Source organism: Ovis aries, chromosome 13 (genome assembly GCF_016772045.2).
Source record: "Ovis aries strain OAR_USU_Benz2616 breed Rambouillet chromosome 13, ARS-UI_Ramb_v3.0, whole genome shotgun sequence".
Taxonomy (NCBI): Eukaryota; Metazoa; Chordata; class Mammalia; order Artiodactyla; family Bovidae; genus Ovis; species Ovis aries.
The window spans coordinates 46,613,747-46,685,835 of NC_056066.1; the positions used below are offsets into that span (position 1 = coordinate 46,613,747).

The 72,089-nt window shown below is 41.2% G+C and overlaps 2 protein-coding genes across 3 annotated transcripts; both read left to right on the forward strand.

The window, feature by feature from the left end:
* The first annotated feature begins 24,625 nt into the window (after positions 1-24,625).
* PRNP (prion protein) lies at positions 24,626-45,219 on the forward strand. Of its 2 annotated transcripts, NM_001009481.1 has the most exon segments (3): positions 24,626-24,677; positions 27,108-27,205; positions 41,180-45,203. In NM_001009481.1, a coding segment is annotated over 1 exon segment (771 nt). In that variant the 5' UTR covers positions 24,626-24,677; positions 27,108-27,205; positions 41,180-41,189; the 3' UTR covers positions 41,961-45,203.
* A 20,591-nt stretch (positions 45,220-65,810) lies between these two features.
* Positions 65,811-70,359, forward strand: PRND (prion like protein doppel). Its single transcript, NM_001009261.1, is given in 2 exon segments — positions 65,811-65,899; positions 67,591-70,359. A coding segment is annotated over 1 exon segment (537 nt). The 5' UTR covers positions 65,811-65,899; positions 67,591-67,601; the 3' UTR covers positions 68,139-70,359.
* The last annotated feature ends 1,730 nt before the right edge of the window (positions 70,360-72,089 follow it).

Here is a 72,089-nt window from a genome sequence, read left to right on the forward strand (position 1 = left end):
CTGAAAGTGATGAGGGAAGGGTAATCTTAAAAGATAGATTTCTTATTCAGTCAGCTCCAGATATCCACTGTAAGCTACTAAAACATGTGTATGGACCAAATCAGTCTTTAGATAATCTGTTGCAACTGGCTCAGTCAGTCTATTATGGCAGGGAATATGAGGGAAGAAAGAAAGGCAGAGAAAGACCAAGATACTGGCAGAAGCCCTTGTAATGGCTGTCAGGACTGTTCTTAAACAGCCTGAGAAAAATTCCAGGAGAGACCCAGGTGAATGGGGATGGGCTTGCTATTACTGTGGAAAGGAGGAGCACCTCAAGCAGGATTGCCCTCAGGCATCTAAGGGGTCCCCAGCTCCATGTCTGGTCTTGCAAGGGACCACACTGGAGGAGAGACTGCCCCCAGAGGCGTAGGTCCCAGTGGTGGGACTCTCAAGACAACCAGGACTGAATGTACCCGGGGGTCCCCACACAAACTCCCACCCTAATTACAGCTGAGGAACACCAGGTATTAGTAACTGTGGGTGGCCAATCTGTCAATTTCCTTGTGGACACCAGGGCAATTTACTCTGTGCTTATTGAAGCCCCTGGTCCACTTTCTCCCCAATCCGCTTCCATAATGGGACTGTCTGGATGAGCCAAATATTAATATTTCAGTCATCCTCTAAGCTGCAACTGGGACTTTGTGCTATTTTTACAGAGTGCCAGATTGCGCCAGAGTCTCCCTCACCCCTTTTGGGGAGGGATATACTGAGCAAGGTCCATGCCTCTGTTTGATGAATATGGAGCCCTTCCTTTCTCTCCCTTTATTTGAACAAAATGTAAATCCTAAAGTGTGAGCTGACGGAAAATCTGTGGGTTGAGCACAAAATGCTATTCCTGTAGTTGTGAAGCTGAAAAACCCACTCATATTTCCACATCAAAAGCAGTATCCACTGAAACCCGAGGTTAAAGAAGGGTTAAAGCCCATCATCGAGATTTTAAAGGAGCAGGGGCTATTAATTCCCTGTAACACTCCATGCAACACTTCTATTTTTGGTATAAAGAAGTCAAATTATAAGTGGTGACTAGTTCAAGATTTACAAATAATAAATGAAGCTGTACACCCTTTACACCCCATGGTGCCTATTGTATAAAATTACTGAACAAGCGAAATATTTTTCAGCATGCTTTCTAGAGTTAAACCTATACTATGTCATCCCCTACCTATGACCTTCTGACAATTGAGAAGATTTGGGGGAATCATAGGCTACTGCCTTATTTGGCTTCTGGGTTATGGGCAACTTGCCTGGCCTATATATGAACTTACAACTGAAACTCAACAAGCCCAAACTGACAAACTGGTTCAGACTCCAGATACTCAAAAGGCTTTTAAAGCTCTTCAGATTGCTCTCCTGCCAGCTCCTGCTTTGAGCTTGCCCACAGGGTCAGAATTTAATTTGTTTGTCACTGAAAGAAAAGGTATGGTCTTCGGAGTTTTGACACAACCCTGAGGGTCTTACTAGCTATATATAGGATACCTGAAAAACTTAAATCCTGCCACTTTCCTTCCTGACAAGGAAAATGAAACACCTGATAACAATTGTTCCCAATTTCTAACTTTAAACTATATAGCTCGGAAAGACCTGATGGATACCCCATTAGACAATCCTGATATGGAAATATTTGCGGTTCTTTGTTTGGGATGGAAAACTTAAAGTAAGTTACACTATGATGTGGCTGGACAGATCTTAAAAGCAAAGTCTCTCCCCCAGGGAATGAGTGCTCAGGTAGTGGAGCTTATGTCTCTGACCCGAGCTCTAGAGTTAATCAAAAGGCAGCAAGTCAATATCTACACTGATTCTAAGCATGCTTATTTGACTTTACATGTTCATGCTGCAATACGTAAAGAAAGAAAGTTTAAAACGGCAACAGGAGAACCTATTAAGCATTTCAAAAGATTGAGAGACTTTTAACTGCTATAAATTGTCCTACAGAAGTAGCTGTTGTGCACTGCAAAGGGCACAGCAGGGACAGGAATAAGTAGCTGAGGGTAATCAGCTGGCTGACTGTCAAGCCAGAAAACCAGCACTTTAAGAAACCCCTTCACTGCAGACGCCTTTGATCTAGACAGGTCCTGTGGAATAGGAAAAACATTACAATGAGGAAGAATTAGAAAGATATGAGAAAATAGGAGCAAAGATTATTGATAAAGGATGCTTATAGTCCAAGGATGGATGATGAATAATTACTGAAAATTCTCAATGGAAAATTCTTAAGAGTCTACACCAGAGTTTTCATTTAGGTGTTGAGAGCACTTACCAGATGGCTTCTCATTTCTTTGAAGGAAAAATGTAATGAAAACTTTAGAGAACATTATCAAAAGATGTAAGATTTATCAGAAAAATAACCCAAAGGCTGAAAAGTTAGCAAAATCTGGGTTACAACAAAGTGGAAAATATCCTGGAGAGGATTGGGAAATTGATTTTACTCATATGCCAAAGGCAAATGGATATTCTTGGTTACAAGTTTGGGTGGATACCTTTACTGGACAGATTGAGGCTTTTCCCTGTCATAGTGAACAGCCTAAGCAGGTTATAAGGATTTTAATCCATGAAATTACTCCTAGGTTTGGGCTGCCATGGAGCCTTCAGATTGACAATGGCTTTGCCTTTAAAGCTACTGTAACTCAGGGGGTGTCAATAGCTCTAGGAATAGACTGTCACACTGTTCCTGGAGACCCCAATCCTCAGGGAAGGTTGAAAAAGCTAATGACATTATTAAGAGACATCTGTGCAAATTAACTCAAGAGAGGCATGACAATTGGTGTAAAGTTCTACCCATAGCTTTAATGAGGGCTCGAATTGTCCCCCAAAATGAGGGACTGTCCCTCTTTGAGTGCATTTATAGAAGACCCTTCTTACCCACAGACATTGTTATAGACCGTGAAGCCTTGGAATTAACTATGTAACTCAGCACTCAGCTTTTCAACAGGCATTAAAGGAACTCTGTGATGTGACCCATGACCCAGCCTCTAAGTCAAGAAAGACACTGTCTGAGCCAGGAACTGAGGTCCTGATAAAAATATTGGGATCTCGGGGGCGATCCCTCGAGCCCCTCTGGGAAGGCCCTTACCAGGTTATTCTTTCTTTTCCCATAGCTGTCAAAGTGCCAGTGATTGATCGTTTTACACCACACTTGATTTGAGAGTTGGCATCCTGACCAGAACTAAATGATGTTACTTTATGTCTTTATTCTCTACACTCTTACTTTGTACTTTTCAGATCGGCCTGATAATCTATGTGAGCTTGCTTCTGCTAACTCCAAATATCCAGCATCTGCCATTTAACCCTCAAGACAATGCCTTCCTGTCCTGGGATCACTTCTATGCTGCATTTCACAGTCTAATTACTGGGTCTCTGGAGTACTCCATTCTTACTCAGTGGAAGGCTTCCATGGTGGGCATCTCCACTTGAAGGAAAGGACTTTCTCCAAGTCTGCAAATCTTTCTACAAGGACAATCATATGTGATGCCTCTTCTTAATATGATGACATCTAACAATCCTAAGATGGACTGGTGCAACACTTTGTACCTTAACTATGGGCACTATGAGACTTTTAACTTTGCTGATTGTTCTGTTTTTGCTGTTTGCTCCCTGCATCTGTAAGTGTGTGGCTGGATTTGTTTCTAGCTGCATGAAGGATTTTAAGTGACAAATGGTTGCTCAAACTCCTGCCACTGTGGCAGCTTCCTCCAACTACTACTTGGGGCCCCTGGATCAGAGACCCTCAATATGAGGGTTAGGAGAATATGTTGCCTCACTAATTTAGGGACGATGCCCCTTATCAGCTTGGAAGCAGTTACAGAATGAGAACAGTGCTCCTTTCCCTAGGAAACATAATTCTCCTAAAAGAAAAGGGAGGAAAAAGAGGGTAACAGGCAGAAAGGCTCAGTTCAGTTCAGTTCAGTTCAGTCGCTCAGTCGTGTCTGACTCTGCAACCCCATGAATTGCAGCACACCAGGCCTCCCTGTCCACCATCAACTCCCGGAGTTCACTCAAACTCATGTTCTTCGAGTTGGTGACGCCATCCAGCCACCTCATCCTCTGTTGTCCCCTTCTCCTCCTGCCCCCAATCCCTCCCAGCAACAGAGGCTTTTCCAATGAGTCACCTCTTCACATGAGGTGGCCAAAGTATTGGAGTTTCAGCTTCAGCATCAGTCCTTCCAATGAACACCCAGGACTGATCTCCTTTAGAATGGACTGCTTGGATCTCCTTGCAGTCCAAGGGATTCTCAAGAGTCATAGTCTGCAAATGTCAGACATTTTTTATCTCTCTCTCAAGTGGCAGGAGGAAACAAACTACAAGTGTCAGATTTCTTTTCCCTTCTCTATACAAAATTAAAAATGCTTCCTCTTAAAATTCTATGTTGCCATGATGACACCTGGTTCCACCTGAATTTAACTTTTCTCAAATCTTGAGCCAACCAATGCATTTTTCTTACAGAAATGTTTTTCTTAAGCTATGTTAATGAACTATGTATTTAACCCCTAGACTCCCTGTTTCTTCAAGTCGGTTTCACCTAAGACGCAGAACCAATAATGACTCAACAAACCAGTATGTTTTACTCATACAATTGTTCTCTTAATCTATGTTAATGAGACTATATATTTGATTGGAAACCTGCCTTTCTTCATGCCAATCATTTTATGGCCCAGGAAGATTCACCTTGTGCCAATGTTATCTCAAAATGCATGTTGTGGCTGAGTGGCCTGTAGCCACTCTCTGAATTTTGATACATTTCCTTTCTCTAATTAGTAGCCTGCTGATATGTATATAACTTACTGCTGAAGACTAGCAGGGGGGCACTCTTCCTGCCCCCTTCTCTTTTCCTCTGGAGGCCAAGAACTCTGGTGTCTTTCATCGCTCAGCAACAACCTTTCAATAGGAGGATATTGATATTTCTCCAAGGAAAACTATAGCTTTTGACTATACGGACCTTTGTTGGCAAAGTGATGTCTCTGCTTTTTAATATGCTGTCTAGGTTTGTCATAGCTTTTGTCCCAAGGAACATCTTTTTTTTAATTTAATGACCGCATTTTTAATGTTGTTATGCTTTGGCCTAGCTGTTGCATTCTTTCTGGAGCTATTAGTAATTGCCCTCTGCTTTTCGTCAGTAGCTTATTGGACACTTTCTGACCTGACGGGCTCATCTTCCAGTGTCATATATTTTTGCCTTTTCATAACATTTATGGGGTTTTGGCAGCAAGAATACTGGAGGAAATTCCCATTTCCTCCTTCAGTGGACCATGTTTTGCCAGAATACTTCAAATGACCTGTCCATTTTGGGTGGCCCTGCATGGCATGGCTAATAGCTTAATTGACTTATGCAAGACCCATTGCCACGACAGCGCTGTGATCCATGAAGGGACAGGAAGCTCTTAGAATTACCTTCTTTTTAATGTATTCTATTTATTCCCCTCAGCTAGATTCTAAGTGTAATTTGTCTTTTTATTCATTGATATATTTCACAGATGTAAAAGAGTTCCTTTTGTTTCTAAAAGATTCAAAATATTTCTTTATATATAAAGGATATTCATGATTTTGTAATTATTTTCACAAACTGACATAATAATTTTACTGTAGACTACTTTTAATTCAAAGACATGTCCATCAATTATTTTCTTATGATCACCTCAACTTTGTATCTATGGTAACCCCAGAAAAGTTCAAAACTTTACCTCAGCATTTCCTATTATATTTCTTCCTTGTGTATAAGGCAATAATATGTGAACCCAGCCAACTACACAAACTGTTCAGTCATCCAAGTACTTATCAGGTGCCTGATACCACAGTAGGCATGAAGGGATACAACATATGTGCATCACACAGGGACAAACTAAATATTTTTGGTATACATTAAAGGAATAGTTAGGGAAATATTGATATAAAGGAAATGGTAAATGTGATGAAGTTTATAGAAGACTATGCATTGAGGAACCAGAGATCAAATTGCCAACATCCGCTGGATCATGGAAAAAGCAAGAGAGTTCCAGAGAAACATGTATTTCTGCTTTACTGACTATGCCAAAGCCTTTGACTGTGTGGATCACAATAAACTGTGGAAAATTCTGAAAGAGATGGGAATACCAGACCTGCCTCTTGAGAAATCTGTATGCAGGTCAGGAAGCAACAGGTAGAACTGGACATGGAACAACAGACTGGTTTCAAGTAGGAAAAGGAGTACGTCAAGGCTGTATATTGTCACCCTGCTTATTTAACTTCTACGCAGAGTACATCATGAGAAACTCTGGACTGGAAGAAACACAAGCTGGAATCAAGATTGCCGGGAGAAATATCAATAATCTCAGATATGCAGATGACACCACCCTTATGGTAGAAAGTGAAGAGGAACTCAAAACCCTCTTGATGAAAGTGAAAGTGGAGAGTGAAAAAGTTGGCTTAAAGCTCAGCATTCAGAAAATGAAGATCATGGCATCCGGTCCCATCACTTCATGGGAAATAGATGGGGAAACAGTGGAAACAGTGTCAAATTTTTTTTTGGGGGGGGGCTCCAAAATCACTGCAGATGGTGACTGCAGCCATGAAATTAAAAGACGCTTACTCCTTGGAAGGAAAGTTATGACCAACCTAGATAGCATATTCAAAAGCAGAGCCATTACTTTGCCAACTAAGGTCCATCTAGTCAAGGCTATGGTTTTTCCTGTGGTCATGTATGGATGTGAGAGTTGGACTGTGAAGAAGGCTGAGTGCCGAAAAATTGATGCTTTTGAACTGTGGTGTTGGAGAAGACTCTTGAGAGTCCCTTGGACTGCAAGGAGATCCACCCAGTCCATTCTGAAGGAGATCAGCCCTGGGATTTCTTTGGAAGGAATGATGCTAAAGCTGAAACTCCATTACTTTGGCCACCTCATGGGAAGAGTTGACTCATTGGAAAAGACTCTGATGCTGGGAGGGATTGGGGGCAGGAGGAGAAGGGGACGACCGAGGATGAGATGGCTGGATGGCGTCACTGACTCGATGGACGTGAGTCTGAGTGAATTCCGGAAGTTGTTGATGGACAGGGAGGCCTGGCCTGCTGCAATTCATGGGGTTGCGAAGAGTCGGACAAGACTGAGCGACTGAACTGAACTGATGCCTTGTCAAATATAGATGTCAATTTCTATAAGTTTAAGATATAAAAATGGAGAACAAAGGGCTACAGTGAGAAGAAAGATATAAACGTTAAAATCATCTAGCAAATGTTAAATCACAATTAAAAAATACCTTCTGTGCACTAAAGCACTAAACTTATTTTTCTTAAAGCCCTTGAAATTAAAGGCTACAAGCCAGATCTTTCAAAGGGTAAACAAAATTGATAAACCTTAAGTCAGACTCATCAAGGAAAAAAAAAGATGGAAGAGAGCCCAGTGAATAAAATCAGAATTGAAAAAGGAGAAGGTACAACAGATATGACAGAAACACAGTGGACTGCAATTAACTATACCCCAATCACATGAAAACCCTAAAAGAAATGGATGAATTTTTAGAAATATACAATCTCCAAAGACTAAACCAGTCAGACATAGAAAATATGAACAGACCAATTACCAGTAATGAAATTAATCAGTAATTTTAACACTCCCCCAAAAATAAAAGTCTCGGACAAGATGGTTTCACAGGTGAATTCTATCAATTTAAAAAACAGTTAGCACCTATATTTCTGAAACTATTCCAAAAAATTACAGTGGAAGGAACACTTCCAAACACAATCTAAATGCCACCATCACTTTGATATTAAAATCAGAAACACGCCACAAAAACAAATAAATTACAGTCCAATAACACTGATGAACATAGACACAGAAACCACCACAAAATACTTGCAAACCAAGTCAAACAATACATTAAAAACACCAGACACCATGGTCAAGTGGGATTTATCTTAGGGATGCAAGGATTTTTCAATATCTACAAATCAATCATTGTGATACACTATATTAACAAATTTGAAAAATGAAAGCAACCTGATTATCTCAATAGGTAAGATAAAAAAATGTTTTTAAAAAATTCAATCCCCACGTATGATTAAAAAAAAACCCCTAATAAGTGGACATAAGGGGAACCTATCTAAATATGATAAGGATCATATACAACAAACTCACAGCAAAAATCATTCTCAATGGTGAAAATTTAAAGGCATTTCCTCTAAGATCAGAAAAAAGACATTGATGTTCATTCTCACCATTTTTATTTAGCATAGTTTGGGAAATTCTAGTCATGGCAATCAGAGAAAAAATTAATAAAAAGAATGCAAATTTAAAAAGAGTAAGTAAAACAATCACTGTTTGTAGATGACACGATACTATACATGTGTGTGTACTAGGTCACTTTAGTTATGTCTGACTCTTTTTGATCCTATGGACTGTATCCCAGCAGTCTCCCCTGTTCATGGGATTCTCCAAGCAAGAACACTGGAGTGAGCTGCTGAAATCTTCTGCAAGGGATGGTCATGACCTAGGGACTGAACTCACCTCTCTTACATCTCCTGCACTGGCAGGTGTGTTCTTTACCACTAGCACCACCTGGGAAGACAAATACTATACATACAAAGTACTAAAGACAATTCCAGAAAACTAAAATAGCTAATCAGTGAATTCAGCAAAGTTTCAGGATATGGAATTAATACACAGATTTCTCTTGTATTCTGATACATGAAAAGTAAAAGATCCATAAAAAATTAAGGTAACAATTCTATTTACCATCATATCAAAAAGAATAAAATACCTAGGAATAAACTTACCTAATGAGGCAAAAGACTTATACTCAAAAAATAAGATACTGATAAAAGAAATCAAAGATGATACAAATGGAGAAATATAACAAGTTTTTGAGTTGGAAGAATCAATGCTGTTAAAATGACTGTACTACCCAAAGCAATCTACAGATTCAATGCAATCCCTGTCAAATCACCAGTAACATTTATCCCACAACTACAATAAAATATTTTTTATACTTTGTATTGAAACAAAAAGAACCCAAAGAGCCACATCAATCTTGAGAGAGAAAAAAGGAGCTGAAGGAATCAAGCTTCCTGACTTCAAATTATGCTACAAAAGAAGAGTCATCAAAACTATATGATACTGGCACAAAAACAGACGTATAGATCAATGAAACAGGATGAGACCCCATAAATAAACTCACATTCTTATGGCCAATTAACCTATCACAAAGCAGGCAAGAATATACAATGGAGAAAAGACAGTATCTTCAATAAGTTGTGCTGGGAAAACTTGACAACTATATGCAAAAAAACAAAATTAGAATATTCTCTAATATCATGAGCAAAAATAAAGTCAAAATGGATCAAATACTTAAGTATAAGGCTAGATAGTTGAAAAATCTTAGAGTAAAACACAGGTAGAACATAAATTGCAGCAATATCTATATTTAGATATGTATCCTGGGGAAATGAAAATAAAAAGAAAAATAGGCAAATGAGACTGAATGAAACTTAAAATCATTTGCAAAGCAAAGGAAGCCATAAACAAAGTGAAAAGACAAACCAGAGAATGCTAGAAAATATTTTCAAATCAAATGATTGATAAGAGATTAATTTCCAACATATAAAAAGGGCACATGTAGCTCAATAGAAAACAAAACAACACAATCAAAAACAGAGTCTTCAGTTCAGTTCAGTTCAGTCATTCAGTAGTGTCCAACTCTGCAACCCCATGAACTGCAGCACTCCAGACTTCCCTGTACATCACCAACTCCCGGAGTTCACTCAAACTCATGTCCATCGAGTCAGTGATGCCATCCAGCCATCTCATCCTCGGTCGTCCCCGTCTCCTCCTGCCCTCAATCCCTCCCAGCATCAAAGTCTTTTCCAATGAGTCAACTCTTCGCATGAGGTGGCCAAAGTACTGGAATTTCAGCTTCAACATCAGTCCTACCAATGAACACTCAGGACTGATCTCCTTTAGGATGGACTGAGTGGATCTCATAGCAGTCCAAGGGACTCTCAAGAGTCTTCTCCAACGCCACAGTTCAAAAGCATCAATTGTTAGGCACTCAGCTTTCTTTATAGTCCAACTCTCACATCCATACGTGACTACTGGAAAACCATAGCCTTGACTAGATTGGACCTTTGTTGGCAAAGTAATGTCTCTGCTTTTTAATATGCTGTCTAGGTTGGTCATAACTTTTCTTCCAAGGAGTAAGCGTCTTTTAATTTCATGGCTGCAATCACCATCTGCAGTGATTTTGGAGCCCAAAGAAATAAAGTCTCTCACTGTTTCCATTGTTTCTCCATCCATTTGCCATGAAGTGATAGGCCCAGCTGCCATGATCTTAGTTTTCTAAATGTTAGGCTTTAAGCCAACATTTTCACTTTCCTCGTTCGCTTTCATCAAGAGGCTCTTTAGTTCTTCTTCACTTTCTACCATAAGGGTGGTGTCATCTGCATATATGAGGTTACTGATTTTTCTCCCGGCAATCTTGATTCCAGCTTGTGCTTCTTCCAGCCCAGTGAAGAACAGCAAGGTTAAGAAAGTCTTCCTCAGTGATCAATGCAAAGAAATAGAGGAAAACAATAGAATGGGAAAGACTAGAGATCTCTTCAAGAAAATTAGAGATACCAAGGGAATATTTCATGCAAAGATGAGATTGATAAAGGACAGATATGGTATAGACCTAACAGAAGCAGAAGATATTAAGAAGAGGTGGCAAGAATATACAGAAGAACTGTACGAAAAAGATCTTCATGACCCAGAAAATCACAATGGTGTGATCACTCACCTAGAGCCAGACATCCCGGAATGTGAAGTCAAGTGGGCCTTAGGAAGCATCCCTACCAACAAAGCTAGTGTGCCAGGAGCCAGCACAAGGAGTCTCACCCATGGCAAAGGGCATGAGGTTAAGGGGTCCAACAGGCAAAGGTGAGTCCGGCCTTAAGGAAGCCTTGCTGGATTTTTTCAAGCATCTACTCCCAAAACCAGAGTCTGCCTGTTTTATTGTACTGTGCTTTTCACTCTTCTGACATAACAGGGGGCTATCCTCGACCACCTTTCTCTGGAAAGAGTTAACTTAGAGCTCCAGTTAACAGTCTCTTGCATATAAAAGGAGTGTCTCAGCTCAAACCCCTCTGATGGCTCTCTAACTTGTCTGACAGTTAGAGACTTTTACAACTTGTGATTGTTTACGGCCCCCCAACCGTGATAGGCACAAAGCTTAAAGTATCTTAAAGATATAGAGCCTTTTCTAAAAAGCTAAGAATTATACTTGTGATGGGTTTCACTGTTGAATCAATGACTGCTGCCAGGCCTCCATATTCTTTATCTTTCAGGTACCTGGAGGATATTAATCAATGTAATTGGGATATAGAAAAAGGAATATAGTAGTTTTGATGTTAGTAATGCTAGACTTTTGAGTTAGTGAACTTTCTCTTTGTTATAAATCACTGTACTCCTCTTTCCTTGTTATAAATTGTTGTGTCCTTGCTATATAAGAATGTAACCTTAATTAGTGCTCTCTGAGAGTGGCACTAGACTTTGGAAAGAAAAACACTTTCAAGGCAAATAAGTTTTCTAGTTGACAGACCCTTATCAGAAAAGGACCATAAAATGCTAATAGGCCTCCTGGCCAGAAGATGACGTAAATCACCTAAGACTTGGGTATACAGCTAGGTATGCAGAGAGAAAGCCTGGTCTCGATGAGAGTCAGGGCTGCTGACACTGCATAATTTTGTATTATCCATTGATCTCTATGTACAACCAAAAGTATAAAAAGCTTTTCTGGACAATAAAGGATGGGCCAGTTCCTGGAAAGACTGGTTCCCCCATGTCTTCTTTTCTTTCTTACTCTATTTTCTGGCTGATTCCCATCTGGGACATAGAGGCTAGCCATGTCTACTTATTTGCCTGGGCTTCTAAGACCCACGCAAGAGGGAGCCCAAGGCAGGGCACCCTCCACTATTCAAGTGGGTGCCTGTGGCCCTATGTAGACGGTTCAAGTCCCTTGTCTCGGGGCTTTACTGGCTTTCTATGTAAACCAAGGAATACAGCCTCTTTCCTCCCCTAAATTTCCTACTGCACTATTCTTTCGTAATCTCTTTATATTTCTAATTAAATAGTCCTTTCCCAGATGCTGACTCCATCCCTGCTTCGAATTCTCTGGATCCACCGGGGCTGGACCCTGGCACTAGTGGAGGTGATGGAATTCCAGTTGAGCTATTTCAAATCCTAAAAGATGATGCTGTGGAAGTGCTGGACTCAGTATGTCAGCAAATTTGGAAAACTCAGCAGTGGCCACAGGACTGGAAAAGGTCAGTTTTCATTCCAATCCGAAAGAAAGGCAATGCGAAAAACGGACTGATGATCTAAATAAACATTCCTCAAAAGAAGACATACAGATGGCCACTAAACATATGTAAAGATACTGAATATCACTAATTATTCAGTTCAGTTCAGTTGCTCAGTCGTGGTCAACTCTTTGCGACCCCATGGACGGCATCAAGCCAGGCTTCCCTGTCCATAACCAACTCTTGGAGCTTGCACAACCTCATGTCTGTTGAGTCAGTGATGCCATCCAACCATCTCATCCTCTGTTGTCCCCTTCTCCTCCAGCCTTCAATCTTTCCCAGCATCAGGGTCTCTTCCAATAAGTCAGTTCTTTGCATCAGGTTGCCGAAGTACTGGAGCTAGATCTTCAGCATCAGACTTTCTAATGAATATTCAGGGTTGATTTCCTTTAGGATTGACTAGTTTGATCTTGCAGTCCAAGGAACTCTCAAGAGTCTTCTCCAATACCACAGTTCAAAAGCATCCATTCTTTGACACTCAGCTTTCTTTACAGCGCAACTCTCACATCCATACTTGACTACTGGAAAAACCATAACTTTCACTATATGTAGCTTTATCAGCAAAGTGTGTCTCTGCTTTTTAATATGCTGTCTAGTTTGGTCATATATTTTCTTTCAAGGAGCAGGTTGTCTTTTAATTTCATGGCTGCAGTTACATAGTGCAGTGATTTCAGAGCCCAAGAAACTGAAGTCTGTCACTATTTCCATTGTTTCTTAATATAGTTGCCATGAAATGATGGGGCCGACTACCATGATCTTTGTTTTTTGAATATTAAGTTTCTAGCCAGCCTTTTCTCTCTCCTCTTTTACCTTCATCAAGAGGCTCCTTAGTTTCTCTTTGCTTTTTGCCATAAGGGTGGTATCACCTGCATATATGAGGTTATTGATTTTTCTCCCAGCCAAACTATAGCTTTGGCTATACAGACCTTTGATGGCAAAGTGATATCTCTGCTTTTCAATATGCTGTCTAGGTCCATCATAGTTTTCCTTCCATGGAATAACACTTTTTAAAATTTAGTGGTTGCATTTTAATGTTGTTATCCTTTGGCACAGTTGTTTCATTCTTTCTGGAGCTATTAGTAATTGCCCTCTGCTCTTCTCCAGTAGCATAATGGACACTTTCTGACCTGAGGGGCCCATCTTCCAGTCTCACATGTTTTTGCCTTTTCATAATGTTTATGGGGTTCTAGCAGCAAGAATCGGAGAAGGCAATGGCAACCCACTCCAGTATTCTTGCCTGGAAAATCCCATGGATGGGGGACCCTGGTGGGCTACAGTCCATGGGGTCACTAAGAGTCAGACACGACTGAGCAACTTCACTTTCACTTTTCACTTTCATGCATTAGAGAAGGAAATGGCAACCCACTCCAGTGTTCTTGCCTTGAGCATCCTAGAGACAGAGGAGCCTGGTGGGCTGCCATCTATGGGGCTGCACAGAGTCGGACATGACTAAAGCAACTTAGCAGCAGCAGCAGCAAGCAGAAACAATACTGGAGTGGTTTACAGTTTCCTCTATCAGTGGGTCACATTTTGCCAAAACACTTCAAATGATCAGAGCCATTTTGGGTGGCTCTGCATGGTATGGCTAATAGCTTCACTGATTTATATAAGACCCATTGCCACAACAAGTCTGTGATCCATGAAGGGGCAGGAAGCTCTTAGAATTACCTTCTTTTTAATGCATTCTATTTATTCCCCTCAGCTAGATTCTAAGTGTCATTTGTCTTTTTTACTCATTGATATATTTCACATATGTAGAGGAGTGCCTTTTATTTCTAAAATATTCATCTATGTTTCTTTATAGTTAAAGGATATTGATGATTTTTAAAATAATTTTCACAGTTCAGAAGGGGATATAATTATTTTACTGTAGAATAATTTTGTTAAAAGAAATGCCTGCCAACTTTTCTCTTTATGATCTCCTCTGCTTTCTGTGTATGGTAACACTGGAAAAGTTCAAAAATTTACCTTAGCATTTCCTATTATATTTCTTCCTTGTGTATAAGTCAATAATATGTGAACCCAGCCAGCGTCATCCAAGTACTTATCGGGTGCCTGATACCACAGTAGGCATGATGGGATACAACACGTGTGCATCACACAGGGACATGCTACATATTTCTGATACACATTAAAGGAATATATATGAAAAATATTTATATAAAGGAAATGGTAAATCTGATGAAGTTTATAGAAGGTTATCACTGTCAATTATTGATGTCAGTTTCTATGAGTTAGACATATAAAAATGTAGAACAGAGGGCTACAGTGAGAAGAAATATATAAACATTAAACCATCTAGTAAATGTTATGTGGCAAATAAAAAAAATACTTTCTGTGCACTAAAGCACTAAACTTATTTTGCTTAAACCCCTAGGAATTAAAGGCTACAAGCCAGTTCTTTCATAGGGTAAACAAAATTGACAGACTATAAGCCAGACTCATCAAGAAAAAAAGTTGGGGGAGGGGCCAATGAAATGAATGAAACGGAATGAGGGTCCAATCAGATGTGAAAAAGGAGAAGGTGCAACAAATAAGACAGAAACACAGTGTAATGTTAGAGACTAGTGCAATTAACTATACACCAATAAAATGGAAAGCCAAGAAGAAATGGACAAATTCTTAGAAATGTACAATCTCCCAACACTAAACCAGCAAGAAATAGAAAGTATGGAGAGACCAGTGACCAATAATGGAATAGAATCAGCAATTTTACAACTCCTCAAAAAAATAAAAATCCAGGACAAGACGGATTCACAGGTGAATTCAACCAATTTAAAGAAGAGTTAACACATATATTTCTGAAACTATTCCAAAAAGTTGCAGTGGAAGGAACACTTCAAAACTCAATCTAAAGACCACCATCACCTTGATATCAAAATCAGAAAAGATACCACAATATCAAATGTAATTACAGTCCAGTAACATTGATGAACATAGACACAGTAACCTCCATAAAACACTAGCAAACCAAATCCAACAACAAAAAAATTTAAAAAGCACCAGACACCATGGTCAAGTGGGATTTATCTTAGGGATACAAGAATTTTTCAATACCTACAAATCAGTCATTGTGATACACCACAGTAACAGATTTGAAAAACGAATGCAACGTGATTACCTCAATAGGTGAGAAAAAACAGCTTTTTGTCAAAAGTCAACCTCCACTTATCATAAAAAAATATGCTCCAATACGTGGACATAGAGGAAACCTACCTTAACATGAGAAGGATTATATACAACAAACACACAGCAAGCATCATTCTCAATGGTGAAAATTTAAAGGCATTTCCTCTAAGATCAGGAATAAGACAATGACGTCCATTCTAACCATATTTATTCAGCATAGTTTGGGAAGTTCTATTCATGGCAATCAGAGAAGAAAAATAAAAAGAATCCACATTGAAAGAGAGTAAGTAGAACTATCACTGTTTGTAGATGACATGATACCATACATGTATGTGTACTAGGTCACTTCAGTCATGTCTGACTCCTGATGACCCTATGGCCTGTATCCCAGCAGTCTTCCCTGTTCATGGGATTCTCAGAGCAAGAATACTGGAGTGGGTTGCAGAACCTTCTCCAAGGAATGTTTTTGTTTTTATTTTCATTATTCAAGGAGATATATCTAAATAGAGATATTGCTGCAGTTTATGTTCTACCTATATTTTACTATAAGAGTTTTATAATATAAAGGTTTATACTTAGGTCTTTGATCTAGTTTGACTTTCTTTTTATATATGTTATTAGAGAATATTCTAATTTTATTCCTTTACATATAGTTGTCCAGTTTTCCCAGCACCACATATTGAAAATACTGTCTTTCTCCATGATATATTCTTGCCTTTGTCATAGATTAATTGGCCACAAGTATGTGGGTATATTCCTGGGTTCCTACCCTGTGTCACTGAACTATATGTCTGGGTTTTTTTTTGCCAGTATCATATCATGACTCTGGCTTTGTAGCATAGTTTCAAGTCAGGAAGCATGATTCCTTCAGCTCCTTTTTTTTTCTATCAAGATTGATTTGGCTATTTGGGGTCTTTTGTGTTTCAATACAAATTGTAAATAATTTTGTTCTAGTTTTGAGAAAAATGTTATTAGTCATTTGATAGGGATTTCATTGAATCTGTAGACTGCTTTGGGTAGGACAGTCATTTTGATGGCATTGATTCTTTCAATTCAAAAACATGTTGTATTTCTCTGCCTGTATCATCTTTGATTTCTTTTGTCAGTATCTTATAGTTTTCTGAGTATAAGTCTTTTGCCTCATTAGGTAATTTTATTGCTAGTTTTTTTTTTTTTAATGTGATGGTAAATAGAATTGTTACCTTAATTTTTTCAGATGTTTCATTTTTAGTGTGTAGGAATACAAGAGAAATCTGTGTATTAATTCTATATCCTGAAACTTTACTAAATTCACTGATTAGCTCTTGTAGTTTTCTGGAAGTGTCTTTAGTATTTTCTGTGTATAGTATTTTCCATGAACAGTATGAAAAGGCAAAAAGATATGACACTGAAAGATGAACTCCCCAGGTCGGTGGTTGCCCAATATGCTACTGGAGAAGGGTGGAGAAGTAACTCTCTCCACGCTTTGTGGGTGCTCCTGTCGGAGACAGGGCAAGATGAGACATAGCCAGAGAAAGACCTGAGGCAGAGACAAGAGATGCAGGCCTTGAGGTGGGAAGATGTCAGTGTTCTGGAAGCCTGCAAGAGGTGAACTCAAGTGGGCCAAGGAAATGTAAGATGAGGTGTCAACAGCATCTGTTCTAAGTCTATTGAGAGGTACACAAAACAATCTAAGTAAGCTGCTTCACGTTATTTTCCTAGATATGCAAACAATGTCTTAGTCAGCTCAACCTGCTATGACAGGCTGAGTGGCTTAAAGAACAGAAACTTAGTTCTCAGTATTTATCATGTTTCGAATTCTATCTGTGCAATGTTTGAGGGGAATGCAGTGCTTATCTTTTTAATAGGTACATTAACTGTGTCTTCATTTGGATGTACCAAAAGATGAGACAATGGGAGATGTGAGTTGGTGGATCAATGCCTCAGTTCCCCCTTCTTGCAGCTGGATGACCTGAGGTGTATTCCCGTTATTTCACAGATGGTCCCTGTGGGATCAAGCCCCACTTACCTAGCATGGTAACTGGCCCACTTTTCCTGACTTTGCTCCCTTCCTTGTCTCATGTTTCCTACTTCCCACTTTGCTTTTCTGGAGGCTAGGAAGAATCAGATCAAGGCATTGGTCAATCCAGTTTCTGGTGAGGACTCTCTTCTTGGTTTGCAGACAGCTGCCTTCTTGCTGTGTTCTCATTTGGCTGAGACAGCAATCATTTCTCATGTCTCTTCTCATAATGACACCGATACAGGAGATAGATGGGCTCCAGTTTAGACATTTATAACTGGCCTCCTGTTTGCATTTTATGGGGCAGAAAAAAGTGGGCTTCAGGCTGGACACTTACAACTAGCCTTCTCTTTGGATTTCCTGGACAAGGATAGGTGGGCTCCAGGTAAGGCACTTAAAACCAGCCTTCTGTTTGCTCTCCAAAATGGAAGTAACAATAGAAACAGAGTAAATGGCCAGATTTTTCTCTTGTAAATACCTTAAGACAATAGTCGTGGCAAGAACAAAGAGGGGCAAAATCCTATTTGAGTAAAGGATTAAAGGCTCTCTGCTCCCCTCCTTCTTGGGACAAGGGAGACACTACACATGCACAGAAGGGCTACTTGGGAGACAAAAGTCAGAGGAAATGCCGGGCCATAACGAGAGTTTCTCCTCCCAAATGCTTTCAAGTCAGTTCATTTTGGCTGAGGGGTGCATGCACACCTAAGGGGAGGGTCCTGAGACAAATTAGCCAGGGGGACAAAACAAGATGATTAGCCTGAAGGAAGAAAAAGACCAGGAAAACTGCCCCCTTATAAAGGATTTAAACTTCCCAAAGGCACGACTCTTCCTCTGAGCTTCCCTGTGCATCTTTTCACATGTATTTTTCCAATAAAATTTTTACTTTTCTCTTTACCTTCTGCCTCCTCACCTGAATTCTTTCTTGACAAGACAGGCATGAACTATGGATCCAGGCTCTAGCCAACTGGCCTCTGTGGTCTAATGGTTAGGATTCCGGGAACTAAGATCTTGCTCCCTGCTACTGCTCTCTGCTGCTTGCTGCAAGGGGTTGCTTACTGCTGCTTGCAGCTGAAATCAACACTAAGCCCATCCATGACGGTTCTACCCTCATGATCTGATCATTCCCAAAGGTCCCATCTTCACATTGGGGATAAGGGTTCAATGTGTAAATTTGGGAGGGACACAAACATTCAGTCCATAGTACATAAAGATGTCAATCTTGCACATATCTATTTCTAGATACAATGCCATTCCAATAAAAATTCCAACTACAGGTTTCTTGGAATTCAACAGAAATGTGTTTTTGTGATTTCTATAGACAGCATATTAAAAAGCAGAGACATTACTTTGTCAACTAAGGTCCGTCTAGTCAAGGCTATGGTTTTCCAGTGGTCATGTATGGATGTGAGAGTTGGACTATAAAGAAAGCTGAGTACCGAAGAATTGATGTTTTTGAACTGTGGTGTTGGAAAAGACTCTTGAGAGTCCCTTGGTCTGCAAGGAGATCCACCCAGTCCATCCTAAAGGAGATCAGTCCTGGGTGTTCATTGGAAGGACTGATGTTGAAGCTGAAACTCCAATACTTTGGCCACCTGATGCGAAGAGCTGACTCATTGGAAAAGACACTGATGCTGGGAGGGATTGAGGGCAGGAGGAGAAGGGGACGTCAGAGGATGAGATGGTTGGATGGCATCACTGACTCAATGGACATGGGTTTGGGTGGACTCCGGGAGTTGGTGATGGACAGGAAGGCCTGGCATGCTGCAGTTCATGGGGTCACAAAGAGTTGGACATGACTGAGCTACTGAACTGAACTGAACTGATGAGCCACTCTAGCAAGTTAATCACAGGAAAGGAAGGAGTCATTGGAACCTCCAGTCTGTAGCAGATCAGTCAGAAGCACAGATGACAGCCTGGACTTACAACTGGCATCTGAGTCAGGAAGAGGGGCTATCTTATGAGACTAAACCCTTAACCTGTAGGATCTGATACTATCTCTGGGTAGATAGTGTCAGAATTGAGTTGAATTGTAGGACATGCAGTAATGTTGGAAAATTGCTGGTGGCAGGGAAACCACCACCACTCCTACAAACACACACACACACACACATTGGGTTTGAGTGTTAGAATGATTTTAACCAGTGATAAGAAAGATTACCAACAGTGCAGGAACTGCCAGTGGAAACACAAAGTCTCCGTAGTCCAGAACAGAGCAAATCAGAAGCCAAACCTGGGTTGAGAAACAAAGAAATGATGACAAAAATCAGACCGTTTGTTTCAAAAATCTGGGACCAGGAAGAAATTAAGTGAAGAGCCCAAGTGTCGCAAAGGTTCGGGGTGACACTAAACATTCTTTGCATAGCTGGGAACTTCACATATGGCTAGACAGAAAGAGAACAGGAAAAATTCTGTGGGAACCAAGGGGAAAATAAGCACAAGAACAAGATGAGAACGTGGGATAGGTAACCACACTCAGGACATTGTTTAACTGATTCTTCTAGTAGACTCTCATTTGCAAGGTCTGAGGCTCTGCTGCTGCTGCTAAGTCGCTTCAGTTGTGTCTGACTCTGAGCGACCCCATAGACGGCAGCCCACCAGGCTCCCCCGTCCCTGGGATTCTCCAGGCGAGAGTACTGGAGTGGGTTGCCATTTCCTTTGAGGCTCTACTCCCAAGCAATTTATAATCTAGTTAAATATGGGCAGAGCAGCTTAAAATGGCGCTGGATGATACAAGCCAGTTGCTGCTGGAGCAGGAAGAAGATGGTTGAGTTTTTTTGGGGCAATATGGACAACTTCACAGAAGAGAGGAGTGTGAAGGAATTCGGGGCTGAGGAAACTGCTGGAGCAGAGCCTCAGCCAAGGCAATTAAAGAAGGGGCAACTGGCCTAGCAGGACTGAAGCCCAGGGGGTACTCAGGGAGAGAGGTTGTCAGAAACACGGTCTGGGCTTTTTCATACAATCTGAACCCCAGACCCTGGAGTCTAGCCACTAAGGAATCATTTTATGTGTTTAAAGAGTGGAAAGATATAGCCGCCTGTAATACGTCTGCAGCATGATGGTTTCTCTTTGAATTCACAATCATTCATCCTTAGAAAAATGTAATTTCTGATGCAATACCTTAAATTGCTGAACTGAGAAAGTCAGAGGGGAGAAAGGGGGAGGAAGGAGGTCTTTGAGGACATGAATACCCCCAATGAATGGGCCCATCCTAAAGAGAACCCTCACTACTAGAGAAAGTTTAAAATACTTTCCATTACACCCATACTCTCCTCCAGCTAATGCCTATTTCTCTGCTCCTCCCAGGACAAAACTTCTCAGAAGAATTGTCTCTACTCCCTCACCTTCCATTTCTTCATCAATTTACTCTGTCTGTTCTTATCACTCTCTTGAAACTAATCCCATCAAGGCCCCAGTAATGACCTCCATCACCAAATCCAGTGAGTTCTTTCCCACCTCTACTCTATGTGGTCTCTCTAAAGCTGACCCCTGCCTTCTTGAAAGGCACCTCCTCTCTCGCGCTCTTGATATCCTCCTCCTTCACTAGCTGTCACTTTTCAGTCTCTCTTGCTATCTTCTCTTTCTTTAATGCAAAGTGTGGCTCAGCAGATCAGTACCATCTAGGAACCCAGGAGAAATGCAGGTTCTTGGACTTCATCTCAGAATTACTAAATCAGAATCTCTAAGGTGGGCCCAACCAGTCCATCCTAAAGGAGATCAGTCCTGGGTGTTCATTGGAAGGACTGATGTTGAAGCTGAAACTCCAATATTTTGGCCACCTGATACAAAGAGCTGACTCATTGGAAAAGACCCTGATGCTGGGAAAGATTGAGGGCAGGAGGAGAAGGGGACGACTGAGGATGAGATGGTTGGATGGCATCACCAAGTCAATGGGTAAACTCTGGGAGTTGGTGATGGACAGGGAGGCCTGCTGTGCTGCAGTCCATGGGGTCGCAGAGTCAGACACGACTGAGCAACTGAACTGAATTGAACTGAAGGTGGGCCCAGGAATCTGTGTTTTATCCAGACCCCAGGTGATGCACACTGAAAGCTAGGAACCATGATCTAAAACTGTCTGTTTCTTACCATTCAGTCCTGATTCCTCTTCTTTCCTCTGGCTACACTTTCTCCCTTGATGTTATCATCCAAGCCCACAACTTTGAAAATCATCTAAATACTGGTGGTGGTTTAGTCACCTCCGTCATGTCCAACTCTTTGCAAGCCCAGGCTCCTCTGTCCATGGGATTTCCCAGGCAAGAATACTGGTTGCCATTTCCTTTTCCAGGGGATCTTGCTGACCAAGGGATCAAACCTGGGTCTCCTGTAATGCAGGCAGATTCTTACTGACAATTTCTAAATGCACATCCTCAGCACCAACCCTCCCAATCTGGAGGTTACATTAAAATTCAACATACCCCAAATGGAAGAAACTTCTCTAAAACTTGTTGCCTCTAAAACTTGGTCTTTCTCCGTTTCTCACCATTTCAGAATACCTCCTCTACCACCAAGCCCCACCGTTGCCCCTCAGGCCCCACACAACAATCAGAATGGTCTTTGGAATCAGGTCATGTCACCACCCTGCTGAAATCTTCAAGGGCTTCCTATCGCATTTAATTAAAATCTAAAGACCTGGTCATTGGCTGTTAGGCCCTGCATGACCTGGTCACTTTCTATGTGGCTTCCTGTATTCCCTTTGTTGTCTAATGTCAGAAACTATATCTAATTCACACTAGGGTCTCTATAAATTATTTGATGAACGAAATATTTCTTCTTTTGAAAATAAGAGAAACATAGAGTTTGACTTCTTTAGCTTCTCCACGTTTGCTGAGGAGGATCTATGTGATGTTGACAGGTAACTTCAGTTACGCCAGGATGTGGGAGATGAGAAGGGAGACTTTCAAAGAATGTCTTCATGGTGCCATAACCTCAGCACAGCCAGGCCCCAGAGGACAAACCCTCAAACATGCTTGTCATTCAGTTCAGAAAGTGGCCTTCCTTATATATAATGGGATATAGTAGTTGTGGTGATGGTAGAGACTGAGATGAGGAACGATGTAGGGCCATTTGCAAAAGCTTTCTCCTGTAGGCTGACCAATGTGATCCTGTTCTTGAGGCCAAGGACAGCCCCTAAGAATCTACAACCCCATAATGGCAGTTTTCAAAAATTGCCACAAATTCTTTGATACTCTTCCCATTGAGAGATGGGGTCCATGATCCCTGCCCTTGAATCTGAATGGGCATATAGCTGGCTACTTTGGTCAATAGCATAGAGTGAAAGTGATGTTATGTGACTTTTGAGACTATGTGAGAAGTGGCAATGTAGCTTCCATGTTGTTTACTGACAGTCTCCCACTTGGGTCCTCTTGGGACTTCTTAAGCCAGGTAAGAAGCTCATCAAACTTGAGACTGCTATGCTGGGAGGAAGCCAGGCCACATGGGGAAGTCATGTGAAGGCACTTCAATCAGTACACCTGATTTTCAAGTCCTCCCAGCCCAGGTGCCAGCCAAGCAAGTGACTGAACTGATTCCAATTCCTAGCTATCACGTCAACCTCAGACACTGAGTCTTCCCAACAGCAGCCTCATATGTCATGGGGCAGAGTCAAGTCCCCATTGTGCCTGTCCAACTCTTTGGCCTACACAATTCATGGGCATAATAAAATGGTGGTTTCTTTAGACCATTAAGTTTTGGAGTAGTTGCTACATGGCAACAATATCCAGAATAGGACCAAAGGCAATGTCATTTGGTTCCCTCAAACCCTCACAAACTATATTACCTTCTGAGCATTTTCTTGGTTGGGGGAGGGAAGGAAAGCATTCAGCCAGTTGACATTGGATTCTTTTGAGGAAAAAAGGCTGAGTTTCGGCATCTTCTAAACGAGCTGTACATTGCCCCTTCTGGCAGGGGAAAGTCAATCCCTTGCCCAGCCTGATCTGGTCACTCACTCCCAGCTCCACCCAGCTCAAGACTCAAAGAGATGCTTCACTGCCCCCAATGCACCTCACAATAAACAATCTCTGAGGAAAGAAGGTAAGGATCTAAAAGTAGTGTCAACTTAATCATTATGTAAGACTGACTGGATAGAAAACAGCCCTGGCATTGCTGCCTAATACTCATTTCTAACTGGCCACAATCCATTTCTGCTACTGAATCATCTTCATCCCATCGTCATGTTTTATAGACCTCTCATTTCTCCTTCCCAGCAGAACTTTCAGGCCCCCATCCACATTATATATACATCACCTCATTCTACACAATTCTTCTGGCCTCTCCCCTCCCTCACTTGTCCCCATCCTATTTGAGAGATCCACCCTGAGATGTTTAACCTAATGGGTGTCTCAATATTTTTAAACCTCTTTCCTTGCAAGCTTAGTGGAGCCTCTTGCCCATAACAAGGGGGCTAGATATCTCATTTTTCCCAGGTTTATACCCATTGCCCCGGCATAATTAATATTGGTACTCTCAAAAGTGCCCAAATTTGGATAATGATGTATATGATCCCTCTAACCCTAACATATGTCTTCTAACACTTGCCATCCTTCACATGAGACAAACCCCTACATAAAATTTTGGCAGTAATAATGATCAAAAACACACCATGTTTTATACAAGAAATCTCAGGTAATGTGCAGAATGGACTTGTTAAATGGAGTGCATTTCCCTCACTTATGAATATCATAATCTAAATCATTTACTTTGTAAATAACGAGCAGGAACTGAGTAAATGACGGCAGGTGATGGCTAATATCCTTTCTAGGCCTCAAATTTTAATCTGAAAATTCACAAACATTGGGCTTAATCCAGGGTAGTAGAATTTTTGTCCTTTTCAGAAATTTCTGGTTACCAGAGTTCCCGAAATTGCTTTCTCATTCCCTAATCTTTCATTTTCTCCATTACGTAACGAGAAGCTGGGGCTTTGGCCGATTTTCCCTCTAAAGATGATTTTTATCGTCAACAAGCAATTTCAGGGAGTGATGAGCCAGGGAGGCGGTGTTAGTTGATGCTAGCGTTTATGCTAGTCTCAACTCGTTTTTCCCAGGGACTTAGATTCCTGGGTCTGCCGGTAAACCCCGGGCGCCCGCAGCGGGCGCGCCTGAGCGTGCGCGCGCCGTCGCCTCCCCGCCCCCGCAGCTCCTCCTCTGCACGGCGACTCACCAGCCCTAGTTGCCAGTCGCTGACAGCCGCAGAGCTGAGAGCGTCTTCTCTCCCAGAGGCAGGTAAATAGCCACGTAGTCCTTTAAACCCCCAGCGGAGGCCGCCCCCGGCCTTGCGGCCGAGGCCCTAGGGCACTCAGCCGGATCGGACTGGCTGGGAGGCAGACCTTGACCGTGAGGAGGACTGGGGGCTTCCGGCGGGCGCGGGGAACGTCGGGCCTGTTTAGCGTGCTCGTTGGTTTTTGCCAGCCACCGCTCGGTTTTGCCCTCCTGGTTAGGAGAGCTCCATTTACTCGGAATGTGGGCGGGGGCCGCGGCTGGCTGGTCCCCCTCCTGAAGTATGTGGGTGGTGTGTAGGAATCTAGCCCCCTCCCACGCTCGTCCACTGCGGGAGTGGCATGGGCGGATCGCACCGGTAGAGGGGCCGCAGGTCCGAGGAACCGCTGGGGAGATCAGAAGAACAAGCGAGAGGCCCCGGGCTCTGGGCCCTCCCGAAGCCCAGCGGAGACGCGGAATTGGGGGTGGGGGGTGGGGAAGAAGCGGGCGCCCAACGGGGCCAGACCTCGGCCGTGAGGAGTGCCGGAGCGACCGTGGGCCCCCAGCCGCTGCTGCCGAACTCCTCCCGAGAGGCGGCCCTGCTTGCCATCACGCGGCTGGGAGGTACCTGGGTAGCCGCAGCGGGTGGGTCTCTGGCAGCCCCCTGGGGATCGGCTCGGGCGGGCGTGCGTGGCCTGGGCTTCAGCCTCGGCGAGGGGAGTCATGGGCGACCCGGCCCTCTCTCCAGAGAAATCCAGGTACCGGGAGCAGTGTTTCCTGGGAGCTCTGATGTGGTCGACCCAAAAGCAAAGCGATATTTTCGCTGTCTCGACTGAAGGAGGGAACTCGGCCCTCAGGAGACTGAGGGGAGGGGATCAGGCGCCTCTTGGAGAACCACCCTCATCTGCCAGTAAGGGTGGCACCTTCACGTTTTTTTTGTTGTTGTTGTTGTTTTCTCACACGTTTGATTATTAAACAACGAGGAGAAGTCCGTTTTTTGCTGTTCTTTTTCGTTTTTTCCCCCCTCTCTTTTCTTTTGGTACCATATGTAGCAAATAGATTTTTTAAAATCATAAGACCACCATCCTCACCATCTTGTTTTTCAGTTTCCTCGTCTCCAGATTCTTAACAAAGCAGTTTCACTTCCCTGATGATGGTTATCCTCATCTCATGGCCAGGTTATTTTCTTGTACTTAAGAGCAATCACTGTTTATTAAGCAGTTTCCCGAATGCTGAACCTTTGAAGTGTTACCTTTCCTTGCAAAAGATTCCGTATAGAATAGGATTAAAAATTTTCACAAGTTGTCAGAGAAAAATAAGAACAGAAAATTGAATAAAATGTCAGACCTCTGGAAAATGAACAGCTTTCTCAAATTTGAAAATTAACTATAAAAAGGAACAGTTTTCCTACGGAGACACTGAGGCGCTCTCAGTGAAAAAGAACGATGAAAAAGAACCAGAAAAGGAAAGAAAACGGAGTTATGTATATGATTTGTATCTGATGCAAATTTTTCATACTTGTGAAAGAAAAATATCAAGATTATAAAAAGATAAATGGTGAAATGAAGAATCATTTATGGAATAAAATACAAATCAAAGCAAGTCTGGATTATCGTTTTACAACTACTAGTAAAAACAGTAACAGCAACCACTACTGGAAGGTTACCTAGAAATTTGCATATTCGTTTATGTGAGGTGGCAAGGCTTTGGAGTTAGAAATATGGCTCTGCAGCTAATTTTACAATTTGGGACCTAATTTCGTCATCGTCCTTTTGTCCATTTATAAAATAGAGGAAATTACACCTACTTCAGGAGTTTGCCAAGATTAACTGTGTAAAACTGACCTTTAGCATGTATACATTTATTCTTTCCCTAGTCACACTGCACTGGGGGACATTTGTGAATCTATGAAATTTGTGAAAAATGGTCTGGTGATCCTTTAAGCCATGACCCTGAAACCCCACTCCTGGGAACTTACCTGCAATGGAAGAAATAAGGAAAGAAGAAAAGCTGCATTCACCCACAGGGCTCAGAATGATCTAAAATTAGATCCAGTCCAGAGACAACCTAAAGGTATTAAGAAAATAGCAGGGCAGCAGCTAAGAAAATCATAGCACTTTAACTGAAAGGAACATTGTGTAACCATCACGTGGCATAATTTTAGAGCCTCTCTGTGATATATAGGAAAAAAGTGACAGGTCAAAGTAAGATTACTCAGACATGGATGCATATGTGGAAAATCTGAATAAAAAATGGACCCACAGTTTTCTGTGTATGGGAGGAGAGTTCAGTGTCATGTTTGCTGCTTTTTTTTAGTCAGCGTCATCTCTTTTTTAAAAATACTATCATATTTTTTTCCTTGAGTAGATTCATTAGTGGTTTAATAATTTATATACTGTTATTCTATTAAATAATCCATTCTTAGATTTATCAATTATAGTTTTTTTTTTTTTTAAGGACTTCTGAATATATTTGAAAACTGAACAGTTTCAACCAAGCTGAAGCATCTGTCTTCCCAGAGACACAGATCCAACTTGAGCTGAATCACAGCAGATGTAGGTACCCTGCAGAATCTCTCTGGTCTTGTGATGGTTGAAAGTGCCCAACTGTTTCAAGAAGATAAGGGACTGAAAGTCTGGGATCACAAATCCTTGCTCTGGAGGCCACTGGGATCTATATATGTAACCCACACCTATTATATCACTTTCTTGTAAAATCATCTTGATTTTGCAGGGAAAGGGACATAGCTTTCTCTAGAATCATTCTGAGTTATGTAAGAAGTAGCCATTTAAAAAATAGTATAATAAAAGCAATAACCTAACATTCCTGCACCGAATCAACACTGAAGGTAACTGTCAACAGACAAAAGGTTTTATGAGGTAACAGTTTTTCTAAGCTGTAGTTTTAACTTACGTATTGCATTCTCCCTTTTTAGATCTTATTTCCTTTTCCAAGGCAACCAGTTTATCAACTGTGAACTGCTACATATGAAACATTCAAAACCTGACTGTGTCTAAAGCTGTGATGGCTACAGCAAAATAATCTTTGAGTGAATAGCATGTTTAGCAGTTCTTACAGTTGGGAGAATTTTTTCTCAGTTTGTTCATCCTTTCTCTCCTAACCATGTTCTGCTTATTGCTGTTCTAATATTGTGTGATCACGTCAAGGGAGGTGTTCCCTTTTATGCAAAACATTATGTTAATTGTTTTCTTCCTGAGAACAAGCTCAGAAGATTGGCTAGGAGTGCAGTTCCCTGGAAGCCTTATTATAGATTACTAAATCCCATCACTAGATAATCCCAGGCTGTTGGCCTGATGTAGACTCTAGCTGTGTTGCTTTTCTTAAAGCTCTTCACATCACTCTGAGGATGGACCAGACTGGGGACTGTTTGCCCTATTCAGTCCAGGGTTAGGCCTCAGTGTCACTGGAAAAACCTCCACCTCAAAATGGTTTGTAAATTTTTGTATAGCTTGCATTAGACTCTTTATAAGGACAGTGACCTCAAAAGATGAAAATATGACAAATGAGTTCCACTTAGCTTATGAAAAATTGGAAATGTCCCCAGGGCAAGGATGGGTAGAGGGACTGTTTGGTGCCAGTTTCCAATTTAAATAAGTCTCAAGGGTATAACATATTTTGAGTATCAAAAATTTGGCTCCTGGCACATGACCACTGGACATAAGTTCCTACCAGCTCTGATTCTCAATCCCCATGTATAAAAGGGAATAAGATGAATGGGACAATATATGGATTTTGTTGTTGTTGTTCCTTCTCTCTCATTCCATCGCTCTGCCATTGTGCTTATTCACTAATGCCACTTGATCATATTTATTATAGCTTTCCAATCCATTCTGATACTTGGCAGGCCAAGTGTACCCTAGATTTTCTTCCTGTTCAGTAATTTCTTCAGTCTTCTTAATTTTGAGTATCACTATATTCTTTAAAATCCTCTTTGAATTAGGACTGAAATTGTATTGACTTAATGATTAATTGGAGTTGAATTGGTATCTTTCAAAATCTTCAATCTTGATTTTCCCAACCATACACCTTGCCTGTCTTTCTTTTTTTTCCAGTCTTCCAGCTTTTTTGGTCTAAGTTCTACTATTTATTATTAGATTAAGTCTTAGTTTGAATTTTTTGTTGCCATTAATGAGTGGAATTTTTTTTCACGCTAAATCTTCTAAGTAATTACAACTAATTTGAGTATTCACTCTTTTCTATATGTTGAGTTCAAAAACTGCCACCCTAATAAATAAGCTCATTCATTTATTTGAAGGCATTTTTGGATGATTGTCCTGTATTTTCCAGATAGAAAATCATACCTGGCTTTCTCCATAGCTGTCTAAAATAGCAGCCATCACTTACATTCTTGTCTTGTTAATCTCATTCATGAGAATGCTTTTCCTCTTTATGTTAAGATAGGGTGTGGGCTGTGTATTACTTCTAGTTCTATAGAAATTTTTTCAACATCTGAAACTTAAAAAGTCGGGAAAGCACTGATTCCTGAATTTAAGTGAGAACTTTGATTTAATTGAAAACTTTGCAACATCAGAGAATCTTTTTTTTCTCCTTAACCTACTAATAGGTTAATTGATTTCATGATTCTGAGCCATTCTTGTATTCCTAAAATAATCCTTATTGGTCACAGTGTATTCTTTCACTAAAATATCAAAATCAACTTGGTGGTATTTTCTTTTGGATTTTGGCACCCATATTGCTGAAGGTTGGGTAGCTAAGAGTGTGAGCCCTTCACTCCCTGTGGCTCTTAATGCTACGTCTCAGGTGAACTGCCCAAATGTTTGTCTCTACTGAGTAAGAGTTTCAGATTCTTATAACAATTACATAAATTGATGCTCTCACTTGAATGGCTCATGGATGTAGCAAAGTTAATATATCCAAACTATAACTTCATTTTTTCTCACAAGCCTGGCCCTTCATCAGTTTTCTCGTTTTCATTAGGTAGCGTCAGCACCATCTACCTAGTTCCAAAAGCCACAAACCTGGTCAACTCTCACTCTCTCATCCACTCTATCAGCTTAATTGTTTTTTTCTACAAAATACATCCCATTTTTCACAGCTCCTTGCTGTTTTGTCACAGTCCCAGATTACACCACCATCTTCCTTTAATCATTTTCTAAATGGTCTCACCATTTCCATTCTTATCCCTCAAAATTTTCTCTTTACACAACAGTAAGGGTGAACTTTAAAAAAAAAGAAAAAAAAAAATCTGTGATGTGATTCTCCTAAGCCACTTTAATGGCTTCGCACTGTTTCAGGCTCCAGACGCTTATCTCCCTGTAGTCCTCAAACCCACAAATTAAATATCTTACCACTGTGTCCTCAGCCACAGAACAGTAATATTAGAAGACATGTAATAAATATTTGTTCAAGTAATCAATAGTTATTGTACAGTAACTTTTTTCTCCATTTCTTTTGATGTAAGGTCAAGTTTTCCATTTAAAAACTGGTACATACTAGCTGTCCCATAAAAATTTATTTAATGATTGATTCAATGTCAGTTTTTATAATTGGATAGAAAGGTAATCCCTCCCACACAGATTTTTTTTTTTTTAATGAGGCAAGGAATATGACTACTTGGAAAGCTGGCTGCCTGAGAAAATGGCAGATTAATGTCTCAAAACAAATATCAGTGTCTAGACGCCAGGTTCTTTTATAGAACAGAGACGGTAGGAAGATGAGGAAATAAAGGCAGAATAAAGAGGGAGAAGCGGTGTGGAAGTCAAGTAAAAAAGACCCATGTCTTGCAAGACATCTCCAGAAATGGCCAGCCTGTGGAAGGGATATGTTAATCTCTTCTTTCCTGCAACCATTCACAGGTGGGAAGTGTCAGATTATCTCCCTGTGAGCTGAACAAAGGCACTTCAGTCCAACAGTTAGGCAGAGGGACTGGGTTTTCTGAGGCAGGCCATTATATATGATTATAATAACAGCAGCAACAAAAAGCAAGTCAAAGAAACAGTTCCAACATGGAGTCAGAATTGGTTCTTCTCTGCAACAGTTCCCCACTGTCAAGGTCCATTTGACAATCTTGTAGGAAAAGGGGATAGTGATCTTTCTGTTTGTCAGTTGAATCTGGGAGTGTCTGCCTTTGGTACCAGGGTTCCAAATATTGAGATTTGTTTTCTTTTTGTTCTCCTTGGAAAGTGTCTACTTTATACTTGTCAGCTTAGAAATATTGGACTTCAGACCCAGGAGGGTTTCTCAAGTTAAGAAATTTTGCACTTTTCTGTGTATGGGAAGATGCAAGAGTCAGGACTCATTATTATTTCCTTGATATGTAATTCAGCTGTCTGGGGCCTGTGATCCTGTATTCTCAAGTTTCCTCAAGGTTCACCATAGGGAGTGGTATAATCTGGTGACTGCTAGATGGCAGGTATTCTCCTTCCTGAGTTTTCTTTCCTAGTTTTCTCCTTCCTGAGTTGACTTGGGGTTCACCAGCTCACAGTAGAGGGCTTCAGTTGTTGATTCCATTTCTCAGGTCTTCCCTTCTTGGTCAGGAATTTGACTAATATTTGGGAGACATTTCATGATCAAACTTTGCTTCACAGTGCTGTGAGGTTCATCCCAGATCAGGCAAAACTTCTTGATGTACCACTGCAGGTGCTAAATTTTGGATTAGACCCCCATGAATAATTAAAGATTCTCTGGATTCTGTCTAGTTGTCATCCAGGAGACATTTTCCATTGTTGCTTCTTCCCATACCTAGAATCACACTATTATAATTATTTTATGTTATAAATGTGATCTATTTTCTCAAGATGTTTAGCCGTAGAAGTTTTGTTGGAGGCCTGATTATACATTGGTTACTGCAAGAGACAACTATCGTATAAATTAGTCAGGATATAAGTAATGCAGCTAGTAACACTGATAATGACATAGTGCAACAGGGAGATACAAAACGCAATTTAAAAACGAAGAATCAAGTAAAGCAATGATTAGTATGACTAGTTGTAGTCCAGTTGCAATAATCTAGTGACCACAGGAGCCATAGCTGATTTAACGAGCTAGCTTCAGTTTCATTGTACTGGCCGTGGCATAGCTTAATCTTTGAGACAAGCATATGCTACTGGGAGGATCAACCAGATAGAAAAAGATTTAAGTTTTACCTTTGCTTACAAAGGATATAATTTACCAAATTACTATAAGTCAGAGGTTAAGGAAGTTTTCCTTACACCTGGAAAACACAGATTTAAGCCAGTTATTTTTAGATAGAAACCATAAAAATTATAACAATTTATCAGTTCACTCAGTCCTATGTAACTAATCCTTTTTGTTAACAGCTTTATGAAGCCATCAAGTTTCCCATTAGAATTCTTCAATGTATTACTAGTTCAGCATTACGGTCTAAAATTCAGAAACTTGGATTTATCCGAAAGTCCTTTTTATAAACCTTAAAGAGGAGGCATTTTTACAGAGGCAACAAAGTGAAACCATAACTGTATAATGACAAAAGACTTAAGAAGGCACTTTAAATCTGATTATGATGCAGTTGACAAAGTAACCTGGTTACTGCTGTGACATACAATAGTTTCAGGTAATAGAACTAGAATTATGACTGATAATATTCTACCAGGACATAGCACATTTTTAAGAACTCCGTATAATCTCTAGCATATCGGTATCATTTATCATATAATTTAAGATTTATTATTCATTGGATAACACTTGCCATGTAGTTTAACATACCAAGTGAATCTAATTAGTTTAATATCTCCCTTTGGTGTGTCTCAGGGGCCCTTTGAGGCACCCCAAAGTTAGCTAAAGATCAAAGGAACTTTATTGTAATTTGATTTGGGAAGTCTTGTCAAAAGAGCATTAAGAAAAAGTGTTTTAAAACACAACAGGATCATAGGTCACTGTGAAACAATATTTACTTAGCCAAAATGACAATGAATGATTTCAAAGGCAAATATAGAACAGATTATTTAAAAGGTAGAAATACTTATAATCTGTTATCAAAGGAGAAGAAAGCCAAATTTATTTTGTACCAAGTTACTTTCAAGATTCATTTATTTAATTAAATTTGTTTCAAACTTAGTCCTGATCATGTACAAAACTACTTTTTCAGGGTCCATGTTTCATGAACTTTCCATCAATTAATTTATTTTAGCACAATTTTAACTTTCAAGTTGTTGAATATCTGGAGATATCCTAAAATATAATTATTTCTGAAAGTTCACTCAAAGCTCTTATCTTCATTTGCATTTTCTTTCCTTAAAAGTTTCTTCACATCAAGTCCCTTTCCTTACTGACAAGTTGTATCAACAAACAACCATAGATACCAAATATAATTTAATATTAGATATTTCCCAGCTCACGTGAACCTGGAGCTCATTTAGCTTAATTGTATTTAGAATTGTTTGGTTTGTAAGCACTTACTTTTATTTAAACCAATTAAATAGAGCTCTTTTACAAATCAGCTGCAGCAAATGTTATCCAAAGACAAAGATACATACAGAGAGGCCTCAATTCTTATTTCAAGATTGCAGTCCTGAGTCAGGCAATGTAAAAAACCATCAGTTTACATATGAGGTTGAATTAAAATTGGATTTCTCATAGATGGAAAAAAGTCAAACTCACTTGGCTAGATAGCTAAATATTTGCATAAAAAGCACTTAGGAATTCTAATTATCTTGGCCAACCCAACTTCTAAATTACTTTACCTTCTCTAAAATTTGCATTTTAAAAAGACAGCATAATGAGGGTTCCTGAGAAGACATTTGCATCTCAATACAGGCAAGTTTTTCCTAAAATGACTTTGTTTCCCCTTTGTTTAATACTTACAGGCCTCTTAACATAACCAGGGAAGGTCTGGGGAGTAGTAAAAGTTTTGATGGGATTTGGATTATTTTTGGAACCACACTTCTGGTACTGTAAAGACTACTTTTGTAAAACACAGTTTCGTGGGGGTTTTTTTTGAATGATACTGAAGGATTGACATGCCCATTTACCTATGTTGGAAAGTTTTATCTTTCCTCATTTAGCTTAGCTCTTGGGAAGACACAGAGGCAACAATTTAGGCTCCTGTAAATCAGTCCAGACTGAGGGGGGAAAGAGGTGAAGATAAGAAAGACAGGCTGAGGAATCCGTCTCATAGTCCTACCAGGAAGATTGTAGCCAGGGGGAATGGGTCACTGTTTTGCTTGAACCAGTGTGTGCTTCACAGTGCACAGAAGTTGTCTTGCTGGAATTGTTGTAGCCACAAGTTCCGGGAAACAAACTCACTCAGAAGGACAATGCAGATAGTGGAGTACAGTTTATTACACCGGCGGGCCCAAGGCAGAGTCTCCTCTTAGCCAAGGACTCTGACCAGTTTTTGTGAAAACCTTATATATCCTAAGTGTACGTGCTCAAACCCACCTCCCCAAATTCCTTGAAACTAGTCTGAACAAAAGAAAAGAAAGATACAATCAAAGTTAACCTGTGATTCATATGCCTTAAGCCTAGGTAGTTAACAGTGGACAATTATCAATAGGCCTGTGGTCATACCCCAATAAGCATAATAGAATTTATGATTCTATTCAGTTATGCAGATAATTAGGGTATTCTTTTAGGCTACTGAGAGTCCAGATATGAGCCCTGGGACTCTTCCATCTGGGGGGGCGGTGGGTGGGTCTGGTTTTCCTGTTAGTGTATCATTACCATAGATACTGGGCATATAGCTCAAAGTCCGCAGTCCAGCCCAACATGGGTCCTGCTTTCAAGATGGAGCCTGTTCTGTTTGTTTCCTCCTTCAGAGTCAGATGCTGTAATAGTGTGGTCCATTCTGTTACCCACTTATCCTGTCACGAGAGACTTCAAGAGACAGGCACCTTAATGGCTTTTAAGTGCCTGACCCACGCCCTCACAATATTAATTGGCCTGGTACTCAGCCTAAGGGAGAAGGAGGAAAGGAGAGCCCTGACCTGCTTGGGAGGCAGCTATTGGGGCACAGTAGGCTATTAGGCCTTCAAAACACTCCAGAGAATAACCCTAGCTAGAGTTCCATAGCTATTAGTCTGTTTGCAGACGGTTTGAGAAGAAAGGAATGAGCGAGTGTGAGGAGGGTGAAGATCTTAAAGGAAGTACTTCTCCTTAATAGCTCAAGCAATTAGTATCAGATGTCTGTGTGTTACCAAAGTATCCAGAATAAAACAAAATCTAGCCAGCTAGAGAGTCACATTAACATGACTTCCCAGTTTCATTAGACCTGTGACCTTTGTCCAAAATGCTTTATAAATGGAATTTCCTTCACAGGGGGTGCTCCCCAAGCTGAAGCTGAAGCTCTCCACTGTCAAAGTTACCCAGGGCTCCTGTAGGGAAATTAGAATCAGATGCCTCAAGTCCAAGGGAGTCCCCAAGCCTCTTCATTTATTATCAGAGTGTTCCTCTCCTTTGCAAAACACTTCTAATTGCAAGAGTGTGTAATTGTGAGCCATTCAGGCCCATTGCTTTTCTGATCTTAGCATATCTAATATATGTCCCCCAAAGCTTTTCTTCAGGATAGATGAAATATTTCCCATTTTTATAAGTTTCATAGCACCAAAACACACACAAAAATAGGTGAATTCCAACATAAATGACACAAATTCCAGTACTAATACATAGATGAACCAGTTTCCAGCTCAGGTAAATAAATTTATCCTACAAAACAAATGAACTAATCCCAACTGTGTGCTTGTTTTGTGCCCTTCCTCTGGAGGCATGCATGCTAAGCCGCTTCAATTGTGTCTGACTCTTTGCAACTCTTTGGACTGTGTCCCACCAGGCTCCTCTGTCCATGGGATTCTCCAGGCAAGAATACTGCCATGCCCTTGGTATACTCCAGTATTCTTATACTCCAGTATACTCTGTTATTCTTGCCTGGAGAATCCCATGGTCAGAGGAGACTGAAAGGCTACAGTTCATGAGGTCATGAAGAGTAGGACATGACTGAAATGACATAGCCCAAAACAAGCACACAACTAGGGTAGGCTTGCCCCCAAAAGAACTAGTTCCCCAATAAACTGGTTCCAACTCAGGTAGAGCCCAACAACAATTCCCATCTCCAACAGAGTACCCCAACCAAATTGGCTTGTCCTGTAAAGAAAAAGCCCAAATTTAGAGGGGAATATGTTCTCAGTGTGCACACCAGAGCAACTTAACCCTACAAAATCAAGTTTGTCAACTCTTAATAGAAAAGGGCACACAAAACCACAAACAAATGAGCCAGCTATCGAATGAAGAAAACTAATGCTATGAAATTGGGTCTGTTGACTTGTAGAAGTTTGTTGATTCCTTGCTTCAACTGCCAGGCCCTGGGGCCACTGATGGCACTTCAGGGAATCTTGAAGGAGAGATCCTCAGCACAAATGGTCCCAGCAGCTTCTAGAGCCTTGCCCTAACATTCCCTAACGGAGCTGGCTAAACACAAGCAGCAAGTAAAATTTGTTACCAAATCCAGACTTGCTCTACTGAGTGAACAACAGGCCAGTGAATCAGAGATGAGATGTTGAAGGAAAGAATGTGACTTTATTCAGTAAGCTGGCTGACCGAGAAGATGGCAGACTAACATCTTAAAATAACCATCTTCTTGGGTTCTGGATGCCAGGTTCTTTACAGAACAGAAATGAGGGGAAGTGAGGAAGTAAAGTAAAAAGGCAGAATAGAGAGGGAGAGGCAATAAGTCTTGGGTCATAAGTCTTGCAAAACATCTCTAGGAATCCCCACACAGTTTTTTAATTCATAAAACTTTTAACTTTCACACTTAGGTCTCTAATCCATTTAGAGCCTGCTTTTGCATGTGACATTAAGGTCCGATTTTTATTTTCCTTCAGTTTCCCAGAAGTCTCTGCTAAATAAACTTTCCTTTCTCATTGATTTGTTTTGTTAGTTTATCATTTATCCAGTTGGTACTAAAGTCAATGTATGTGGCTTTATCTCTGAACTTGTCATTCTGCTTCCTTTGATCTATATGTTCATTTCTAGGTTGTTACCATATTTATTACTATGACTTTATACTAGGATTTAATGTTTGATAACAGTAGGTTTTTGAACTGTGGTATTGGAGAAGACTCTTGAGAGTCCCTTGGACTGCAAGGAGATCCAACCGGTCCATTCTGAAGGAGATCAGCCCTGGAATTTCTTTGGAAGAAATGATGCTAAAGCTGAAATTCCAGTACTTTGGCCACCTCATGCAAAGAGTTGACTCATTGGAAAAGACTCTGATGCTGGGAGGGATTGGGGGCAGGAGGAGAAGGGGACGACAGAGGATGAGATGGCTGGATGGCATCACCGACTCGATGGACGTGAGTCTGAGTGAACTCCGGGAGTTATTGATGGACAGGGAGGCCTGGCGTGCTGCAATTCATGGGGTCACAAAGAGTCGGACACGACTGAGTGACTGAACTGAACTGAACAGTAGGTTCTCACCTCATTTCCTTTTTAAGGTTGAGTTTGTTATTTGTGGACATTTCTTCATCCTTTATTGAATTCCTCAAAAAAAAAATCCAGCTAGAATTTTGATTGTCATTATTATTCATATTATAAGTTCATTTGTAGGAAATTGACATCTTTATAATACCAGGTGGTTCCAACCAAGACCTTTCCATGTTTACAGATCATCTTCTGTGTTCTTTAGTAGTGTTCAGTTTCTTTTTCCCCAGTCTTACTTTCTTTTGAGTTAAGTCAATCCTAGATACTTTACAGTATGATAGTGAAAGTTGTATCTGACTCTTTGTGACCCCATGGACCATACAGCCCATGGAATTCTCTAGGCCAGAATACTGGAGCGGGTAGCCTTTCCTTCCACCAGGGCATCTTCCCAACCCAGGGATCAAACCCAGGTCTCCCACATTGCAGGCAAATTCTTTACCAGGTGAGCCACAAGGGAAGCCCAAGAATACTGGAGTGGGTAGCTTATCCCTTCTCCAGTCGGTCTTCCCGACCCAGGAATCAAACTGGGGTTTCCTGCGTTGTCGGTGATTTCTTTACCAACTGAGCTATCAGGAAAGCCCACTTTACAGTATGGGTTGAAATTATTACTATCTTATCTATTAATTTTTTTCTAGGCAGTTATTGCTGGTATAGAGAAATGCTGTTGATTTTTATAAACCAATCCATAGCCTTGCTGAACTCTAGTTGAGTCTCCTGTTACCTCTGCCAAGTGTGTGGAATTTTCTATGTATATGATCACATTAATTCCAAATAATGACAGCTGGAGCTCTTTTCTTACAGTTATTGTACCAGTCTTTGTCCTTGCATATGGCATTGGAAAAGGGCTTCCCAAGTGGCTCAGTGTTAAAGAATCCACCTATCAATGAGGAGATCCAGGTTTGATTCCTGGGTCAGGAAGATCCCTTGGAGAAGGAAATGGCCACCCACTCCAGTGTTCTTGCCTGGGAAATCTAATGGACAGAGGAGCCTGGAGAGCTACAGTCCATGGGGTCACAAGAGTCGGACACAACTTAGCAACTAAAATAACAATAATGGCACTGGAAGGATCTCCAGTCCTGTGACAGGGGACATCCTTGTTTTGTTTCTGATCATAAAGGGACTGCATTCAAACGTTATCTATTAATTATGTTTACCATTTCTGTTATATAATCTTTATTAAGTTAAGCAGGTTTCCTCCTATTCCTAGTCTGCTAAGAGTATTTTTCTTAGTGATAGGTATTTAGTTCAGTTCAGTCGCTCTGTTGTGTCCCACTCTTTGCAACCCCCATGGACTGCAGCATGCCAGGCTTCCCTGTCCATCACCAACTCCCAGAGTTTACTCAAACTCATCATGTCCATTGAGTCGGTGATGCCATCCAGTCATCTCATCCTCTGTCATCCCCTTCTCCTGCCCTCAATCTTTCCCAGCATTAGGGTCTTTTACCATGATTTCTTTGCATCAGGTGGCCAAAGCATTGGAGTTTCAGCTTCAGCATCAGTCCTTTCAATGAACACCCAGGACTGATCTCCTTTAGAATGGACTGGTTGGCTCTCCCTGCAGTCCAAGGGACTCTCAAGAGTCTTTTCCAACATAATAACAGTTCAAAATCTAGGTTGGTCATAACTTTCCTTCCAAGGAGTAAGCATCTTTTAATTTCATGGCTGCAGTCACCATCTGCAGTGATTTTGGAGCCCCCAAAATAAAGATAGGTATTGACTGTTATCAAATACTTAATATCTTGATGTGCTAGAGGATTAGGCAGCAACCCGACTATTCTCTGATAACATCTTATATGAAGTGTCATAACACAGCCAGGCATTCAGAAACCTAATGTGCATTCCTAGCAATTTTACTATAATCACAGATATGTTTCTTAAATTTGCTAATCTTTGTAACATAATTTGTACAGTGAGATTTTAGATTAAATAATATAAGATCTTCCTTATTTTATCACAAACAGAAAATTCTCCAAGGTCTCATTAAGTTTTGAGTTCTTCTTATTCTTAGAAATGATTCTCTACTTCAAAAAAATTTTTTATGATTTTCATAATTAAATGTTGTTGCTTTTGTATTCTCAACTGATTTTAAAATGATTTTGTCTTAATATAGTTTATGATTATCCAGCTTTATTCTAATATTCAGTTTTAAAGTAGTGATCAGCAACATATGCCCATGGCCTTATGTCCTGTTGCCTGTATCTCTAGTCCATGATCGTTCCTCAGCTCCAGACTCACCAAGCTTACCAGACTCGCTGGTATCTCTTGTCCCATGTGTAGCTTGATAATGGCATTGTCAAAGTGACACTCTTCATTTGTCTTCCTATGGGTTGGCTCCACCTTCCGTCTTCTGTCCACAGAATTGTCCAATCCAGAAATCTGGCTGCCACCTCAATTCTTCTGGTCTTTCATCTTCCATATCAAACACCAAGCCTTCGAGAAAGTTCTCATGTTCAGTTCCCTGAGGTGTTTGAGCAGAATTGTGAGCAGCATGGAAGCCAAGAGCTGAACCCCATGTGCAAATGGAGAGTAGATCAGGGAAGCAGGCCTGCAAAAGACCAGGTGCAAGAATGAGGCCATTTGGCATATCCCAGGACCCTGTCCCTCTGGCCCTTACCCAAAACAGACTCCAGAAATTCTAGTAGACATATTCTGAGCAGTTTAACCGACCTTATAACTTTCAAATGTATTTTTATTTATACCCAGGCATTTCAGTTATGATAGTAAAAACATAAAGGGGATGTTAATTCATTGTTTAGTCATCCTTCCTCTGAATATTATCCAAGTTAGTCTTTAGTTCTGAAGGTCATGAAAAATAATTTTATAATATTTGGTGACACTTTTATTTGAAGATGTCCCAGTGCTGAGGATGACTAATGTCAGCGTTACAGCATATGCCATTTTTGGTTTTGTGGCAAATGGTATTTTGGAACATGTGGTTTGATGTGGGGTACAGTAGAAAGTGCTTAATGATCATTCTACTGTGCGTCTTTAATCTCTGCCCCTGGAACCACCCAGGGTAAGTGAGATATTCATTCTGAAAGATCTGAATCTTCAATTCATTCATCTGTAATCTGATGAATGTACATTCACAACGGTTCATAGGTTATCATGCAGGGTACTTTGTTCCCAAACTGTGCTTGCATTATATGTAAGATATGTGTTTTTTGCACCAAAAATTAAGAGAAAATAAGTCACTCATGAACCATTAAATGCTGAACTAAGACTCATTCAGTGAGTGAGTGACTGCAAATATTATGAACACAGCCTTTCTTACCCCGTTTTGAATAGCCCGATTGTCTGTCTATAGAAAGAAAAATTACTTTATAGGTACGTTTGCAAAATCTTGCCTGTTTCCTGTTTCCAAAAATTATTGTATTGAGAATTCCTTTGATAAAATTCTTGTTGGCATTTATATGTTCAGAAGATGTTAATTCCTTCATTTAACAGATATCTATTGTTTACCTTCCCTGTGCCAGGCTCTGCCCTGGCCCGCTAAGAAGATAGCAGCAAACAAAGAGACTCATTCCCTGCTCACATTCCCACATGAGGAAAGAGGACATGAACCAGCTATTCAGAAAATTATTTCATGATCTCAGCACCTACCTTGGGGTCTTCCCAACTGGACATTAGAATCACTTCCATAGGGTCCATGCCAGGGTTCAGAAGGTTCCAGGAACTAATATCCCTTATAACAACCCAATAGGCAGAGCTTCTAGGGTCCTCACAAGAACAAGCCCAGTTGCAAGAATCACTACTTTAAAGAAGTTCAAAGCGTGGTAAACCTACCAGATATTTATAGTTTCTTCCAATTTATGATATAGTGTACCAATCAGAGGTTATTTTTATCATAAGCAATGTTGCTGGCATTCTGTATTTATCAAGTTACTAGGAAATGAGCCAGGAATTATTTTAAGGTCAACTTTGTCCTTAGAGGAGAAAGAGTTGTGTTACTACTTTACCTATAATTACTTTCATGAGATGTATGGAATGTGAAGAACATTTATGACCTAGAATGTTTATAGCTGATGCCACTGCTATACAGTCATTCATTATGCTGCAGACTTTAAGTGATTCTTACGTGGGCATTTGATGCTGACACCCTCTTTATTTTGCAGAGAAGTCATCATGGTGAAAAGCCACATAGGCAGTTGGATCCTGGTTCTCTTTGTGGCCATGTGGAGTGACGTGGGCCTCTGCAAGAAGCGACCAAAACCTGGCGGAGGATGGAACACTGGGGGGAGCCGATACCCGGGACAGGGCAGTCCTGGAGGCAACCGCTATCCACCTCAGGGAGGGGGTGGCTGGGGTCAGCCCCATGGAGGTGGCTGGGGCCAACCTCATGGAGGTGGCTGGGGTCAGCCCCATGGTGGTGGCTGGGGACAGCCACATGGTGGTGGAGGCTGGGGTCAAGGTGGTAGCCACAGTCAGTGGAACAAGCCCAGTAAGCCAAAAACCAACATGAAGCATGTGGCAGGAGCTGCTGCAGCTGGAGCAGTGGTAGGGGGCCTTGGTGGCTACATGCTGGGAAGTGCCATGAGCAGGCCTCTTATACATTTTGGCAATGACTATGAGGACCGTTACTATCGTGAAAACATGTACCGTTACCCCAACCAAGTGTACTACAGACCAGTGGATCGGTATAGTAACCAGAACAACTTTGTGCATGACTGTGTCAACATCACAGTCAAGCAACACACAGTCACCACCACCACCAAGGGGGAGAACTTCACCGAAACTGACATCAAGATAATGGAGCGAGTGGTGGAGCAAATGTGCATCACCCAGTACCAGAGAGAATCCCAGGCTTATTACCAAAGGGGGGCAAGTGTGATCCTCTTTTCTTCCCCTCCTGTGATCCTCCTCATCTCTTTCCTCATTTTTCTCATAGTAGGATAGGGGCAACCTTCCTGTTTTCATTATCTTCTTAATCTTTGCCAGGTTGGGGGAGGGAGTGTCTACCTGCAGCCCTGTAGTGGTGGTGTCTCATTTCTTGCTTCTCTCTTGTTACCTGTATAATAATACCCTTGGCGCTTACAGCACTGGGAAATGACAAGCAGACATGAGATGCTATTTATTCAAGTCCCATTAGCTCAGTATTCTAATGTCCCATCTTAGCAGTGATTTTGTAGCAATTTTCTCATTTGTTTCAAGAACACCTGACTACATTTCCCTTTGGGAATAGCATTTCTGCCAAGTCTGGAAGGAGGCCACATAATATTCATTCAAAAAAACAAAACTGGAAATCCTTAGTTCATAGACCCAGGGTCCACCCTGTTGAGAGCATGTGTCCTGTGTCTGCAGAGAACTATAAAGGATATTCTGCATTTTGCAGGTTACATTTGCAGGTAACACAGCCATCTATTGCATCAAGAATGGATATTCATGCAACCTTTGACTTATGGGCAGAGGACATCTTCACAAGGAATGAACATAATACAAAAGGCTTCTGAGACTAAAAAATTCCAACATATGGAAGAGGTGCCCTTGGTGGCAGCCTTCCATTTTGTATGTTTAAAGCACCTTCAAGTGATATTCCTTTCTTTAGTAACATAAAGTATAGATAATTAAGGTACCTTAATTAAACTACCTTCTAGACACTGAGAGCAAATCTGTTGTTTATCTGGAACCCAGGATGATTTTGACATTGCTTAGGGATGTGAGAGTTGGACTGTAAAGAAAGCTGAGTGCTGAAGAGTTGATGCTTTTGAACTATAGTGTTGGAGAAAACTCTTGAGAGTCCCTTGGACTGAAAGGAGATCAGTCCTGAATATTCATTGGAAGGACTGATGCTGAAGCTGAAACTCCAGTACTTTGGTCACCTGATGGGAAGAACTGAAGGCAGGAGGGATGCTAGGAAAGACTGAAGGCAGGAGGAGAAGGGGACGACAGAGGATGAGATGGCTAGATGGCATCATGGACTCAATGGACATGAGCTTAAGTAAACTCCAGGAGTTGGCGATGGACAGGGAGACCTGGCGTCCTGCAGTCCATGGTGTCGCAGAGTCGGACACGATTGAGTGACTAAATTGAGGTGAACCCAGATTTTAACATAGAGAATGCAGATACAAAAACTCCATATTCATTTGATTGAATCTTTTCCTGAACCAGTGCTAGTGTTGGACTGGTAAGAGTATAACAGCATATATAGGTTATGTGATGAAGAGAATAGTGTACATGAAATATGTGCATTTCTTTATTGCTGTCTTATAATTGTCAAAAAAGAAAATTAGGTCCTTGGTTTCTGTAAAATTGACTTGAATCAAAAGGGAGGCATTTAAAGAAATAAATTAGAGATGATAGAAATCTGATCCATTCAGAGTAGAAAAAGAAATTCCATTACTGTTATTTAAGAAGGTAAAATTATTTCCTGAATTGTTCAATATTGTCACCTAGCAGATAGACACTATTCTGTACTGTTTTTACTAGCTTGCACCTTGTGGTATCCTATGTAAAAACATATTTGCATATGACAAACTTTTTCTGTTAGAGCAATTAACATCTGAACCACCTAATGCATTACCTGTTTTTGTAAGGTACTTTTTGTAAGGTACTAAGGAGATGTGGGTTTAATCCCTAGGTCAGGTAAATCCCCTAGAGGAAGAAATGGCAACCCACTCCAGTATTCTTGCCAGGAAAATCCAGTGGGCAGAGGAGCCTGGCAGGGTACAGTCTGAGCATGGGGTTGCAAAGAGTGAGACAAGACTTGAGCTACTGAACAATAAGGACAATAAATGCTGGGTCGGCTAAAAGGTTCATTAGGTTTTTTTTCTGTAAGATGGCTCTAGTAGTACTTGTCTTTATCTTCATTCGAAACAATTTTGTTAGATTGTATGTGACAGCTCTTGTATCAGCATGCATTTGAAAAAAACATCACAATTGGTAAATTTTTGTATAGCCATCTTACTATTGAAGATGGAAGAAAAGAAGCAAAATTTTCAGCATATCATGCTGTATTATTTCAAGAAAGATAACCAAAATGCAAAAATGTATTTGTGAAGTGTATGGAGAAGGGGCTGCAACTGATCAAGCTTGTCAAAGTAGTTTGTGAAGTTTCGTGCTGGAGATTTCTTATTGGACGATGCTCCACAGTTGGATATACCAGTTGAAGTTGATAGTGATCAAATTGAGATATTGAGAATAATCGATGTTATACCACGCGGGAGATAGCTGACATACTCAAAATATCCAAATAGAACCTTGAAAACCATTTGCACCATCTCAGTTATGTTAATCACTTTGATGTTTGAGTTCCACATAAGCAAAAAAACAACAACAAAAAAAAATACAACCTTGACCATATTTGCGCATGCAGTTCTCTACTGAAATGATTGAAAACACTTTGTTTTTAAAAACAGATTTTGATTAACAGTGGGTACGATACAATAACGTAGAATGGAAGAAATTGTAGGGTGAGCAAAATGAACCACCACCACCAAAGGCCAGTCTTCCTCTAAAGAAGATGTGTGTATGGTGGGATTGGAAAGTAATCCTCTATTATGAATTCTTCTGGAAAACACTGCTCCTAATTAGACCAACTGAAAACAGCACTCAACGAAAAGCATCCAGAATTAGTCAATAGAAAACATAATCTTCCATCAGGATAACGCAAGACTACATATTTCTTTGATGACCCAGCATGGCTGGGAGTTTCTGATTCATCTGTTGTATTCAGACGTTGCATCTTTGGATTTTTTCCATTTATTTCAGTCTACAAAATTATCATAATGGAAAAAATTTCCATTCCCTGGAAGATTGTAAAGTGCATCTGGAAAATTTCTTTGCTCAAAAAGATAAAAAGTTTTGTGAACACAGAATTATGACGTTGCCTGAAAAATGGCAGAAGGTAGTGGAACAAAAGAGTGACTATGTTGTTTGGTAAAGTTCTTAGTGAAAATGAAAAATGTGTCTTTTATTTTTATTTAAACACCAAAGGCACATTTTGGCCAACCCAATACTGAATACTTAAAGGAAACTCTTCTGTGTTGTCCTTAGCCTTACAGTGTGCACTGAATAGTTTTGTATAAGAATCCAGAGTGATATTTGAAATACGCATGTGCTTATATTTTTTATATTTGTAACTTTGCATGTACTTGTTTTGTGTTAAAAGTTTATAAATATTTAATATCTGACTAAAATTAAACAGGAGCTAAAAGGAGTATCTTCCACGGAGTGTCTGGCTGTGTTCACCAGTGTGCACACCATGTTGGCAGCTTCATTTGGGGGGTTAATATGAGAAAAGTGACACATTCAGTCCTCACACTGCCAATTGCAGCAGGAGGGCTACTCCTGATCCTGCTTCAGCCTTATTCCCAGTCACATGCCAGCTGTTTTCTGCTACCTTTTCACATTTTTCCATGAATACCTGTCAAAGTCACTACTATAGCAGAGGAAAACAGTCCTTGCATTCTGGAAGATTTTTTCTGTCCAGGATTTTGAAATAGAGGATTTTCTTGATTACGATGAGACTTAACAAAGTATCTACCTTATGCCTGTACCCACCCTTGAAACACTGTATGGTCAATATGGCTACTTTCCTTTGTTACAGGCTTTCAAATGGTTCTTCATATGTTTCCTCCTTCCCAAATATGAGGTACCAGCTCCCAGTTTTCCTTCTCAGAGGTTTTCTTCTGCAACTATAGTTCACTTAACAGGTGGAAGTAATAAAAAAATGATAGTGGTTGAAATAATAATATTTATTAATACTTTAGCAAATGCCAGTGTCCTTCAGTATCTGAACAGAGGATCAACTTTGCATTAAAAATGTAAAGATTAAAAATCAACATCTTGATATCCCATAATTCACAAAACTAATTTTAAAATGACATAAAATCCTCAAAAGCATTACTCAAAGTTAAATCTTTAACATAAGAAGTGCTAGGACTATTTTCATGCTGTCCTTTTGGCCATATGCAAGATTATTTAAAAATAAACTATTCATTATCTGCCAGTCATAATCTCCCAAGAATACCCCACTGAAAAGATGTCAGTTATACAAAGTAAGGTATTTACAGAGCCGAAGTGAATGATACACATCTGTATCTTTCTCAGGCTACCATGTTTTCTTCCTGTTACTTCCAGTTCCTTTGAGTTGTGCTAAAGAAATTTTTTTATATTTTATGTATTTTTTAAAATGGAGGATAATTACTTTACAATATTGTGATGGTTTCTGCCATACATCAACATGAATCGGCATAGGGCTTTCCAAGTGGCACTAGTGGTAAAGAACTCACCTGCCAATGCAGGAGACCTAAGAGATGTGGGTTCAATCCCTGAGTCAGGAAGATGCCCTGGAGGAGGGCATGGCAACCCATTCCAGTATTCTTGCCTGGAGAATCTCCATGGACAGAGGAGCCTGGCGGGCCACAGTCCATAGGGCTGCAAAGAGTCGGACACAACTGAAGTGACTTAGCATGCATGTATACATATGGCCCCTTCCCTCTTGAACCCCCTCTACCACCTCCCTCCCCAACCCTCTAGGTTGTCACAGAGCACTAGCTTTGGTTTCCCTGCATCATACGTTGAACTCCCACTGGCTCTCTGTTTTACATATGGTATATGTTTCAGTGCTATTCTCTCATATCATCTCGCACTCTCCTTCCCTTACTGTGTCCAAAATGTCTGTGTTTCCTTTGCTGCCCTGCAAGTAGGACCATCATTACTATCTTTCTAGATTCCATATATATGTGTTAATGTATGATATTTGTCTTTCTCTTTCTAACTTATTTCACTCTATAATAGGCTCTAGGTTCATCCACCTCACTAGAACAGACTCAAATATGTTCCTTTTTGTAGCTGAGTAATATTCCATTGTGTGTATGTACCACAACTTCATTATCCATTCATCTATGGTTGGACATCTAGGTTGTTTCCATGTCCTAGGTATTGTAAATTGTGCTGCAATAAACATTGAGGTATATATGTCTTTTTCAGTTCTGGTTTCCTCAGGGTATAAGCCCAGTAGTGAGATTGCTGGGTCATATGGTAACTTTGGGCTTTCCTTGTGGCTCTGCTGGTAAAGAATCCACCTGCAATATGGGAGACCTGGGTTTGATCCCTGGGCTGGGAAGACCCCCTGGAGAAGGGAACGGCTATCCACTCCAGTATTCTGGCCTGGAGAATTCCATGGGGTGTATAGTCCACGGGGTTACAAAGAGTTGCACACGACTGAGCAACTTTCACTCACTCATGGTAACTTTATTTCTAGTTTTTTAAGGAAGCTCCATAATGTTCTCTATGGTGGCTGTATCAGTTTGCATTTTGACCAACAGTGTCAGAGGGTTCCCTTTTCTCCACATCCTCTCCAGCATTTATTTTTTGTAAACTTTCTGATGATGGCCATTCTGACCAGTAATAATGAGTGATGTTAAGTATCTTTTCATGTGATTATTAGTCATCTGTCATCTTTGGAGAAATGTCTGTTTGGGTCCTCTGCCCATTTTAAAAATTTGGTTGTTTTTTGTTATTGAGCTGCATGAACTGCTTATATATTTTTGAGATTAATTCCTTTCAGTTGTTTCATTTGCTTATTAATTTCTCCCATTCTGAGAGTTGTCTTTTCACCTCGCTTATGGTTTCCTTCATTGTGACAAAGCTTTTAAGTTTAGTTAGGTCCCACTTATTTATTTTTGTTTTTATTTCCATTATTCTAGGAAGTGGGTCAAAGAGGATCTTGATGTGGCTTATGTCAGATAGTGTTCTGCCCTATGTTTTCCTCTAAGAGTCTTATAGTTTCTGATCTTACATTTAGGTCTTTCATCCATTTGAGTTTATCTTTGTGTATGGTGTTAGGAAGTGTTCTAATTTCATTCTTTTACTAGTAGCTGACCAGTTTTCCCAGTATGAATTATTGAAGAGGCTATCTTTTCTCCATTGTATATTTTTGCCTCTTTTGTCAAAGATAAGGTTCTCATAGGTGCATGGATTTATCTCCAGGCTTTCTATATTGTTCCATTGGTCTGTACTTCCATTTCTGTGACAGTATCATACTGTCTTGATGACCGTAGCTTTGCAGTATAGTCTGAAGTCAGGAAGGTTGATTCCTCCATTTCCATTTCTTTCTCAAGATTGCTTTAGCTATTTAGGGTCTTTTGTGTTTCCATAAAATTGTGAGAGTACTTGTTCTAGTTCTGTGAAAAATACCATTATTAGTTTGATAGGGATTGCATTGAATCTATAGATTGCTTTGGGTAATATACTCATTTTCACTATATTGATTCTTCCAATCCAAGAACATGGTATATTTCTGCATCTGTTTGTGTTGTCTTTGATTTATTTCTCAAGTGTCTTATAGTTTTCTGCATACAGGTTTTTTTGTCTCTTTTGGTAAATTTATTCCTCGGTATTTTTGTTGTTGCAATGGTGAATGGGATTGTTTCCGTAATTTCTCTTTCTGATTTTTCATTGTTAGTGTATAGGAATGCAAGGCATTTCTATGTATTAATTTTATATCCTATGACTTTACTATATTCATTGATTAGCTCTAGTAATTTTCGGGTGGCCTCTTTAGAGTTTTATATGTAGAGGAGCACATAATCTGCAAACAGTGAGAGTTTTACTACTTCTTTTCCAATCTGGATTCCTTGTGTTAAAGGATTTTCACTAAAAAATTAAAATACCAATTTTAAATAACTGAGTCTAACTCTCACAGAAGGTTTTTCTGGAGAAGTGTCAAGTGTCAGGTGTCAAACTTTCTTTCCCTTCCTCTCTCTGGAAGAAGTGTCCTCTACCTTTGGAAGGAATTTTGGGTCTGTATTGCTTCTCACTCTAGTGGGAGCCTTAATATGGCCAGAACCTGAGCTTCCCTAGGCTCAGGCCCTGACCTTCCATTGGTCTAAGAAACTGACCTACATAGTTCATTTCCACTTGAGAATGGTCAGTTCCTCTCTGCTCTTTGAAACTCCTGGAGGATTTAGCATCTCCTGCATTAATTGGAGGAGTTAAACCCATCCTTTGCCACACTCCTGTGAGGCCTGCCCCTGTTCTCCAAGAAGCCACACCTCTGCTACACACACCCAGCCTATGAGCTTCAACTCTGCCTTGCTACAATTTTCCTTTCCTGGAGAGCTGGTGTTCTGTTCTTTCCCTGGAGCAGTGCTCCTCAAACTTGAATGTGTGCCTGACTGGAGCCCAAGATTCTGCATTTCTCACAAGTTCCCAGATGGTGCCATGCTGGTTCTGTGAAACTTCACTGGAACAACTCCCTCAGGATTTCACACTGAAACCTCTATCAGCACCACCTGAAGGCTTGTTCAACACAAGTTGCTGCATCCCACCCCAGAGTTTCTGATTCCAGAGTGTAGGGTAGGACCAGAGAATTTACATTTCTAACACACTCCCCGGCAATGATGCTGTTGATGTGGAGATTGCAAATGGAGCTCCACTGCCCTGCAGGAAGATGTACATGAAATAGAAGGTAACCTGGCCCTGAAAAATAGAGCAGTTAGGAGACTAAAAACCTGACTGGAACGCTCCCTGGGGAGGAGAGAGCTGAGAGCTCTAGGGATGAAAAGCAAAGGAGATGTAAGGAAGTAGTTAATACCTGCTTCCTGAAAAACTGGAAGGACTGGTGAGTCCTGAGGCCCACCACTAGTGAGAGATTCAGCTAAACTTGGAATAGTACCCAGGCCACAAATGGAGCATGTCTCAAATTCAGATATGCACACAAATCACCTGAGAACCCTGTCAAAATGCAGTTCTGAGGCCATATGTTTGATGTAAGCTTGGAGATTTGTCATTTCTATAAGCTCCTGGGTGATGTGTGGTCCCAGTGGTCCCAGGACCACACCAAGAAACAAGGACCTAGAAGCCTAAGTCATCTCTTCACACCCTGGCCAAGACTTTGAAGAAGGATTGAAGTCTCAGGAGCTGGGGGGAGTTGGGGAGTAGCCAATAGAGAGTCTTTACCTTCTCTTGATTTAGCCCTAAGCTTTGCCTCTCCTGCTTTGAGAGCACATTCCTCTTACCTGGCCTGAGTTAAAAGAATCAACCTCCTGCCGGCAGCAGTGTAAGTCAGCTTGTGTATTATCTCAGAAACAAGCCAAATTAGTTAGCTGCCCATGGGAAATATCAAATCCAGAGACATTCTGTCAGTTTTTCAAGGTCATACAAATAGTGAGTGAAAATATTAGTTGCTCAGTCATGTCTGACCCTTTGCAAACTTATGGACTATAGCTGCCAGGCTCCTCTGTCCATGGAATTCTCCAGGCAAGAATACTGGAGTGGGTTGTCATACCCTCCTCCAAGGGATCTTCTGGACCCGGGGATCTTCTGGACCCAGGGATCAAACCCTCCTCTCTCATGTTGCAGGCAGATTCTTTACTGCCTGAGCCACCAGGGAAGCCCACACAAATAGTATGTTCACCGAAGCACATTGTGGAAACTCTTTGCCTTGGTTTGTTGTTTATATTTAAGGGTTTGGCTCAAAGGTCCAACACCTCAGGCACTGTGCACAAATCATGGCCTCTGTCAAGGGCACCCCCTGGTCTTCTGCAGGGCTCCAGCTTGAGGGGACTCAGTTGAATCCAAGGGGAACCTGAAGGAAGGGTCAGAAATCCTAAAAGCAAATTCAGCCTAAAATGCCTCCTACCCTATTTGATTCCTTCATCACTCACTGTCCCCTACACACTTCTTTCATATTATTTCAGAAGTGACCTATAGCCAGGGGTCATAGATTAGTGGCCCTCTCTAATAAAACCATAGTTCCCTAACCCCTAGAACACATACATGTCACCTCCTGCCAGAGCCCCTAGGCTGGAGGCTACCAGGATGATTGGGACTGGAGGCTTCTTTCTCCCTAACTGTCCTGGCAAATCTGCCCATTTCCTCCTTCCTTCTCTAAAAACAAACAATAAACAAACAAAAGCAAGATCATTATCTTAATCTTTATATCGAGTAAAGATAAACGTTTTCAGTAATTCTATTCTTTAGCACCCTTACTCAACCTAATCATTTAAGAAAACTTTATAGGACCTTGTTTCATTGCCTTTCTTGTTGAATATACCATCTTGATTAGTTTGCTGGGGTTGCCATAAAAAAAAAAAGTGCCACAGATTGAGTGGCTTAAACAACAGATATTTACTTTCTCACTCTTCTGGGATTAAGGTATCATCAGGGTTGGTTTCTTCTCTGGCTTGTAGAAGGCCTCCCTAGATCTTCCCACAGTCTTTCTTCTTTGTAAGGACCTAATCTCTTTTTATAAGGACCAGTTGATGCTCTATCACGTACGACTCTTTGAGACCCTATGGACTATAGCCCTCCAGGCTCCCCTGTCCCTGGGATTCTCCAGGCAAGAACACTGGAGTGGGTTGCCATTTCCTTCTCCAGTGCATGAAAGTGAAAAGTGAAAGTGAAGTCATCACTCCTCAAATTGGATTAGGGCTCACCCTAATGGCTTCATTTTAACCTAACTTTAACTCTTTAAAGGCCCTAACTCCAAATACAGTCATTTTTTGAGGTATTAAGGGCTATGACTTCAACACCTATCAAGAAATGTCATAGCAGTATGTTAGTGTAATTCTCAAGAGAGCTCAAAGGCAGTCCCAAGACTAAGACAACCTTAATGGCAGCCTCACAGTCACATCCTATTCCTTTATCAGGATCACACTATTCCTTCAATAGACTGAGCCACTGCCCACCAATCCACTTAGGATTGCCAAGGGTACCTATCTCATAGTGCCCATTGCAGAGCAAACAAAAATGCTTCCATTCTGGATACAGACCCTGAAACCCAGCCATGAACCCCATGGCTCACACAAAGAGCTTCATAACCAAACAAATTTGTTTAGTTTGGCTCATATTTATGAAGAGCTAAAACTCTAAGCCAGATAACGTTCATCCCACACACAGTTCAGTTTAGTTCAGTCACTCAGTTGTGTCTGACTCTTTGCGACCCCATGAATCGCAGCATGCAAGGGCTCCCTGTCCATCACCATCTCCCAGAGTTCACTTAGACTCATGTCCATCGAGTCAGTGATGCCATCCAGCCATCTCATCCTCTGTCATCCCTTTCTCCTACTGCCCCCAATCCGTCCCAGCATCAGAGTCTTTTCCAATGAATCAGCTGTTTGCATGAGGTGGCCAAAGTACTGGAGTTTCAGCTTTAGTATCATTCCTTCCAAAGAAATCCCAGGGCTGATCTCCTTCAGGATGGACTGGTTGGATCTCCTTGCAGTCCAAGGGACTCTCAAGAGTCTTCTCCAACACCACAGTTCAAAAGCATCAATTCTTCGGCACTCAGCCTTCTTCACAGTCCAGCTTTCACATCCATACATGACCACTGGAAAAACCATAGCCTTGACTAGATGGACCTTAGTCTGCAAAGCAATGTCTCTGCTTTTGAATATACTATCTAGGTTGGCCATAACTTTTCTTCCAAGGAGCAAGCATCTTTTAATTTCATGGCTGCAGTCACCATCTGCAGTGATTTTGGAGCCCAAAAAAAAAAAGTCTGACACTGTTTCCACTGTTTCCCCATCTATTTTCCATGAGGTGATGGGACTGGATGCCATGATCTTCGTTTTCTGAATGTTGAGCTTTAAGCCAACTTTTTCACTCTCCTCTTTCACTTTCATCAAGAGGGTTTTGAGTTCCTCTTCACTTTCTGCCATAAGGGTGGTGTCATCTGCATATCTGAGGTTATTGATATTTCTCCTGGCAATCTTGATTCCAGCTTGTGTTTCTTCCAGTCCAGCATTTCTCATGATGTACTCTGCATATAAGTTAAATAAGCAGGGTGACGATATACATCCTTGACGTACTCCTTTTCCTATTTGGAACCAGTCTGTTGTTCCATGTCCAGTTCTAACTGTTGCTTCCTGACCTGCATACAGATTTCTCAAGAGGCAAGTCAGGTGGTCTGGTATTCCCATCTCTTTCAGAATTTTCCACAGTTTATTGTGATCCACACAGTCAAATACACAGCAAGCACACCTGGCTTAGAGATACACTGATTATGAATTAATTGACATAAAACTGAGTGTTAGCTATAATTTAAGGGGTACTATAGAAAGTTGGCAAGATTCTATCCCCTCATGCTGCCAAATTCTGAATGCTAGTCTCACCCATCACCCTGCTCATGGTATCTGCCCACATATGGAATGCTCCCACTCAGGTTTCATTTAGGCCCAGCTCATCTTCCCAAGGCCCCAGCTTCAATGTGCAGGGAGAACCCCACAGATTCCAGGCCTACCCAGGTGGTCTTCCCATTGTCTAGACCAGGAACTCAGTAAAAAAGGAGACACTCTCTTCTTTGTCCAGCCATGTTTCTCCCATCCCCCTGCATGTCTCTGAATCTCCTTTTATTCCAGCCCTCCAAGGAGGCCTTTTCTCTCCAACCATGTCTTTTCTCTCCAACCAATCTGAAGAATCTTTTCTCTATACTGCCTTCCTGCTACTGCTGCTAAGTCAATTCAGTCGTGTCTGCCTCTGTGTGACCCCATAGACAGCAGACCACCAGGCTCCCCTGCCCCAGGGATTCTCCAGGCAAGAGCACTGGAGTGGGCTGCCGTTTCCTTCTCCAATGCATGAAAATGAAAAGTGAAAGTGAAGTCGCTCAGTCGTGTCCGACTCTTAATGACCGCATGGACTGCAGCCCACCAGATTCCTCCATCCATGGGATTCTCCAGGCAAGAGTGCTGGAGTGGGGTGCCATTGCCTTCTCCATACTGCCTGCCAGGAGGTGACAAAACATTGTGCGTTTGCTGTTTCCATGGTATCAGGCAAACACTGAGCCTATTGTTGTGGACCAGACTAGCCCAAGAGGGTTATTGCTGTTATCATTTAGTTGCTAAGCTGTGTCTCTTTGCAGCCCCACGGACTATAGCCTGCCAGGATACTCTGTCCATGGGATTTTCCAGGCAAGAATACTGGAGTGGCTGCCATTTCCTTCTCCAGGGGATCTTCCCAATCTATGGATCAAAACTGTGTCTCCAGCATTGGCAGGCAGATTCTTTATTGCTGAGCCATCAGGAAAGTCCAAAGGAAAGGTTTCCCACCTTCAATTAAAGCCATCAGGCAGGGCTAATGTTTCTTCAAGAAACATCTCTGGATCTTTGATCAATGAGGATATACTCAGTCAAGCCCAGATTCCCCTGGTTAATGTATCAGAATTCTCAGCTTTGAGAATTTTAGGAGAATGATTTTTCACTGCCACCAATGGAGGAGGCCCACTCTGGCTCTGCTGCACATCTGACTCCCACAGCTAGGGCAGCCACATTCCTCAGAACCTGCCAGAAGAAGAACTTAATAAATAAACCAGGTTGGGTTGTTTGGCTCTGTCCAGCCAAGTTATGGAAAATGCCCTGTGAAAGCTATAACCTTTCTTTTGACAAAATCACCTGAAGGGTACTTGAACAGCAGAGACATTATCTTATTCAGTGTCTCCTAGTTTGCAATTATCAAACCATAACATCAAATTGAGGAGCATTTATGCCCTCCAGAGTGACAAGTGTAAACCACAAAAAACTGAATGAAGTTCTGATTTATGCTATAATATGAACAGACTTTGAAAACATGATGCTAAAGTGAAAAAAAGTCAGACACAAAAGGGTTAATATTGCACGATTCCATTTATATGAAATGTCCAGAGTAGTCAAATCCATAAAGACAGAAAGTAGATTATTCATTGCCAGCACTTGGAAAGAAGGGGTAATGAGAAGTGACTTTGAATGAATGTGAGCTTTTCTTCTGGTATGACACAAATATTCTGGAATAAGAGATAGTGACAATGAACAACTTTGTGAGTAGACTACATATCACTGAATTGTACAGTGTGAAATGGTGAGTTTCATGGTATTTGAATTATATTTAAATGAAAAAAATTTTAAACATAGAATTACCTACCTAAGAATAGAAGTGATGAATGGGTAGAGGGAGATTTGAGCATTTGTTTGAAATTTAATCTGTTATAAGAATATTTCAACCCACTTGTTTTTCTCCTAAAAGCCTTGAGTCCAAAGCCTTTTCTAGCCATAGAATCAAAGCCTATTCAATGAAAGCTGAAACATGTTATACAAAATTCTTTGCCTCTAAAAAGGTGAGCACCACAATATTTAACCACAAAGTGGTTGAATTTAAAACCTGCTTGCCCCTCCTGCAATATGTTATGTTAGAGGACATGCTGGTGTCAAGAGGTGACAGAATTGTTACCCGGTAAAATAAAACTGTTACCAGGTAAATAATGCGGCAAAAGCTCAACCCCCTTTACTCAACATTAAATCCTGAAATTTCCTCAAGAAAAACTATGATCTTTGATAAACAATTGGAGGACCTGGAAGTTGTTTCCTGCACCAGTTTTTGTGATGACTGCCTTTTCTATTACATTACAAGTCACTCCTCCAGCAAACTATTGCAACAACTTTCATCCACCTGGTGGAAACTTTACCCTTTTCCCCAAGGATGGCATTTCTCTGGACTTCTCAATCTGCCCAGCAGAGGTAGCCCAGTTGTTTCTTTTCCACCGAGTAGAGAAGTTACACAGATGATTAAGGACCCACCCTTCCATACCTCCATGTTTTTTTACTTTGACCTGCTTTCCTTGTTCAGGGGCCTTGCTATATCATTTAAGAACCCATCTGAATAAAGCATCTGATGTTTTGGCTTTTCCTCTATTGGTGCTCATTTCATTTGGTTTTTCCTCCCAAGTTTTTATCTGATTCTCCTTCCCTGTTGGTCATTTCATACCTATATGTCACTTCCACTTGAGGTCAGGTCAGTTCAGTTCTGTAAGTCGCTCAATCATGTCCAACTCTTTGCGACCCCATGGACTACAGCTCGCCAGGCTTCCCTGTCCATCATCAACTCCTGGAGCTTATTCAAACTCATGTCCATCGAGTTGGTGATGCCATCCAACCATCTCATCTTCTGTTGTCCCCTTCTCCTTCGGCCTTAAATCTTTCCCAGCACCAGGGTCTTTTCAAAGGAGTTGGTTCTTTGCATCACGTGGACAAGGTATTGGAGTTTCAGCTTCAGCATCAGTCCTTCCAATGAATATTCAGGACTGATTTCCTTTAGGATTGACTGGTTGGATCTCCTTGTGGTTCAAGGGACTTTCAAGAGTCTTCTCCAACACCACAGTTCAAAAGCATCAGTTCTTTGGTTCTTCAATTCTCCTGACCACTTGAGGTCAGGAGATCAGAAAAGATGGGAGAGGGGCATTAGTTCATGCAGTGAAAAATTTTTAATGTTTTCATATGGCAGCTAAAGTGAATGGCTGAGAAGATCTTTTCCATCCCTTGAAAAACCCTTGAAATCAAGGACATCTATGGTAGAGGTGGATGTGGTCTGTGAGCTGCTAGTAGAGACATATCTGCAGGATGAATCGTTCCCCTTACAATGACCACCATTCAGGGCTAGAAAGGAGAATGCATTGTTCAGTATTAGCCTTTCCTACAGACCACAAAACTGAGTCATATGGAAAAATTTGCAGCACAGAAACAATTGTGAAAGAAATCCAGCAGAACACTAAAGATGTCAGTTATCCCTCTCTGTGCCTTCCTCCCTACAGCCCTCTCAGTGGCAATCTGGTCCTCCATTCAGTTCAGTTCAGTCACTCAGTCATGTCTGATTCTTTGCGACCCCATGAATCACAGCACGCCAGGCCTCCCTGTCCATCACCAACTCCCGGAGTTCACTCAGACTCATGTCCATCGAGTCAGTGATGCCATCCAGGCATCTCATCCTCTGTCATCTCCTTCTCCTCCTGCCCACAATCCCTCCCAGCATCAGAGTCTTTTCCAATGACTCAGCTCTTTGCATCAGGTGGCCAGAATACTGGAGTTTCAGCTTCAACATCAGTCCTTCCAACGAACACCCAGGACTGATCTCCTTTAGGATGGACTGGTTGGATCTCCTTGCAGTCCAAGGGACTCTCAAGAGTCTTCTCCAACACCACAGTTCAAAAGCATCAATTCTTCTGTGCTCAGCTTTCTTTCACAGTCCAACTCTCACATCCATACATGACCACTGGAAAAACCATGGCCTTGACTAGACAGACCATTGTTGGCAAAGTAATGTCTCTGCTTTTGAATATGCTATCTAAGTTGGTCATAACTTTCCTTCCAAGGAGTAAGCGTCTTTTAATTTCATGGCTGCAGTCACCATCTGCAGTGATTTTGGAGCCCAAAGAAATAAAGTCTCTCACTGTTTCTATTGTTTCTCCATCCATTTGCCATGAAGTGATAGGACCGGATGCCATGATCTTAGTTTTCTGAATATTGAAATTTAAGCCAACTTTTTCACTCTCCTCTTTCACTTTCATCAAGAGGCTTTTTAATTCCTCTTCACTTTCTGCCATAAGGGTGGTGTCATAAGCACACCTAAAATAAGCACACCTATCTTGCCCATCCTCACTTCCTTCCCCAAAACTAGTCTCATTGTTTCCCTTCTCAGCAGTTATCTCTGCAGACCTCCACCAAAATGATCACCACTTCCTCTACACTCTGATAACCCTTGCCTGGTACCTAGCATCATATAAACTGAGCCAAGGGGCTGTTTTGTGGCTTACAAATATTATCAATCACACCCAACTACCGTCAGTTCCTCAAGCCTAATTTTAAAAACTGTATTCAAACACATCATGAATTCTTACCTTATTGTACCTTAGAGGCACTCCTAAGATGCTTCCCTTCCTTTTCCTTTAAAAAATATTTAATTTTAATTTATTTGTGACTGTGCAGGCTTTTCTCTATAATTGTGGAGAGCAGGAGGACACTCTCTAGTTGCAGTGCATGGGCTTCTCCTTGCAGTGGCTTCTCTTGTTGCAGAGCACAAGTTCTAGGGCTCAGCAGGGCTCCGTAGTTGAGGCACATGGTCTCAGTAGTTGCAGTTCCCGGGCTTTAAAGCACAGGCTCAGTAGTTGTGGCACATGGACTTAAGGGCTCCATGTAGCATGTAGGATCCTCAAGATTGGGGATTGACCCCGTGTCTCCTATACTGGCTAGTGGACTCTTTGCCACTGAGCCACCAGGGAAGCCTTCTGTTTCTTTTCCTATGTTGTTCCCTCCACCTGGAATGTCTTCCTTGCCCCCTCTCCATCTGATAAACTCCTGTTTATACATCAAGACCCAGCTGAAATGTCTTTCCCTGCCAGACCTCTTTGTGAGTCTGATGAAGCCTATGGACCTTACTCAGAATAATGTTTTTAAATTCATAAAATATAGAGGTTATACAGGAAACCAATTATGCTGAAATAGAGTTATCAAAACACTTTTACACTGATTAAATGTAAATATCTATAAAGTCACTAAATAAGATCTACTAGCAGGCCTAATGACCTCATGTGATAAGTGTAAGTATAGACAATATTTAGAGATTTGCTAAATCTGGAATCAGGGTGATCAAATTGTTCTGGTTTGCCTCATACTTCTCATTTTAGCACTGAAAAATCCCATGTCCTAGGAGCCTCCTCACTCCCTAGCAAACTGGGACAGTTGGTCGCCCTTCCTGTAATGTGACCTGAAAACATCTGTGATTCTAGTCGGTTATGGTCACAGGTATAGCTAATGATACTGTGTCTACTATCTGCACTTTTCATGGAGGAAAGTCTGCATTTCAGGTAGAGGTTAGTGGAAATAAAGATGTGATAGTTTTCCCAAGTTCATGTATCTTCCAAATTCTATCCATGGACTGCCCCTTGCCAATTTAAGAACCCCTGCAACTAGCAGGACAAAGTTAGGCCTAATCTCCTAACCTTTATACTTTGTTCTTAACTCTGCTATTATTTACCAAGCTGTTGTTACTGTTTATTTAAACAATGCAGCAAAACTTCTCCATTGAGCACCATTCCCATAATGGTGGGAAGAATTAAAAGAAGTCTCCTTCACAGTGGGGCCAGCATGCAGCAGACAGAAACGTGAGGAACCTGGGAGACTTCTCATGCAGATGTATATAAATTTGTTGAACAACTTTGGAAAACTGCTTAGCTGCAGTTTTAGTAAAAACTAAAGCTGAAAAGACATGTATCTGATGACCAAGCCTCTCTGCCCCTAAGGGTTTTGCCTCAGGAATGAGAGCTATGTTCACCAAGAGATGTACATAAGAATTTTCAAAGCACCTGCATTTATAAATAGGTCCAAGTGAGAATCAACCCAAATATCCATCAAGAGGTGAAGAGATAAACTGTGATCTACTCATATAACCATATATCATGCAGGAATGAGAACTGAAAAATAACACTTCTAGGCAACAACACTGATGAATCTCACAAACATAATGATGAGCAAAAAAAGCCAGCAATAAAAGAGCACTTATTACATGTTTCCATTTGTGCAAAATACAAAAGCAGGTGAAACTAGCTTGAACATTAGAAGTCAGGACAGCATACCGTTGGATGGGCGGGTGGGTGTGGTTGTAAGGGTTTAGAATATTCTGCAGGCTACATAAGGTTGTTTACTTTGTGAAAATTTATTGAACCCTGCACTTATGAAATGTACATTTTTCCATATGCATGTTGTGCTTCAATAAAAGCATTTGTTCACAATGTTGGAAAAGCATTCCCACCTGCTGGTGAATCTCATCCCGATAAAGCCACTAACATCAAGTGACCTCTCCCTGCATGGTTAATTTGTTTGGCTCTGCAGCTTGACCACCAATTTTCCCACCGAATATGAATTGTCCTGATGATGCTTCAATTTCTCCTGCCTGAAGGCCATCACAGACCCAGCCTCTGGAACCAACCTCTTCAGCCTTTGTTCAGTTCAGTTCAGTTCAGTTCAGTCACTCAGTCATGTCTGACTCTTTGCAACCCCATGAATCACAGCACGCCAGGCCTCCCTGTCCATCACCAACTCCTGGAGTTCACTCAAACTCATGTCCATCGAATCGGTGATGCCATCCAGCCATCTCATCTTCCATTGTCCCCTTCTCATCCTGCCTCCAATCTCTCCCAGCATCAGGGTCTTTTCCAATAAGTCAACTCTTCGCATGAGGTGGCCAAAGTATTGGAATTTCAGCTTTAGCATCAGTCCTTCCAACAAACACCCAGGACTGATCTCCTTCAGGATGGACTGGTTGGATCTCCTTGCAGTCCAAGGGACTCTCAAGAGTCTTCTCCAGCACCACAATTCAAAAGCATCAATTCTTCAGTACTCAACCTTCTTTATTGTCAAACTCTCACATCTATACATAACTACTGAAAAAACCATAGCTTTGACTATACAGACCTTTGTCGGTAAAGTGATGTCTCTGGTTTTTACTATGCTGTCTAGGTTTGTCACAGCTTTTCTTCCAAGGAGCAAGAGCATTTTAATTTCATGTCTGCAATCACTATCTGCAGTGATTTTTGGAAGCCAAGAAAATAAAATGTGTCACTTCTTCCACATTTTCCCCTTCTATTTGCCGTGAAGTGATGGACTGGATGCCATGATTTTAGTTTTTTGAATGCTGAGTTTCAAGCCAGCTTTTTCACTCTCCTCTGCCTCATCAAGAGGCTCTCCACTTTCTTCCATTAGAGTGGTATCATCAGCATATCTGGGGTTGTTGATATTTCTCCTGGCAATCTTGATTCTAGCTTGTGCTTCATCCAGCCTGGCATTTCACATGATGTACTCTGTGTAGAAGTTAAATAAGCAGGGTGACAATATATAGCCTTTTCATACTCCTTTCCCAATTTGGAACCAGTCAGTTGTTCCATGTCTTGTTCTAACTGTTGCTTCTTGACCTGTATACAGGCTTATCAGAAGACAGGTAAGGTAATCTAGTACTCCTATCTCTTTAAGAATTGTCCGCAGTTTGTTGTGACCCACACAGTCAAAGGCTTTAGTGTGGTCAATGAAGCAGAAGTAGATGTTTTTCTGGAATTTCCTTGCTTTCTCTATGATCCAATGAGTGCCCACAATTTGATCTCTGGTTCCTCTGCCTTTTACAAGCACAGCTTGTACTTCTTGAAGTTCTCAGTTCACATACTGCTGAAGCCTAGCTTGAAGGTTTTTTAGCATAACCTTCCTAGCGTGTGAAATGAGTGCAGCTGTAAGGTAGTTTGAACATTCTTTAGCATTGCCCTTCTTTGGCTTTGAAATGAAAACTGACCTTTTCCAGTCCTGTGGCCTGCTGAGCTTTCCAAATTTGCTGACATGTTGAGTGCAGCACTTTGACAGCATTGTCTTTTACGATTTGAAATAGCTCAGCTGGAATTCCAACACCTGCACTAGCTTTGTAGCAATGCTTCCTAAAGCCCATCTGCCTTCACACTCCAGTCCTTTCTGGATCAACTTAAAACACAGAGTTCATGCCGTTACCCCTTCAGTAGTTCCCTATTTTCAGTACTTCAGTAGTTCCCTTTTTTCCTACTTATGAGCATGTTTTTCACGCTTGTGTGTGCTGTCACGTCCAACTCTTTGCAATAATTCTATTTATATGAAGTACAAAAGCAGGCAAAACTAATCTGCGGTATAAGGAGTCAGCACAGTGGTCAGTATAGGGAAGGGGCAGTGACCGGATGGGAAGATAAAAGGCTTTGGACTTTGTCATGTTCATCTCATTAATCTTGGTGCTCATTACATGAGTGGATTCAGTTTGTAAGAATACACAATGCTGTATACTTAGGATATGTTCGGCTTTCTGTGTGTATTAAACTGAAAGTGAAAGTTGCTCAGATGTGTCTGACTCTTTGTGACCCCATGGACTATATAATCCATGGAATTCTCCAGGCCAGAATACTGCAGCGGGTAGCCGTTCCCTTCTCCAGGAGATCATCCCAACCCAGGGATCAAACCCAGGTCTCCCATATTGCAGGTGGATTCTTTACCAGCTGAGTCACCAAGGAAGCCCAAGAATACTGGAGTGGGTAGTCTATCCCTTCTCCAGGAGATCTTTCTGACCCAGGAATCGAACCAGGGTCTTCTGCACTGCAGGTGGATTCTTTACCAGCTAAGCTACCAGGGAAGCCCCCTGTGTGTATAGTAGACTTCAATAAAAAGAAAAATTGAGTATGGCTGTTTAGACAACTACACAGCTATCTAATAAGTATTTTTTTCCAAAACACATTTCTTTATAATTAGGTCATGAGCTACTTTAGCTGCCTTATTCATCTCTATGCTCTCCCACATAACAGACACTTGATAAATTTCAAGAAGCCAAGATATGGTGGGTAATCTTCCCACACACTAACCTTTCTGTATACAGTGATTTTGCCATGGCATCTTCTATCTTAATGATCACTTTATTTATTTCTAAATGTTTTCAAAAAGGCCCAAGATCTAACAAACATAGAACTGATATAATAATAATCCCTTCATGCATTTTAAAACTCAGTCTTTCCCTGTTTTGCTTTTTTTTAAATGCACATAATTTTTGATTATTCGTATTGTTTCAGTGAAAAGGAAAAAGAGGAAAGAGTTTTTTCTTTCCCTTTCCTGAGAACAAAAAAGGTAAACAGAACATTGAGCAGACCTGAACATTCCTAGTTTCTTTTTAATTTTAACTGCTCCTAACTCTGCATGTCTGCAACTAAGTTTGCTTTTCGGCCCCCTAATTCTGCAGGAATTACATTTCGCACCTATTATCCTTTGCTTACCCTTATAACACTCCTTTACCCATGTAGTTACATATGAGAAGGAAGGCCACAGAGCCGCAGAGCTGCCGGACTCAATTACTGGGTTACTGCTGCCAGCCTATGACTATTTTTGGCAAGATCCTAACACCTTTGTTCCTCATCATTAACTCCTGACTGCGATCCCTCATCTTGTATAAGCCCCTAGACTCCTCATGGAGTGGGGAGCAAAGTCTTGAGGCATGAGCCTACTGTATTTCCCTTGCCACTGGCTGAGAATTAAAGTCAACTTTCTATTACCTTCAGACTCTGTCTCCACATGTTTTATTCAGCTTTGGTGGGCAGAGAAAGGCCAGATTTTGGCTGACAACAATGTTGGAGAGAAATACATCAGTCTTTGTGTCATGGAGCACCCAACTCGGTGGAATCAGTCTCATTCTCCCAGTTTTCTCAAATATGATCAAAATTCTATTATTGTCTTACTATAATTTTCAAGCGTGGAAGACACAATTCACCCAGCCCTGTCCTTTCAGCTCATTTGAAGAAACTAATGTTCTCTCACTAATTCCTTGGCTGTTTGTTCATCAGCTGGGTGTGGGGCAGGATCAGAGCCGTTCTGCACTCTGTATCTGGTTAACAGTTTTCTCGCTTCATTTGTAGCTTCCAGGGCTCCTCCAATCGTCTCAAACGTTTCACAGCCCTCTACACTCCTCTGTGCCTCCAAGAACAGCCTTTTGTTCACTGACAAGAGGAATCTGCAGCCTCATCAGCTCTAAACCAACCTCCCACAACCCTCTGGGCAAAGTCCTCCTCTGAAAGGGAAAAGAAAGAAGGGGAAGGCCTGGAGGGGAGGGGCCCTGGAGGTGGTTGCGACAGATGGGGACAAGCAGGGTGGACAGAACACGGAGTTCAGAACAGGGCAATGGGCCTGCAGGGGCAACACAGCCTCCTGGGTGGGTGACCTTGGGACTATCTGGGCCCCATGACATTATAGTGTGAAGGAGCTGGACTAGAGGATTCTGAGTCCTTTCCAGCTCTAAACATCCCAAACCTAATTACTACCCTAAGCATCTATTATGTTGAACAAACATGTACTGGCATTTGTCTCTGGATAGTGAAATATTAAGTCTTTTTCTTCCTCTCTTCTGCATTTCACAAATAGTTTGTGCTAATTTTCCACTACTGATAATGTGTGTGTGTGCATATGTCCACAAAACCAAAATATCTGTGATTCTAGAAAGAAAATGAAAAAGTTTCTTTTTTAAGAGAGGAAAAATGAATAAAATTTAAAGGCAGAGGCAGAGAAGAAAGAAAGGTCCATGTGGAAGCCAAAAATCCACCTAGCTCAGAAGCCCTGCTGTCCCTGCAGGGCTTCTGCAGGGACAGCATTTGATTTGGGGTTTCCCACCTCCAAGGTGAAATGTCTTTGTAAACTCTTCTGGCATCATCTGCTGGTCATTCCAGAAGAAACCACTTAATATGGTTCAAAAAAGGGCTTTGAAGTGAATTTGGGGGACCATTGATAGGGTCATATTCAGGGTGAAAATGGTATTCTGTTTACAGGTAAATCTCATTCCGGTTTCACCTCCAGAAGTCACTTTTGATTTGGTGTTGCAGTAATGATTTTAACAGGAACACTTAAGTAAGTCCCTTTGGTGTGTTCACCTGATAACCATGCACAGCCCATTGTACCACATGAGGCAGATCTTCCAGGTCTCTCCCCACTAGGCTTGGGCACCACTGGAGAGAGGCACTCAGGAAACCCACTCTCAATCCACACCATCTTTGAACAGTGTGAGTTTCATCTTCGTTTGTCTCTGTCCCTTGGGATTCTATAAATATTCACCTCATTGGCCTTTGGAATAATTCATTGGTTTAACCATTCCTAGCAACCCAAAGCGGAGAAGGCAATGGCACCCCACTCTAGTACTCTTGCCTGGAAAATCCCGTGGGTGGAGGAGCCTGGTGGGCTGCAGTCCATGGGGTCACACAGAGTCAGACACGATTGAAGTGACTTAGCAGCAGCAGCAGCAACCCAAAGTTCTGGCAAGTGCTCTCATTTGTCTTCCACCCAACATTAGCCCTACTTTCCAAGGAGGCTACTCTGAAGAAGCTTCCTCATTCCCTGTAGGTCCAGGCTGTGGGTCATGAGGTTCAATGGGTTTCTCACCCATTTCCCAACCTCATCCTTCCCACAGAGACTGCCTAGCAAAGGACTCTTAGCTTCTGAAACTGGTCTTTAGGTGAAGGACAGTATGCATAACCAACAAGGGTTGTTTAAAGTGCCCTGTTATAGACTCACAGACTTAGAAACTTATGGTTGCTGGGGGGAAGGGATAGTTAGGGACTTTGGGAAGGTCATGTACACACTGCTATATTTAAAATAGATAAACAACAAAGGGCTATTGTATAGCACATGGAACTCTGCTCAAAGTTACAGAACATTGTTAATAACATAACTAATCATTACAGAACATATGGTAATAACGTAATTAATACCCCAATACAAAATGTTTTTGGTGTTAAAAAATAAAATAAATAAATTTAAAAATTAAATAAATAAAACACCTTTGTATAAATATTGAAGGAAAAGCATTTTCCTTCTAACATTTTTTCTTTTCAATCTAAAAGTCACCTCTCCAAATATCAGTCTTAAAATAGCCCTAACCAGACTCCTTGAACAGATACAGCCACTTATCTGTTCAGCTTTGACATTTTGATATAGTAAGAAATATATATTTGATCTTCATTCCCAGTTCCTGGCACAGAGCTTCCAAAACCCTGTAACTTCCTGAGTGACAGGGGTGAGAGGAACATCTTTCATTAAAATATTTGATTTGTCACCCGATTCTGGCATGAGTTTCAAAGAGCTTCCAGGTCAGTGAATTCACATTCAGGAAGAGTGATGTACCCCACACTCCACGGGAATGTGCTTCCACACTCTTGTGCCTGGAAACCTTCTAGGCATGCCCTGTGTACCTCTTCATCTAGCTGTTCATTTATATCCTCCTTAATCAAACAGAAATAGTAAGTTTAAAATATTTTTAATAAATAAGATAAATAAAAGTCACCTCTCAAGTCTTTCTGGACTTTACCAAGTTCTTCACATGGTGTTTATTGGTGTTTATTAGTAAAGAGTAATGAAAGGGTCCATCTGTCTCAAGGCAAAGAAGTACTTGGGAACCCCTGATTGGTCCTGCCAGGAGGGAAAGGCTCCCATATTTGGAAAGCAGCAGGAATGCACCTCCCCCTGCAGCTCCTACATAGCTAGGCAGGTCCAGGAGTATGTGCAGAAGGTGCACAAGAGGACAGTGTGCCCGTGGCTCCAGAGGTGCGTCAGAGAGATCCTAAGGTATGTGGGGAGCAGAGTTTATGTGTGATAACCATTTCTGTGGCCAGGGCTGTTCATTTTTAATACCACTACAAACCATGCAGTGATTTCTTGAATCTCACCTCCTGGGATGGGTCCCAAGTCTGGGGACACTTGAGAGAAGATTCAAACATCACTGGAGTTCCTGTCTATGTTTTGGTGCTGTAATAAAATGCTAGCTTAAGGGTTGGCTGGTTAGGATTTTCTTTTGCTTTTAAGCCTTTGCCTCTGAAGACTAATCTATTTCTCAAGGTCTCTATGCTTTTATTTTTTAATTTGATGCATGCATAATTTATGCTATTATTCTTATTTAAAGCTTCTCCTACCAAGGGGTGTGGATCTCTTGGATCTCTTTGGAGAAAGCTTGTCTGAGCTCACTGTGATTGGTGGGCAATGATGAATGGGATGCTGGAAGGCTAGGTGCTCAGGCTGCTGCCTGGCACACTCATGCCCACCCTGGGACAGTGACTAGGTGATGTCTGCATGTAAAGAGAGGTCAGCAGAGGCCTCTTTGCAGGAGTCCAGAGAAGCATGGATGTGCATGCAGTTAGGTTGCATTTTGCCTATTTTTCTGCATAAGAAGCTGTGTCACACTAGAGTTGAATATTTTGAACAAAGAAGTACCAATCATTTTAAGGAATACTGCAGGGAGGGTATCTTAGGGCCTAAGCAAGATAAACTTGTCAACCTCCTTCAGCTCTGGCACTGGTGAACTCAGGAAATCTCCTAGAAGACCGTCTAAGCAGGCTCTGCTATTGTAACTCTCTGTGTATTCCTGATCCACATGGACAAAGGTCCAGGTGCTGAATATCCTGAATATTTGACCTTAAGAGATGGAGTTCCACAATAGCTATTGTAGTTTCAGGAACCAGTTGTGACTAACTACCAGACTGGGGGCCTTAAGGAGGAGGGATATTTCCTGAGGTCATCAGCAGTCTTTCAGATGTCTTGGGGCCAGATTGACTCTTGGTGCTTCCCCAAGCCCTCTTGTCCTTCCTCTTATTTCATTTCCTCTGAAATTCTTCACAGGCTCTGCTGTTCACTTAACTGAGGGGCCATCAGAGCTGCTATTCACTTAACCTCATGCCCAGTGACTCAAAAGCACCATCCCCTTCAGCAGCTCAAAAGGGTAATGGGACATGGCCCTTGGGTACCTGGGAAAAGCATCACAGAGCTGGATTCAAATCTGCCCCCATTCTCTGCTGTTGTGTGGCCTCAGGAAAATTACTTAACTTCTGAAACCCAATACAACTTTTATAAAGTGAGGATAATAACATATCTACCCCATGTGAGAATTAAGTTAGGCAATGTCAGCAGCTGGCATGGTATGTGCAATAAGAAGCTGGTTGAGGGAGGAGGGTGGGACCCCACTCTCCCCAGGATGTGATTAGAAAAGATATCCATGAATAATCAAATTGCCTGTTGCAACTTCTGATCTGTCTGAGAAAACCAAGATCACCATCCTGAATGGTGTAATTTCAGGCCAGAGCAAGAAACTTGGTTTTGACTTAACCCTATGCAGACCAAGCCTGGGAAAACAGTTATGTTTCAGGAAAAATGTAAAAGGTGCAAGAATGACATTCCTCTCAAAGAGTCTTCTACACACAGGAGGGGACATGGGAGACTCAGAACTCCACTGAGGAAGTTAACTGCTCCAGCCTTTTCTGTTGCAGATTCCGACACAATGAGGAAACATCTGGGTGGATGCTGGTTGGCCATTGTCTGTGTCCTGCTCTTTAGCCAACTCTCCTCAGTCAAGGCGAGAGGCATAAAGCACAGAATCAAGTGGAACCGGAAGGTCTTGCCAAGTACCTCCCAGGTCACGGAGGCCCACACTGCGGAAATCCGCCCAGGGGCCTTCATCAAGCAAGGCCGAAAGCTGGATATCAACTTTGGAGTGGAGGGCAATAGGTACTATGAGGCCAACTATTGGCAGTTTCCTGACGGCATCCATTACAACGGCTGCTCCGAGGCCAATGTCACCAAGGAAAAGTTTGTCACCAGCTGCATTAATGCCACCCAGGTGGCAAATCAAGAGGAACTGTCCCGTGAGAAACAAGACAACAAGCTTTACCAGCGGGTCCTGTGGCAGCTGATCAGGGAGCTCTGCTCCATCAAGCACTGTGACTTTTGGTTGGAAAGGGGAGCAGGACTTCAGGTCACTCTGGACCAGCCCATGATGCTCTGCCTGCTGGTTTTCATTTGGTTTATTGTGAAATAAGCTTGCAGGCAAGTTGGCAGCCACAGAGATCAATAGGCAAGCAAACCATAAGCAAGTTATTCCAGTTCTTCTCCTCTAACCCCAAACCCCACGTGTTCTGAAGGTACCAAAGAACAGTGTGATTGATTCTTTAGCGCTTGAAATAGCACTCCCAAGTATTCATTCAGGTGTTTGATTATATTTGATAAATGTGTGGGTATCAATCCTCTCCAGGTTCTACCTAAAGTTGGCTTGTTCATCATTGCATTCTCAACTCTGGTGTAGCATCTGGCCCACCATATTATGCAATAAATGTTTGGTAAGCAGATAAAAGAATGTGCCAGGGACCATACCAAGCACTTCACAATGCTTCCTGACAACTCTCAGAGGTAGGTGTAATAAGTGTTATTCTCTTGGTATAGATGAGAAAATTGAGGCTCCAAGAAGTAAAATAGTAAAGTAGTTAGAAAGTATCAGCCATAATTCAACCCTGGCTTATCTAACCCAGATTCCTGCTCTGTACATTTCTACTTTTGGAAATACGAAATGATTGATGCCGATGGCCACATTTTTGATAACTTATTACATGGAAGTTAATTAGTTTAATTAAAGTAAGATATAATGAAGGAATTAAGCTAAAATATAAATAAAATCTAGACAAATGTCCATATTGCTTAGTAAGGAAGTATTACCAGCTTGATTCCTGGAGTAGTCTAGATCTATGGCATAAAGATGTTTTTTCACAAGAAGTATAAGTATTTGCTACTCGCATCTCTGAAGTAGTTAATGTATTTAAGAAACTATTTCTAAATGATAAATTTCCTTTCTAATGTTCCTCCAACCGTGTGTGCATGTTTTTAGGTATACATGCATACAAGCATCTTTAAATATATTCCCTTTATACAGGTGCTCCATACAATCTCCAGTCATTCTTTTACTGCTACTTTGGTGAGGGGCCATCATTTCCATGAACCACTTACAGCTTCAAAAACACAATTCCTCAGTAGAAAGGTTAAAAATAAAATATATATTTAAGAAGATCAATTAATGTATTCATACATGCCCTAATTAAGAATTATCATTAGTTAAACTACATTTATATTACAAAATATCAATACAGTTTAAATAAACATAATGAATCTAATACTCTAAAAGATGCCCCCAGAGGCTCTCTGAGGATATGCTCAGAGTACCCAGCCCCCACCCTCAGGAGTTGTTGAACCATATTTGGTGATAAAAGTTGCTGAGTATTATCAATTGTCTGTATGGGTGAAAAAATGTGCATTGTCAGATGATTTTATCCAAAGTATTTTAAAATGTGAGTGTTGATAATGGTACCTCTTGTTCTGAACCTCCACTGCTAATCAGTGTTCTTCTCAAGGATACAGTTGGAAGGTTTTTATATAGAAAGCCAGTGTCTTTCCTCATTTCATTAATAGTTCCAGAAACCAGATTTAAGTGGGTGTGTAGTGAATTGGTATATAGTGATTTAAATGTCAAATTTATTATTGGAACTTTAAATTGATTCCATATTTATTTGAACATCCTTGCTCATGTTTATGAATTATGAGATCCAGTCAAGGCTTTGTGAGTCTAGTTTTTCACTTTAACAAAGGTTGGTCAAGTGCCTACTATGTATAAGACATTGTGAAGGATTTCTGAATTATTCTTGATGGAGTCATTTTAAAAGTGAATAATTTCACCAACCATTGATTTCTTGTCTCTTCTAAGCATTCATTTAAAAATATGTTTATTGTAAAAATGGCACTAAAATTACAACAGAAATCCAAAACCAAACACTGCCCACAGTTCCAGCATCTGATTGTCAGTGTTCTCATTTTGCCCTATAACCTCCTGGTCCTTACCATTTGCATATACAAATGTACATATTTGCAATAATAATTTAAGTGATCATATATATTCTAAATTTTTGCTCAACTTTGTTCTATGCTTTTTTCATTTTTCTATGATTTAGGGGTTCTTGCCTCCTGCTGCCTTCCCCAACCCACTCTCCTTCCTGCCTGAGATGTAGCCTCCATGCTTTCATTGTGCTCAGATAGTTTTTTGTTTGATCACTTAAAAAAAATACTGTAATCTGGAGGGGTGGTATGGGGAGGGGAGAGGGAGGGGGCTTCAGGATGGGAAACATGTGTATACCTGTGGCAGATTCATGTTGATGTATGGCAGAACCAATACAGAATTGTGAAGTAATTAACCTCCAATTAAAATAAATCAATTTATATTAAAAAAATACTGTAATCATACAACTCACATTTATTCTTCTGCAGTTTGTCTCACTGTGTTATCACCTTCACCCTAGTGCAACAGCCACCTAGTTAGTTAACTTGTCCTTTAGGATGTGGCATGATATTCTATACCATGGACTAGACTCTGATTGATTTAATCATTTCCATGTTGATGGACCTTCAGGTTGTCTTTGGTTTTCTACCACTGCAAATAACAAACATCAATGTACAGACAACTATGCAATCTGTTACTTTTATTTCTGTGGAGTAGATTTATACATGCAACATTTCCAGAACAAAGCTATGTGCAATTTAAATTTTTCTAGACATGACTAGATTATGTTCCTAAATAGCTGGAGCAGTTCTCATTCTACCCCTTGCAGTATTCTGTGCTAACTTTAAAAGTCTCTATGTCATTTAAGTTACAGCAACTGCCTTTTCGCCAAATGGTGCTTGAGCATCTTTACTACTTTGCATACAACACACCTAAAGCTTTCCAACTAATTTCTGAGTATAAAGACTATTTGAAAATTGTAAAACTGTTAGCAGTTTCCATCCTACACCTAGTCTGTGGCCCAAAACATCTGGAAAGCTGGAATGTGTGGGGGGTTCTGCTCAGAGGGTGATTTGTTTGCACAACTCCACACTCCCTAACTGGCAGAAGAAGCACAGTGTGATGTTTGGTCTTAGCCTTTTTATTGATCTTCAGTAAAATAAGAAATAAAAATATCTGCATCCCAGCAAGAATGTTCTCCAGGTCGTAAAAATCAAAAGAAGAAGAAATCAAGCACACAGTGTAAATAGCCCATGCTTCTCCTTTCCTCTGAGCTGTCTGGGCAGATGATCAGCATCTTCCCGGAGCCCTCACACCCCACCTGACTTAGGATATGACTGGCAATGTTGAGAAACCCCACCCTCTGGTCCTAACGAGGTTTGTCCCAGATAGTGGCCATGAGTTTGTCTTGAGTTGCCCCTACTCTCTACCTCAAGCTTTCTGATAACAAGTGACTGACTTTGGGAAGTGGACCCCTGGCCTTGACTTTGCACTTTCAGTTTGGTCACATCTTTCAACTCTCTCTTTTCTTCATGTGCTGTATCTGGCTGGACAAGGATGCCCTAAGATATTAACACCCACATGTTGCTATGTGGCACACTCTGGAGTCTGCCAGGGTCTCAACTTGAAATGCTGAGAGTGGGGCCCATGTGCCTATTTGCAGGTAGTGATAACGCATGGGCAGACTACATATGCCAGGGGAGTAGTCAAGAAAACTTACACAGATGTGGCACGATGGCTTTTTCATTTCCCCAGCTGAAAGCTCAGGTGCTGCTCAGTTGAAGAGCAGACCTCTGATAATCCTAGCTCAGGTCAGTGGCTGCATGTCCACTTTTCCTGCCCAAAGGTCACGCAGTCAGGCACAGCAGAGGGCTTGTCCTTATCTTATCCTCACTGCCCATAGAAGTCCCTGTTTCAGTTGGGCACCCAGCCTCACAGGTAGAAGAGAAGGGAGCCAAATCCCTATGCTACTGGGAAAAACAGACACCTGCAAAATGTAAATAAGATGATATATCTTTGACATCTCTTAGCCAATCCCATCAAAAACCTGCTCCAGAAAAACAGACTCAGCTGTTTCCCTTGGCAAATGGGAGCCTTCACCTGGACCCACAAGAGGCCTCAGACTGACCACCCCACTCCCAAAAGGATCTTCCTGGCAGCTGCATCCAGGCC

Bases quoted from the DNA above. Each gene is read 5' to 3' on its own strand.
- PRNP (XM_060396838.1), top strand. From the start codon at position 41,190: ATGGTGAAAAGCCACATAGGCAGTTGGATCCTGGTTCTCTTTGTGGCC.